The sequence below is a fragment of the Mus caroli genome, unplaced genomic scaffold (genome assembly GCF_978045245.1).
Source record: "Mus caroli unplaced genomic scaffold, Mus_caroli_1 scaffold_6, whole genome shotgun sequence".
Taxonomy (NCBI): Eukaryota; Metazoa; Chordata; class Mammalia; order Rodentia; family Muridae; genus Mus; species Mus caroli.
The window spans coordinates 121512207-121574241 of NW_028227261.1; the positions used below are offsets into that span (position 1 = coordinate 121512207).

Below are 62035 nucleotides of genomic sequence, written 5' to 3' on the forward strand. Positions count from 1 at the left end.
TAGCTATCGGGATGGCAGGTCCCATACCAGTGGGGATGGCAGGTCCCATAAGTACGAGGTTGATCCTGTTCGCACAACTCAAATGTTTGACAAATTCCCCTTTGAGAAATTGCTATTTGTCTCTGTGTTGTCTGAGACATTGAGGGTGTGGGCACAGACTCTTTAAGATTCTCCACTGGGCGAGAGAACCCATTCCCCTACATGTGAGACCTGAAGAATTCATCTTTTTGAAAAACAATTTTTTTTTATTAATTTTTATGTGCATTGGTGTTTTGCCTGTATGTATGACTGAGGATGTTGAATCCCCTGGAACTGGAGTTAAAGGTAGTTGTGAGCTACCATGTTGGTACTAGGAATTGAACCCAGGTCCTTCGGAAGAGCAGCCAGTGCTGTTACCTGCTGAGCCATCTCTCCAGACTGATAATTCATCTTTTATAGGGAAGGGAGAGGTTTTCCTGGTCTGGCTCACACAGCCAGAGACATGAACAGTGAACTTCTGGCTAATCTGACTTCTCTTGCATCTTTATTTTATTAAATGAGACTAACATGTAATTTACTTTGATGGGGTTTGTGTCCCATCACAGAGAAAGGGCACCAATTGAACGTGGAGATGTTCTTACGTGCAAGGGTAGTGTAAATCTAACCCATTTTATAAAATCATTTAATTAAATATACTCTAATTTGAATATTATTTCATATTAAACTATTTTTAAAGCTTGTTTTGGGTTTCTTTGGGCTTAACTTTGACAACATGCACAGAAGGCTGTATTATAATATAATAATTATAATCAGAAGGCTGATTATAAACTGGCCTCTCCCTCCAAGCTTGTCTCTGTACATTAATAATGTATAAAAGATTATAAACTGGCCTCTCCCTCCAAGCTTGTCTCTGTACATTAATCCCACTTGTACTCAGGATGACTACAAACAGAATTCATGCTCAGGGCAGAAGGAAACAGGTCCGATTCCATCTCCTGACCCAGGTTTTAGGGAGCTAAAACAGCCTAATACAATAAAAGGAAATCAGACTCAAGAGACATTTGTTTCTCTGTAACTGAGAAATACAAACAAACCAAGAGTCTCTGGGCTCGGTGATAACAAAAACAAAGGCACTGGCATAGGATAAGGGACCCAAGAATAAAAAGACTATATCAGAGGAAGCAGGCTTGGAGACCCAACAACTAGCATAGATTTATCCACAGTCTCCTGCCCACACGGGGCAGCTAAAGGGACTCTCCCCCAGAACAACTGGCACCCATAGCCACTCTGAGGTGAAGTCCTGAACTCACCGGCTGCCAGGATGCCTTAGCAGAGAGATGAGGAGGGGTGGGGGCTGCCAACATTGCAGTTTCTGCTCTCCCTGTGCACTCCCTGTGCTGTTCCTATGACTCCCACTGCTAGCACACACCCTATGCCACAAGCATTCTTGCTGCAGCTGACCTTATCATACATGGCCTGCCCTAAGGGCTCAGGGAGCACTTTAGGAGGAGGGCCGGGTATTAACTAGGTTCTGGCTCTTTGGGAAACCATAAATGGGAACTGCGCAATGGGGTAAGGAGGGTTGAGATCAGACTCTGAGTGTCAGAGAGTCTGGGAGAAGTAGAGAAGAAGGCTGGGAAAGAGGGGCCAAGTGGGGAGAGTGAATGGCATAGAGCTTGGGGTGAAAGGAGAGAAGCAGAAGGGGGGTCTCTAGACAAAATGAAACACAGATGGAATCAGCACAACTCACAGAACAGCTAACAAGGGCAGTGGGTTTCTCCCTTAAAGGTGAGGTGCACACGCCAAGTTGACTTCTAATCACTAATTCAAAGAACCTAGAGAATAGACCAGCTCTCTTTGGTTCAGCCCTGAGACAGAACCAAAGGAGACAGAGACAGTAATAACAAAAATGCCACTCTCTGGGCAGAATCTATCCAGTCACTCACACAACAATTCAGCCAGCCAGCCATTAGAAACCCAGGTCTCCCAAACACTCACTGAATCCCAGGTCCTCTCTTGGTGTCCCAATATAGTGTAAGAGGACAAGGGAATGCCCAAACCTAAGAGCTCCTCAGGAGGAGGCCTGGCCCTCTTAGACCCTAAGGCTCCCCAGGAGCCCTGACCTTCAGAACTGAGTTCCTAGAACCAGATGAACTCAATCGGTCCCGGTGTCTGGGAACACAGCAGCTATTCCAGACCTTTCTGTGCTCAGCAGCAGGCACACGACCCTGGAATGACTTCAAGAGGTACAGGTATAGACTGAGTTCCGTGTGCATACGATAATATCACTGGGACTTCTATATGTTACAGTCCAGATGAGTAAGTTAAACAGTGACCAAGAATAGGATCTTGCCCCAAAGAAACTCTTGGCACCAAAGCTTAAAGCTCAAGCTACAACATCTCTAAGGATAAAAGCACAATAACATCATTATCAGGTATAGGGGAACCTAGTCACATTTGTTTTGACTATACAACTGATGGTTTGTATATTCTTGGGCCAGGGAGTGGCACCATTTGGAGGTGTGGCCTTGTTGGAATAGGTGTGACCTGGTTGGAGTAGGTGTGTCACTGTGGGTGTGTGCTTAAGATCCTCACCCTAGTTGCCTGGAAGTCAGTCTTCCACTAGCAGCCTTTGGATGAAGACATAGATCTCTCAGCTCTGCCTGCGTCATGCCTGCCTGGATACTGCCATGCGCCCACCTTGATGGTAATGGACCAAACCTCTGAACCTGTAAGCCAGCCCCAATTAAATGTTGTTTTTTATAAGACTTGCTTTGGTCATGGTGTCTGTTCACAGCAGTAAAACCCTAACTAAGACAACAACCAACAGATATTTTGAACATCTGGGCCATGGTCAGGGTTATGGAAAATCCTGAGCAGACACATGGTGGAGTCAGGGTAACATTCGGGCTGGATGGTGTTACCTCTGTCACTCACCGCCATATTGACAAACTTTTTTTTTTTTTTGCTTCAATACTTTGAAGTCTATTTCAGAGGTTCTTAAAGTTTCAGTGGCCTACATAAGAATGAGAACCTCAGGTGATGTGCAAGCTTTCTGACTGAAACCCTGTTGTTTTATGCTACACTGTAACAGCTTGAAAAGAGGTGTTTCTTAGACTTTGGTGCTCCTTGGAGGTTACATTCCTTAAGCACTTAAACTATTAACATTTTTAAACTATTCAGCACTTAAAACTATTCTTGCTTTTTGAAATGCCTTTTTCTTAGCTGAGCATGATGGCGCACACATGCCTTTAGTCCTAGCACTTGAGAAGCAAGCATATCCGAGTTGGAGGCCAGCTTGGTCTACCGAGGAAGTTCCAGGACAGCCAGGTCTACACAGAGAAACCTTTTCTCAAAAAACAAAAAGAAAACAAAACAAAAACCCTGATTTTTTATCTTAACAATCATATATGATTATTTTTCCATACTTGAGATATGAATACAATACAAATTATTCACAACCCTTCTCTTTAGAAATGGTCATGATTGATATATTGGTGTTTTTCTTGAGCCATTATTATAAAACATATTTTAACAGTTCAATCCTGTTGCATCTAGTTTTCTGTAGAATATCTGCTGTCAGCTCATGGTTTGAAAAAAGCAGTGCTATGATCATTTGCATGGATAGGATGAAGAGGCTTATATCAGCATCTTCCTAGAGTAATATTTAGAAAGAAAAACATCCTAAACGTTTTATTAGTGATTTTGAATATTTTGTAATAGGTCTTGCTCTTTTTAAGGGGAAAAAAATCCACCTTCCATAGTTTTTCTCCTATTTTTCCACCCCAGAATTGAAGTGGTTTTGTTTGTTTGTTTGTTTGTTTGTTTGTTTGTTTAATGATCGTGTGGCTGATATTAACGTAACAGAAATGTTCGGGTTGTTATTAGGCTTCCAAGCTTAAACTCTCAAGGACATGAAGTCGCACTCCCCACCCCACCCCCGCCACCCACCCCCACGCCCTCCAGCCCCTGTGCCCCAGGACTACAGTATTAGGGATGAGGGAGGGACCCTGCTCAGAATCATGCTTTTGCTTTATTTACAGACTATATCGTTTTGTTTCTTTTACACTTTGAAGTTTTGTTTTTTATTAGAAACAGGCTGAAGAGATGGCTCAGCAGTTAAAAGCACTCGTGGCCCTTGCAAAGGGCAGCAGTTCCGTTCCCAGTACCCCATATAGCACAACCACCAAGCAACTCCAAATGAAGGAATCCCACAGCCTCTTCTGATGTCGATGAGCACCAGACATGCACGTGGTACACAGACAGACAGACAGACAAAATACTCATACACATAAAATAAGTAAAACTTTAAAAAAGTTTTAAATTAAACAAAGTGTTTTTTAATAAAATTAAAACTTTGCTTTAAAAAACAAAGATTATGTGAGGTAACCCAATCACAAAAGAACTTACATGATATGTACTCACTGATAAGTGGATATTAGCCCAGAAACTTAGAATACCCAAGATACAATTTGCAAAACACAAGAAACTCAAGAAGAACGAAGACCAAAGTGTGGACACTTTGCCTCCTCTTAGAATTGGGAACAAAACACCCATGGAAGGAGTTACAGAGACAAAGTTTGGAGCTGAGACGAAAGGATGGACCATCCAGAGACTGCACACCTGGGGATCCATCCCATAATCAGCCTCCATACGCAGACACCATTGAATATGCCAGCAAGATTTTACTGAAAGAACCCTGATATAACTGTCTCTTGTGAGACTATGCCTGGGCCTAGAAGTCACAGAAGTGGATGCTCACAGTCAGCTATTGGATGGATCACAGGGCCCCCAATATAGGAGCTAGAGAAATTATCCAAGGAGCTGAAGGGGTCTGCAACCCTATAGGTGGAACAACAATATGAACTAACCAGTACCCCCAGAGCTCGTGTCTCTAGCTGCATATGTATCAGAAGATGGCCTAGTCGGCCATCATTGAGAAGAGAGGCCCCTTGATCTTGCAAACTTTATATGCCCCAGTACAGGGGAATGCCAGGGCCAAGAAGTGGGAGTGGGTGGGGAGGGGAGTGGGGAGGGGTGGAGGGTATGGGGGGACTTTGGGGATAGCATTGGAAATGTAAATGAAGAAAATACCTAATTTTTAAAAAAAAAAAAAAAAAGAAAGAAAAGCATGTAAAGAATGAAAACAAAAAAACAAAAAACAAAGATTATAATCTATACCGTCCTTTCTCTCAGTTTGGATGGACCAGGGAATGGGTTTGGCAAGCAAGTTCTCATCTTCTAAACTTGGCTCTAAAGGAAACACCTGCAGCTGAGATAAAACTATCCTTTGTGACGGGGAAAAGCGTCCAGATGTGCTTGCAGACAGCTGGGCTGCTTCTGTGTCCTCTACCTTCTGAAGGAGCTTCTCCTGCAGGGTCCCTCTTCCACTCTGCATGCGCCCATCACTCCAACCTTACTCCCCTGGTCCCAGCTAAGCAGCCGCTGAGTGATGCTAGCCAGCAGCTGACTGACTGCTGCTCAGTCTTCACACTGACTTAAATACTTAAACCACTGCTGCCCCTTCTTCATGGTTGTGTTGGTTACGAATCATTAGCAAACTGTAAAGTAACAGGATATAATGGCGTTCAATACTTTTAAGTAAATTTTTAATTTTCACTGTAGTAGCCACAAAACAGTTCATACATGTCTCATTCTTCACTCTGCAGATGAAGATCAGCACATACAGGAGTTATGAAACTTGTGAGCACAATTCTGTGCCCCTGGTATTCTGGGCTACAATTACCAGGTCCTTTAGCACACTGGCTTTTCCTCGAAAGATTTACAATATTGGCAAAGCTAATATCCTGGGCTTCTGAGCATCCTGCCTTCTCCATGGCTCACTTAGCACTCACCACCCCAGAGGCGTCCCAATCCACCTGCCTTCTAGTGCCCTGGGAGGAAATCCTGGCACCCATTTTACCTCCCCAGAGGCTTGAGGTAGAGTTAAGGTGTAGATGGTTGTAAACAGTATATGCCATATGTGAGCGAGTAGGAAGTAGAAGTTTTGGTCTCTCGATCTGTTGTTTTTGAATAAAATACCGTTCAGGGAAACAAGGTGTCTTTTAAAATCCTGAAATGGTAGGAAATTTCTGTTATAAAAGTCACCCACCTGCACCAATGGGTGCAGAGAGGCAAAGATGGGTTGGTTAATCATTGCTGAAGGCATGGCCTCGGAAAACACACAATCTTTAGAAAGTTCTTGAGTAACCAGTGAGTAAAAACGTTAGAAGTTATTTGTGAAGATCGCTAGGATGTTGGAGAAAATAGAAACAGTCTCCTGGGCTGAAGGTCACCTAATGATGGGACAGTTGCCTAGCTAGCGTAGCAGCATCCTGGGGTAGATCCTGGCACTAGCAAAAACAAGAGAGAACCAGATCCTAAGACAAGCATGGTGGCACACTCGTCATTCCAGCACGCTGGCTGAGGGGAGAACACAAGCTCGAGACTGCATGTCTCAAACAAGCAAGCTCGTCTTCCGACTCAGCTAAACCTCCACTGACACTGACCTACTCAATTTAAAGTGAGTTCCATCTTACCCACCAAGAAAACTGTTAGGATATTCACAACGTGCTGCTGCTACTGCTGCTGCTGCTGGAGGCACTAGGTACATTGAAGAGTTCAATGGACTTGTGTGAAGAGAGACAATTTATTTAAACATGTATGTAATTTGTTATATAAATGCAAAGATCTAAACATATAAATTGATCATTCAAATGGACATTACATCATTTACATGTGCAGCAGTGTACATTAAATGGTACTTTAAGTAATATAGTTTTCTGGTTTTGTTTTTGAGATTTCTGCATGCATGGCGGAACGAAGGTCAGAACACACAGGAGTTATGGAAGCTGGGAGAGAGCTTCAGATTCCGTAGAACTTGAGTTTAATAATAATGTTTCAAAGCTCATAATCAAGTTGTATAAACACATGAATATATGTATATGCATATATTATATTATTATATAGAGGACTCAAGAATGCTTCCCTGGGTGATTACAATCCTTATGCAAAACAATCTCCCTTCCCTAGCTTTGTAACGACTCCCAGGGAAACAAGGTCTCCCAAGAACATTTAAAATACAGATCCCTAGCCGACTTCCCAGACTTTGATTCAGGAAGCATGAGTTAGGGATGGGAATCTGTAGTATTAAACGTCCTAGGTGATGCTTACGGCCAGAACAATGAAATCAGGCAGTACTTTGTGGTTTGCTGATTGTTCCTTACACACGTGCTCCAGGGAAGTCCCTTTCTCACTAGATGAACAGACATTCGGGGCTGATCTCTCCAGGTGAGCCCCTTCACTGCACTGCTTTATGGGGTGGGTGTGGGGGCGGGGGGGGCTCATTAAAGGGCCATGTCCAGAATCACCATCTGCGTTGTGTACTAAGGGCTCAAAGAGGCTGAAGCACTTGCCCAATGTATGTGGGAAGGTCCTAGACTTTACTGATGCCAAAGGAAAATAGGACTTAAAGAAGAAGAAGAAATAGGCATGATGGCACACACCTTTAGTTCTACAACTCAGAAGGCAGAGGCAAGCAGACCTCTTGAGTTTGAGGAGAGCCTGGTTTATATAGTTCCAAGGCCAGCCAGGGCTATATACTGAGACCACATCTCAAAAAAGGGTAAATTCAGTTTACATACTGATTTATCTTCATTTGCATAAAACTAGAACTGAGTAATTGAGAGATTTGGCTAAACAGTCAAGGATGGTTGTACCAGCTTGTGGCCCAACTGAAGACAGGCTGAGGCAGGAAGATCTGTTGAGCCCAGAAACCCAAGATCAGCCTGGAATGACATTAAGAGACTCCACTTCAAAAGGTTATTTTTAAAACTTCTTTTTATTAAATGAACCTAACATAACCAATAAAACAGTGATGTATATATATGTATATAGTAAACATCATCTTGAATTTCAACAAGAGACCATTCTGCTCCCAGAAAACTAAGCTATGGGTACGGGGTACATCAAGCCATCAGCTCACAAACATGCTTTCAAGTTGGCAGTTAACATCCCTGAAGACTGTGTTACAAATGAAGTCCCAGCAACAGCAAAACAGTGTGTTTGATTACAAACTACACCCAGCCTGTGTTTGTTGAGTGCATGCCAAACGTCAATCATGACAGTTCCATTGATTTGATAAATTCTGTTTCAGACACAGTTGGCAAATAACCCATACTTAATAGTACTGCTGTGAAGTTTAGCCATTTTCTATTTAAGGACCCAAAATATATTATGTTCACAAAATAACCCGTGGTATCTATTAATCAGCTTTTATTTCTAGTCCTTCAAAAGCACTCCGTACAGGTCACTCACACTAACCTCCATTATGACAAGTAATTGGGCACAACTCTTACATAGAAGCTGTACTTGACTCAAAGAGCAAAAGTCTGCCTGCTCTGTACTTGACTCAAAGAGCAAAAGTCTGCCTGCTCTACACATCTTCAAGTTCTCAATTCCTAAAATCAAACACATGTTCTACTGAAGCCACCGTAGCTAGGAATTTGACCTTTCAAGTTAATAGTCACATTTGAGCATAGTCACAGATCTACAGTGCAGTAAGCTAACCCCCCAAATCTAAGCTAAAATACAAAACACATGTGAGGACATTTCGCAATTCTAGTCACATTCAGACATCTTCAAGAGGTCAGTGTCACACCAGGCTCGAGGCAGGAATCAGTGTTGTAACTAAAGAGTGCATTTATGATCAGGAACATGGGCCCTATGTCACAGGAGTGTTCCTGCCTATCCCTCAAAGAATCACATGCTCTTGAAGTGATAGGCTTTTAAGGCACATTTCAACAACAAAAACTCATGATATAACCAGCTTAAAAATGGAAGCGCCACTTAGACATGCTAATTTTATGTGATTTACCAGACAGGCAAGTGTCTTATCTTGAAACTACAGTCTTATTAAAAACTTAATTCTTTGTCTATTCAAAGAGAAATTCTTTGTAAAAAAAAAAAAAAAACTATTAAGAAAGGATGCTGGGGATACTAGATTGGTAGAGTGCTTGCCTTCACATGCACAAAGCTCTTGGGTCCAGTTCTCAGCACTGTTCAAGCCAAGCATGGTGGTGCATTCCTATAATCCTAGCACTTAGGGAAAGTGGAGGCTGAACGGTCAGAAACTGGAGAGCATCCTTAGCTACGTGGCAAGTCTGAGGCCAGCCTGGGTTACCTAAGCCCCCACTCAAAAAAGAGAACACTATGCTTTTTCTCACTCTCTAGTGTCTTTGTGTGGGCGCACAGTGGTGTTAGACTCTTAAAAGTGGCCAACCTCCATCCACACTGTTGGCAGAGGCCATCAGGGGAATAGTCCTGAAGATGAGAACTCCAGGCTCCTACCATCTCATTCAAGTCTCTTCATAGAAATCATTAGGAAGGAGCCATGGTTTCATGATGACTAGAAATCTCCTTAATAATGCACTGACTACTGGGAGGCTCAATCTTACATTTCAATCATCGTCTCCAGTTTCAGCTTCAAAAGTGTAAGAGCTGGCCAGACATGGTGGCGTTCACCTTTGATCACTTGGGGAAGCAGAGGCAGGTGAATCTCTGAGTTCAAGGACAGTCTGGTCTACATAGTGAGTTCCAGGACAGCCAGGGCTACATAGAGATACGCTGTCTCAAATAATAAAAAATTTGGGGAAAGGGAAGCAAGAAGATGGGAAGAAGATGCGTAAAAGAAGTGAGCTTCAGGCGCAAGCTGCTTTAGACACGAAGCTAGAACCAGCTTTGACATTCCTAAGGGACTCTGCTTTAAAAAGAACCTTTGCTAATGCCATGCACGCCTGACAGTGCTAACCCTTAGAATGGTTTGAAATAGGGCTAGATTTAGGACTCTTAGTTCCCTACCTATCTAAAAAAGCACACACATAGTTAACTGACTAACTTACCTCTCTAGGCCTCCTTTTTTCCCACCAGCCACAGGCTTTCTGTGTCTTCTGTCTTGCAGAGCAAGCTGGTGGCAAGCTGATCTTGGTAGGAACAGGCAAAGAACGTGAGGTATGTTGTTACAGATGAAAGAACGAGTCAGGTAACAAATGGAGCCACCAAAGACTAAACTCCTGTGGTCATGGAGCATTAAAACCTGGTCCTGAACAAGGTCTCTGAACACAGCGCATCAACACACCATTCGCGGGAGGTGAACACACACAAGCACACATGCATCTCTTGTCTGAGTGACCTCTGCCTACATCTGGGAACCCTCTTGGCTTGTGTATTTTAGACTCCTCGGCAGGTACAGTATTGCCCTTTCCCCACCCCCACCCCCCAAATCAATGCTCTCTGTTTCAATCTCCTCAGATGACATCCATATTTCTCTACACTGGTTGGCATCATTTTAGAAATCTGGTCCCAAAGGTTCACAAGATACTGCACCAAAAAGAAATCACCCGTCTGCACAAGGTGACTGCAAAGGTGTGTTGAGGTAAAGAGTTTCATAAAGACTGGGCGAGTCGGAAGGCATTGCCATAGGGCACCATGTGTGGGTAAGCTTGGTAATAGTATTTCCTACAAAATTTTTTTTGTGTTTTGTTGGGGGGGGGGGGCATTTGTTTGGTTGGTTTTGAGACAGGGTTTCTCTGTGTAGCCCTCGCTGTCCTGGAACTCACTCTGTCGATCAGGCTGACCTCAAACTCACAGAGAACCATCTGCTGGGATTAAAGGCATGCACCACCACTGTCCAGCTACAACATTCCTGTTGCACTTCCTATAAATAGAGACGTTCTTATTGCTCTGGCCTGGAGCTTCCAGCCCTGACCTGCTGCTGCTCCACTGAAAAACGATTTCCCCTTTGACAACTGGCAGCAAAGAGCCCCAAATTTACAAAAAAGTCTTTAGCAATATAATGGATTAATTTCCGATTGCCATATGGACTGTAGAGTATGCGTGTCCTTGTCATCAAGTACAGAAAAGAGTTTAGAAAAGTCATCTTATCAAAGTTCACCTCAATGAGGGAAAAAAATGAAAAAATGCAAAATATGTACAGTTCCTGGCAGTCCTCACAGGGGGTTTTCTATCAACATAAAAGTTTACACTTACGTAGTGACAGTACAGTGGATCTCACTGTTATTGTACAGGTTTTTGCTTCAAAGTGCTCAATTTATTTTAAAGAGTAAGGTTTGGTTTTTTTTCTTCCTTAACACATACGAGTCAGGGCCCCAGCCCTCCTGTAGTGCAGTATAGTTTAACAGCCTCCTCACTGAGGTCTGGACTCAGGCTCCTGACCGTTCCCCTACAGCAGCACTCTAGGGGTCCCATTGGGAGTAGCTCCTGTCTTCTTGGGTAGCCGACTCTGGGCCTTTCGAGATTTCACCATCTTCATCCTCACCTCGAAGACTTCATGGATAGCCTTCCGGAAGCAGTGGAAATTATAGTCAATCAGCCCTGCAGAGGAAGACAAACACTCTTAACGCAAGAAACAATCTCTGTCGTTCGCAGCATCCATCACCAGTAGGGGGCAGCAAAGGACCAGCCAGCACCTAACAGGCCCAGGCTGCAGGGATAGCATGTGAGGTAGGTGTGCCCTGGAGAGTGTTCTACACGCTTCCAGAGTATTTCCAAAGGTGTCCATGGCTCAAAATGATCTGAAAAACCACTGAAGTGCACTTACTTAATTATTCAGATTAAAGGCTAATGGTAATTTAAGATAAACCAAGAACTGTCAAGATGGCTCAGCTGGTGTGTGTCTGCTATGGAAGTCTGATGACCTAAATTCCATCCTGACACACACACCCAAAAAAGGGCTGTCTTCATAAGCCTGACAACCTAAATTCCCCAGAATCTAGATAGGAGTTCAAGGCCGGCCACGGCTACGTAGTGAGACCCTGCCTCAAAAATAATTAAATAAATAAGGTAGAAAAAAAACAGAAAGACACCCAAAAACATGCACACACATTAAACATGAACTGAGGGATTAGATGTTGGTGGCACATGCCTTTAATTCCAGCACTGGGGAGGCTGAGACAGGCAGATCTTTGAGGCTAGCCTGGTCTATAGAGTGAGTTCCAGGATAGCCAAGGCTACACAGAGAAACCCTGTCTCAAAAAAAAAAAAAAAAAAAAAAATCAACAACAAAATACACACACACACACAGACAACAAAACAACAACAAAAACACAAGATGAAACTTGAAATGTGCCCATTTCGCCACATTTCTTAGTCATAGCACCAAATTAAACTCAACAACTAGTTCACCCACTACTATATTCTACAAAACCTGCCTGTCATCTGAGAGCATGTTTCAGGAAAAACTTAGCCAAAGACCTACATGATCAGTTTCTGCCTAAACTTAGTTCCACAGAGTCAGATGTTAAAATTAATGCTAAAGGTCAAAGAAGCAACCAGATTTGTGCGGAACATTTAATTTTAGAAACTGTAGTGGAAAACCTGGCAGTGCTTTAATGAAGCGAGGCTAGCTTCCCTTGGAAACAGACACAGCACTCAGTGTCTGAGCTGGGAGGACAAGGTGGCGTTTCTATGAAGGACTCTTTCCAGTGTGCACAAGTTCATTCCACCCAGACGTCTCAGACTGAATGCAAAGGGAAACTGGATGGACACTTGGAGATTAATTACTATTTTAGCAACTTTTTTCCAGGTGATTGTAAAATTCGTTCAAAATAAACAAGTTCCCTAGACTAGCTCAGATGTTCCTAAACTTTAGACCCTGCTGCCAACTGAGGATGCAAATCTGTGTGGCCTTTGTTCTCCTTAACTTCCAAAAATCTACAGGAAATACCAACCAACAAAAAATGTGGGAAGAGATTAAGAATGTGAATGTGTGCACACACACCAAGCACTACAGAGAGGAGCCTCAGTAGCCATCTGTAGCTCACAATTTAGTTACATCTCTCTCTTCCCTTTCCTCCCTCCACACCCGTCCCCGATCTCCTTCAAATCCATGGCTCTTTTTTTACTAATTCATATTCCATGCATATATGCATGTGTTCCTAAACATGGCCTACCCAGTCCATATAATGCTACCTGTATGCACATTTTCAGGGCTGACTGCTTTGCACTGGACAACCTCCCCTGGTCCCTAGCTAGACATCTTTACCCTGACCTGAACTAGTGCTGTCAGTTTGTGACAAAGGAACTTGTATTTTTCAGGTCTGAGTAAAATCATCTGTATAATGAGAGTAAAACATAATATAGCCCTGTTTGCCTTCCTTTGTTGACAGGGGATGCTCAGTACTGGGGATTGGACCTGCGGCATAATGCATGAGAGGCAAGCCTCTACAACTGTGTACTGGCCCAGCCCTGCTGTCTATCTTCCCAAAGGAAGTCCACAATCATCCCTTTCATTCCAGAAGATGGAAATAATGGGTGAAAGATGAACACTCCTAAAGGTTTTGAGGACAAGTGATACAGAAGTCAGTTTAGTTAGTCATCAGAAAATGCAGACTCACAAGGAGGCCGAAAATGCAAATTTAAATGAAAACTAGCTTTCTAAAACAGTAAAATTCAATATTGATAAGAATATAACAAAAAAGAAAAAAGAAAAGAGGAATAAAGAAAGAAAAAGAAGCCGGGCGTGGTGGCACACGCCTTTAATCCCAGCACTCGGGAGGCAGAGGCAGGCGGATTTCTGAGTTCGAGGCCAGCCTGGTCTACAAAGTGAGTTCCAGGACAGCCAGGGCTACACAGAGAAACCCTGTCTCGAAAAACCAAAAAAAAGAAAAAGAAAGAAAAAGAAAAAAGAAAAAAAAAAAAGGCGGGGCTGGAGAGATAGTTCGGTGGTTAAGAACACTGACTGCTCTTCCAGAGGTCCTGAGTTCAATTCCCAGCAACCACATGGTGGCTCACAACCATCTGTAATGGGATCTGACGCCCTCTTCTGAAGACAGCTACAGTGTGCTCATATAAATAAAATAATTCTTTTTAAAAAGAGAGAGAGAGAGAGGTTACAGCAAAATGGGCATATTAACCATAAAGTCTGAAAGATACTTTGTTACCATTCACTGGAAGCCACCAAAATATGCCTACCCTTTTGAGCTGAGGCATTCTACTATTGCGTCTGGGGCAGTGGGGCTGGAGACAGTTCGCTGGTCAGTGAGCCAGCTTAGCCAAAAATGGTGAGCTCCAGTTTTAGTGAGGAACTCTGTCTCAAGGAAACAAGGCACAAAATGCTAAAGACATCTCGGCTCTATCTGCTCTTATGCATCCACACAAAGACACTCATATAAGACGTGCATATAGCATATATAACACTCTGATATGCCACATACAACACACTAATACACCACACCTAACATGCAAATACCACAGCAAGTATAACGCAAATACACCACATACAACACACTAATATACCACGTAGCACATACATATATTACACCTACCACGTGTAAATACTATATACAGCATACTAGTATATATAGCACATGCATATACCCACATATACTACAAGAATATAACATATGTCGGAACCATCACAGAACAAGCTAATAACTTCCTGAGATGAGACTGCTTTGGATTAATAAATAATTCATGACAGGCTTGCTCTCATAAGCAAGGCCCAGGAGAAAATCATTTTAGGAAAGATTCCTGCTATTAATATGCTTTTCCTGTTATTAAACACACATAACAATCACTAGGTCTTAGCCCACCCTTTTGAACACATCTCTGCAGAACTACGAAGATGTACTGTCTCTTAGTGATGCTATGTAGACAAATAGATGAATTCTTAATTCTTAATGATGATCCTATAAGAATTCCTAAAATCATATCAGTATTTATTAAGCTCTTTTATAGTGGGGCTGCTATTAGGTCCTTTCTGATAGTCAAAACTGCAATGAGAACTCTGGTAGTCTCTGACACCAGTTAATTGCTTCTACTACTCAGAGCCCATTCCAAAAGTTTTTAAAACCATTCACCAAAGGTCATAAAAGGGAACTATGGTTTATTATAGGTGCTAGAGCAGAAGGTAAAATATTGACTGAGTTTATCTATACAAAACTCACTTATAACTTAGTTATTGTTTAAGTCTCCATGACCCTATAGAGCTGTGACAGGTGATGAATGGTTAGCCAGATAATTACTCCTAATGGATATGCAGGTAAACATTCTGTATTGTAAACTCATTTGATTTATGATTTGAATTTAGGTGTAAAGTTGTGATAAACTTTTTACCATATGATCATGTATTCTGAAAGATAGAGTAGCCTGTATTTCTGCTTTTCCCCTTCTTCTTAGAGAGCTTTCATAGGAAACTTTTTCCAACCTAGAAATGAACCCTAAATTCACTTTTCAAAGTGTTCCTTTTTCTTCCCGTGACTTCAAGTGGCAGGCTGAAAGTTGGAACCATGCAATTCCTGCTGGGATAGAACAAAGGCTACTTTACTTTGCTGCTTTAGAATGAGGTGCTAAGTGCCAAGAGAGAGCAGTTTCTGGCCTCAGAGGAACACAGAAGACAGGTCAGTTACAGTAGCAAAGTAACTTAGATATAAACTTTTTATTATTATACAGCAACCCTAGGTATCTCGTAAGACAAAGGCTTACCCTCCTTCTACACTCTTCCCCTTCTGCTGCCTCAAGAGGAACCCACAACAAAAAAGACCACACCAGGGCTGGCCCCCAGCACATACACAACACATGCCTATACTGCATATAACATACTCATACACAACATACAAGACACACATATACCACATATGAATATACTACATACAACACACGCACATACCACATGAGACACACATATACCACAAGAATACACTGCATACAATACACATATACACTACAGAGAGAAAGAGAAAGAGCACCTTTGTTACAGTGAAACTGAAAAAAAAAAGAACTCTAAAACTACTCCAACAGTGCAGCCAGCTTTGCTGCAACTGAGAGGAAAAGAGGGCAAAAAAGAGGAAAAGAGGGCAAGAAAAAAGTCCCAGAGATGTAACATGCCTTACCTCAGATGTAAAGTTTCATTTTGTCCTTTATAATTTCCTTATTTTCATTTTATTTATTTATTTTGGTTTCCCAAGACAGGGTTTCTTTATGTTGCCTTGACTGACCTGGAACTAGCCCTGTAGACTAGGCTGGCCTCGAACTCACAGAGCTCCACTTGCCTCTGCCTCCCAGGTGCTGGGATTAATCAGCTGTGTTCCGTAACATTAAAACACTGTCATCATGAGCGTTATTGCACACAGGATAAGCGAAGCCATTCTAGCATCTGTTCCCACTGCCTTCCACTGGCCGGCCTTTGCTCCCCACTCTGGCTTAGCTTTGCTTATGTAGCACTAGTGATAGAGGCCAGATGTCTGACCATCTGGACAAGCCCTGAGCCACCCCAGACCTGTTAGCAGTAGTAAACTACACCCTGGCTACCAGCCCTAGCCACACATGCATCATTCACAAAATAAAGGGGGGGGGGGGAAATCTGTTAATTGGTTTTGCTTAAAACATCCACTCACACCCATCACCAACCACTAATTCGACCCTTACAGGAGGGTGTCATCAAGAATCAGTCACACCTTCACTATGTGGGTCACCATCCCTGTTATTCCAGGACTTAAGAGTATGTGAACACTAAGCAGAAGGCATGTGCCATCTGCGGCTACTGCTTCCTTAATCAGGAGAGCAATGATAGCATGGCTGGCCTAACACCTTCTGCGTGGCCCAGGCACAGGCCCCCCTGGCAGCACAGGCAAGAAATCCTGTTCCTGCCACCAACAGCCGGGTAACCAGGGGGATTCTGGTTCTCCTACCATCTCAACTCAATCATAACTGCACACCTGGGGAACAGACAGGTCCAGATACCCATTCATGCAGGGCATGCCTTGGGCCTGCCCATCAAGGGCCACGTAACTAAAGCTGAGGCTTCTAGTTGTCTACACACATTCAACAGGTGACAGATGCAATCCTTTTAAACCCTACCAAAAATTACCTTTTCTTTCAAAGCTTTCCTCTCTGACGAAGCAAACGAGCGCCAAGAACTTTGTGACCTCTTTTAAATAAAGAACTGTTGTATTATTCAGCTTTATAATGGCTGTTGAGTCCTTGTCATACGGGGCTCCTGCTCCATCTTCTTTGAGGCTAAATGGAAACAAAAACCAAAATGTATTTGACCTTCGAGAAAGAGTTATGAATGGCAACCCAGAGACAGACAACTGCCCTCAACCCCCGACACACAGAAAACAATCACCCTCATAAGACATGTGCAGCCAAATGCCTAATAAGGCATGTGCAGTGCCTTTGGACAGACACAGGTGACTCTGTCTATCTCTTACCAACACAGAGTGGTTACTATGGCAACCAGGCAACACTCAAGGTACCTGAGGAACACAAGTCCAGATAGAGAAGAGTTCTCATCCCTCCAAAGCCAAAGGCACCTTGTTGTGACACAACAGTGAGGCTGCCAAAAAGCAAGGTGAAAGACTTCCAAAGAGTCCAGACGGACAGGAGAGGCAAAGGCTGAGATGAGGACAGGCAAAATGCAGGCAACGCTAACATCACAGCCTGAGGGACCAAAACAGGACCCACCGAAGACACTATAGTGTGACTGGTTTTGAATCTTTCCTTCACAAAGAGTGTCTTTGAACCTTTTCTCTTTAACTGAAGCTATGTACATTTTCTAGTGTATTGCCCAAGTTCATAAGTGCCCAGAAATTTGACTCAATTGGAACTACCCTAAACCTTATCAATTTCACCCCAAAATTACTGGGGAATAAACAGCTGACCCTACCTAGCTCTGATCACAAACTAGCTGCCAGAAAAATCCTCTAAGCCAGACAGATACTGGGGAATGGTAAGCCAGCTAACAACAACAACAACAACAACTTGAGCAAAGTTAATGACAGAGGTAAACTGGAATCTAAAATCTAGATATGATCAAATGCTTTAATCTTGCAAAATTAAAAAGGGTGGGAGGTGGGGGGGTGCAAACTCAAAGAGGAGCCTGTGTGGGGATTTTAGCTTTGAAAAGTACTTTAAGCTGGTACCTACATACTTAAAAGGAGTTTAAGTTTCAATTGTGACCCAAAGATAGCTGTCTCTTGTGAGACTATGCAGGGGCCTAGCAAACACAGGAGTGGATGCTCACAGTCAGCTATTGGATGTATCGCAGGGCTCCCAATGGAGAAGCTAGAGAAAGTACCCAAGGAGCTAAAGGGATCTGCAACCCTATAGTTGGAACAACATGATGAACTAACCAGTACCCCGGAGCTCTTGTCTCTAGCTGCATATGTATCGAAAGATGGCCTAGTCGGCCATCACTGGAAAGAGAGGCCCATTGGACTTGCAAACTTTATATGCCCCAATATAGGGGAATGCCAGGGCCAAAAGAATGGGAATGGGAGGGTAGGGAAGTGGGGGGCGGTATGGGGGACTGTTGGGATAGCATTGGAAATGTAATTGAGGAAAATATGTAATAAAAAAAAAAAAAAAAGAAAAAAAAAAGTTTCAATTGTGTGAGCCCAGATGTCCAAAGGCAGCGCAGACAATTTAACAAGATCTTATCTCAAAAAAGAAAGGAAAAAATAATAATAAAAAATAAAAAAGGCACAAGCACATAGCACTGTTCTCCTGCCAGCTCTTAGCCTGCATGCCCTCTGTGACACCCTGGGCTTTCTCACTCTCTCTGGATTCCCCCTCCCCTCTGCCATGCACCTATTTGCTGATCTCCCCTGTGACACAACATGACAGGTTATTTGGACCCTAATTGAAAAAGGCATGTCCCCTCTAGCCGTCTCCTTCCTCCAGGAAGCTGCCAAGACCTACCACTCGCATGTCCTGTTTCACTTTCAAACTCTAATAAAATGGTCCTCAAATTTTAAAAAAGTATGGAAGTTAAGTTTTTGAAAGCAACCAATGAACCCACTATAACCTGTCAAAGATTCAAAACCACCTCCCATACTAGGATTTGAATTTGGACCCTGTGCATGCTAGGGAAGAAGATGTCTATCACTGAGTGTAGTCACAGCAATAAAACCCTAACACGTGAATTAAAAAACATTAACTTCCGCAACACTATTTCAGACATTGCTTATTTATATTGAGATGGGATCTTGCTATGTTGCCCACATGGCTTTGAACTCTCCCTCTTTCTGCCTCAGACAATCTCCTGACAGCAGGGGTTACAGACATGTACCACATACTGGGCCTAGCTATATATTTTAACACAGAATTTCTCTTGCTAAGTAATTCTCTAAGAAAAATAAGTGGAAACACTTAAACTTTTTTTTTTTTTTTTTTTTTTTTTTTTTTTGGTTTTTCAAGACAGGGTTTCTCTGTATAGCCCTGATTGTCCTGGAACTCACTCTGTAGTCCAGGCTGGCCTTGAACTCAGAAATCCGCCTGCCTCTGCCTCCTGAGTGCTGGGATTAAAGGCATGCGCCACCACGCCCGGCTACACTTAAACTTTTTAATCTACCCCCAAAAAAGGCTGTGTTAAAATTTTTTCAAGTAGACATATTTGAATATATAGATTCTAAATACAGTTTGTTACTAAATAATGCTAATACTAATAGCATGGGTAAATTCTCAGATAACATTACATGAAAAAATGGCAAAATTATTTGTGGGCTGGAGAGATGGCTCAGTGGTTAACGGTTAAGAGCACTGACTGCTCTTTCAGAGATCCTGAGTTCAATTCCCAGCAACCACATGGTGGCTTACAACCATCTGTAATGAGATCTGGTGCCCTCTTCTGGTGTGTCTGAAGACAGCTACAGTGTACTTACATAAATGAAATAAATAAATCTTAAGAAAGAAAGAAAGAAAGAAAGAAAGAAAGAAAGAAAGAAAGAAAGAAAGAAAGAAAGAAAAGAAGAAAGAGAAAATATTATTTGTAGTGTCTCATTACCCTAAGAATTAAAAACAGAAATAGAAATAAAGTCCATAGGAATGGAGACAGCGGGGCTGAGAGCTGACTCAGCAGTTCAGGGTACTTACTCTTTCTAAGGACTAAGGTTTGGGTTCCAGCACCCACATGGAGGTTCGCAGCCATCAGAAACTCCAGTTCCAAGGGACCCAACAACCCTCTTCTAAACTCTGAGGGTACCAGGCATGCACAGGGTGCATACACATACACGCAGACAAAGCATTATTAAATAAAGTTTCTGAAAGTACAAACAGTGACTGTCTCTAGACAGTAAGACTATAGAGCCATCTTGGCTTTTGTTTTTAGTTTAGATCTAACCCAGGCTTCATGCAGGCCGGGAGAGTGACCATCCCTGAGCTCCCATCCCCAATCCCAAACTAGTTTATTTTTTATGCTTGTCATAAATAGGTGCTATTTTGACAACCACAACAAAGTAAACCATCAAACAAAATACAAGAACCAAAAGAATTACAAGTAGAAATTTGTGACGTAGCCGGGCCATGGGTGGTGCACGCCTTTAATCCCAGCACTCGGGAGGCAGAGACAGGCGGATTTCTGAGTTCGAGGCCAGCCTGGTCTACAAAGTGAGTTCCAGGACAGCCAAGGCTACACAGAGAAACCCTGTCTCGAAAAAACAACAACAACAACAAAAATAAATAAATAAATAAATTTGGGACGTTTTATGACTAAAATGGTTGTGGAGCTTACTTTCTCATGGACAAGCAATGAAAACACACAAAGGTGGAACGTGCGTGCGTGTGTGTGTGTGTGTGTGTGTGTGTGTGTGTGTGTGTACGCGAGTATGCGCGTGCATGTGTGCACGTCTGTGTATACACGGGCATGTGAGTGTATGTTTACCTGTATGCCAAACTTCTAACCCACAGCTGAGAGAATCCTGCAACATCTAAGCTAATCACCTGAAAGGGCAGTAAGATGTCTGTCCCAAGGCCACCTGCTTCCTGGGCTGCCTACAAGGGCTCTACCCACATCCAAACTCCTACCTTGCCGGTTAACTGAGCAGACTCACAGCTGCTTCAATAAGCTGAGTGTCTTAGGGCTTCTACTAATGTGATCAAACACATGTCCAAAGCAACTTGAGGAGGAAAGGGCTTACTCGGTTTGCACTTCCATATCACTGTTCATTATGAAAAGAGGTCAAGGCAGGGACTCAAACAGGGATGGGCCCTCCCACATCAAACACTAAATAAGAAAATGCCCAGCTGGGTAGTGGTGCCACATGACTTTGATCCTGGTACTTGGGAGAAAGAGGCAGGAAGATCTCTTTGAGTTTGAGTCTAGCTTGATCTACAGGACAGCCAGGGCTAAACAGAAAAACCCTGACTCGAAGGAGGGAAGGAAGGAAGGAAGGAAGGAAGGAAGGAAGGAAGGAAGGAAGGAAGGAAGGAAGGAAGAAAGAAAGAAAGAAAGAAAGAAAGAAAGAAAGAAAGAAAGAAAGAAAGAAAGAAAGAAAGAAAGAAAGAAAGAAAAAGAAAGAAAGAACTGAAAGGAAGGAAGGAAGGGAAAAGAATGGGAAAGGAAAAGCAAGGCCAGGCCAGGCCCTATAGTCTTGCCTACAGCCCATCTTAAGGATTTATTTTCTCAGTTGAGTCAAGTTGACACAAAGCTAACCAGCAGTTCTCAAAACACCAGCATCCCACCATAGGAAAACGATCTATGACAAAGCCAGCTCCCTCTCTGGTTTGGTTTAGTGGGTAAAAGTAACTCTGATTGACATCACTTACCCAAACATCTCACTGCTCGTGTCTAATTACCATATGGCAGAATAACGATGTTCATGCATATCATTAAAAATGTGCCAGATATCTGTGTTGTTCACTGTATGGTTACCACAGTGATTGAGACTGTAATCAGACTTACTCAGCTCTCAAGAATCATTCAATACCGTCCACTTAAAAAATAGCAGACTACCGTGGCTTCGGATTCTTGAGGAAGGTCTACTTATAAAGCTAGATGCCTATGTCTGATAACAATAATAAATTATGTGATGTACAATTGATCCAGGATCTATCAGGGCAGGAACATTATGAACCTACTAACAGTGTTTTCATCCTTACTGTCTAGGAGGTAAGTATATGTGAACACATGGGTTTTCATGGGCATGCGTTACATAACACAGTTAACAGAAAACCTGACTAGGTGGGCAAAGAATTTTCAGATGGTGGAAGACAGAAATGGCTAAGCTTGAAACTTCTAGAGACTGACAGAGCAGAATGTCAGGTGGGGTGACACAGAGAGTAGAGTGTGTGAAACACGGGGTCTGAGCACAGCTAACGACAGGCTGACATTAGGGAACAACTCGCTCACTCACACGCTGACTGTACAAACATGATCAGCAGCCTCTCAGGCATGCAGAGCGCTTCTATGTTTAGCAACACAACTTTCTCCACTCGATAATGTTATCTTAAGCATTTAGGAAGTTTTGGTTTCTATGAATGTTAAGGCCATAATACATAAAAACTGGCAGAAGTCATTTGCCCAGTTTTATAATTCTCTGCCCACCCAGACAATCAACATCAAATTTTAAACAATGCTGAACAGGTGTTTTCTGTAACAAGCAGGAAAATGGAAACATTTTTGGCGGCTTATGGATCTATTTTTACCCCTTGGACTGCACTGGGTGCAGGGTTTCTAGCAGGGTCAGGATCATTTAGACCAAGGTTCAAAGTCTAGTCTTTTCTCACTGACAGCAAAAGCGTGTCTTAGAAATGCCTCCATTCAAAAGTCCATTTCTTTATCTGCAAACATGTATAGTATGGTTCCCGTCCCATGGAACAGCCGAGAATTAAGATATGCACAACAAAGCTTTAACCACAATTAATAGACATTTGCTCAACTTTACTATCGGCATGTTAAATAGCCTATGTGTAGATCTCAGATGCTTAAAACAAAGGTATAAAAGTCAAGCGAATACAAAAATTTCACAGAAGCGATGAGAAGAAATCTGGCAGGTGGTCATTCTAACCTCACCCCTTCTCCCTGGGCTATCTCCAGCCCTGGGAAGGACAGCACAACTATAGCTTTAAGAATGGAAAAGAGGGGGGCCTAGCAAACACAGAAGTGGATGATCACAGTCGGCTATTGGATGGATCACACGGCCCCCAATGGAGGAGCTAAAGAAATTACCCAAGGAGCTAAAGGGAACTGCAACCCTATAGGTGGAACAACAATATGAACTAACCAGTACCCTGGAGTTCTTGTCTCTAGCTGCATATGTATCAAAAGATGGCCTAGTCGGCCATCACTGCAAAGAGAGGCCCATTGGACTTGCAAACTTTATATGCCCCAGTACAGGGGAATGCCAGGGCCAAAAAGGGGGAGTGGGTGGGTAGGGGATTGGGGGGGTGAGTATGGGGGACTTTTGGGATAGCATTGAAAATGTAAATGAGGAAAATACCTAATAAAAAAATAAATTTAAAAAAATATATATAACACACACACACACAAAAAAGAATGGAAAAGAGGAAAGCATGGTCAGAGTATCCAAAAAAGACAGACAGACAGACAAACAAACTGCTTCAATGGCAATAGAAAAGACTGTGTTACTTACCCATAAATACAAGAGATGTCGATCACCACGTCAATCATGTCGCAGCAGAGCTCGTACGTCTGCATGTCCACCGGTGTGCTGTCGGTTGCAATATAAATCTTACTGACCACATCAAACAGAAATGCTTTCTCAATTCCAGAATTCTGAAAGGGGAAGAAAATAAAAAAGACATGCCTTGGGCTGGGGCGATGGCTCAGTGGTTAAGAGCACTGACTGTTCTCCCAGAGGTCCTGAGTTCAATTTCCAGCAACCCCATGGTGGCTCACAATGGGATCCGATGCCCTCTTCTGGTGTGTCTGAAGACAGCTACAGTGTGCTCATATACATAAAATAAATATTTCTTTAATTAAAGAGGGGAGGGGAATGCCTCAAAGTAACAGAAAGTTCAGACTGCGTCATGGTTACTTTTTTAAAAAAAAAAAGATATTCTACCCCACCAATTAGGAAAGGGTTGGGAGGCACTGAGGGACCGCATAGGAACACGGAGGCTGGGAGAGTTCAGCATATGCCTCTATGAAATGTCACAGTGAAGTTCTCCTACTTGCACAGTCAATAGGTGACAATTTTAAAAGATTTATTTATTGTGTATATAGTGTTCAGAATGCATGCATGCCTACAGGCCAGAAAGAGGGCACCAGATCACATTATAGATGAGTGTGAGCCACCATGTGGTTGCTTAGAATTGAACTCAGGACCTCTGGAAGAGCAGCTAGTACTCTTAACCACTGAGCCATCTCTCCAACCCAACAATTTTATAATAAAGTGATTTTCTTTAGAGATTTAAAAAAAATGATAAGGAATTCCAGCTATACAGTTTTACTGCTCTTTAAACTTACTGTCATAAATTTTATGATGGACTTGAAAACGAAACTGAGGGCAGGATTAGCCTAAGTTATTTGTCTGAGGTAAACCACTTAGGCAGCATTCCCTAACCCCGGCTTATCAGGCTCACCACAGGCATGGTGTTAAACCTGTGGCATTCAAACACAGACCTCACCGACAGAAACAAGGAGTTTTTGTTTTGTTTTGTTTTTTAAGATTTCTTTATTATTATACATAAGTACACTGTAGCTGTCTTCATTTGCACCAGAAGGGGACGTCAAATCTCATTACGGGTGGTTGTGAGCCACCGTGTGGTTGCTGGGATTTGAACTCAGGACCTTTGGAAAAGCAGTCAATGCTCTTAACCACTGAGCCATCTCACCAGCCCCCAGAACCAAAGGGTTTTAAAGACATCTTCTTTCATTTATTTATGTCTTTTTGTGTGGCTGGGGTTGTTAGGTCTGCAAGAGCACACATGTGGAGGTCAGAAGACAACTCCAAGGGAGGAAGGAAGGAAGGAAGGAAGGAAGGAAGGGAGGGAGGGAGGGAGGGAGGGAGGGAGGGAGGGAGGGAGGGAGGGAGGGAGGGAGGAGTTGGTTCTCTCCTTGTAGCATGTGGTGCCATGGTTTGATTTCTGAGACTCGGCAAAAGGTGCCCTTGCTGTGCCAACTTGCCGGACCCTAACCGGGCTTTTTGCTCCATAGCTAAAGTGAGGATTCATTAATACTGATGCTTGTTTCCCACTTGAACAAGCAGTCCAAGGGCACTGAGAATTAAAATTTACAGGCTCTAAGACATTATGTAGGAGTCATCTTCAAGAGCAATACTAACGTGGCCTGAAATGCAGGCAGGTATACAACTTTTTTTTTTTTTTTTTTTTTTTTTTTTTTTTTTTTTTGGTTTTTTCGAGACAGGGTTTCTCTATGTAGCCCTGGCTGTCCTGGCGCTCACTCTGTAGACCAGGCTGGCCTCGAACTCAGAAATCCACCTGCCTCTGCCTCCCGAGTGCTGGGATTAAAGGCGTGCGCCACCAACGCCCGGCTGGTATACAACTTTTGACTCTCACCATGTTGCTCTCGAATTCTGCAAATGACACAAGCAGGAAGAAACCGTCTACTTACTGAGATAAAGATGTTCAGCAGATTCTCCAGCGTCGGGAGCTGTGGGATCAGTTTCTGAACCACTTTACTAAAGGCTTCAAATATTGAATGATCATATATGCTTGTCAGGTAAAAGCTGAAAGAGAAGGCAGCATTTCACCAGGCTCCCTCTGCGCAGTTGTCTCAGGCTCCTTCACTAGCACCAATAAACCAGAAATCGTCTGTATGACTCTAACACACAAGCACTAGAATTCACAATGACCTTGTCCAAAACCAAGTATGTCCTGACAGGCAGCCTCCTCACTCCCTAGAGCCAGAACTACCAGCCATTCCTCACTGCCTGGCAAGCTTCAGAGTTTGGCCACCGTTATCCACATGAGCATCCTTACGAGCTAAAGCGTCTCTACTCAATTGTCTCTACATGAACCTTTATTGAATTGAGTAGCTTCTAAATCATTGACACTGAAGCCTGTCATTTTTTTTTCATCTTCTAATTTTTAAAAATCAATGATGCATGTACTATCTACCTACCCTACCCTACAAAACAGATGGGAGAAATTTTCCTCTGAATTCCTATCCTAATGATTTGAAGTCTCATCTGTTCCTGGTTATAAATCCCATCCTGTTAGCAAGAACTACTACTGAGCACCGGTTAGCATCCTGGGTTAGAGTCTTGGGTTTTGCTGTGTTTCTCATATGAGATGAGAAGTTTAGCTTTGACAACTTGTTGAATACAAAAGTAAAACAAACACTACTTTTCACCCAAAGTTGACATTTACCAAGTGCAAAACATCTTTGACCCTATCCCAGCGAGAAACAGCTAAGAGGGTAAACTGCCATCCATGGGGTCTGTGCCCAAACAGTTCTAGCCTGTGGTGACTACAACCAAAACCCACTTCCTCCGAGCTCTCGTAGGACCAGGACCCTGAGAGCTCTTACTTACCTCAGGTGAATTTTTTCTAATCCAGCATCAGCGAGGTCATCGTTTGCCCGCTGGTGAATGTCTCTCTGGGTTTCAATTTTGTGATCATCTGACAGACCGTCTACTTTATGAATAAACACCTCGAAGTTGATATCAGTGTTCACCTTGTAGGCCCTGGTCACTGTGAGATGGAGCCGGGCCAGCGCTTCCATATAGTCATCCTGGAACAAAGTTCGTGCCTTCAGCTTTTTCTTTCCAGAACCTTCCATACACGCTCGTCACCTCGAAACACATAGCTATGATTTCCAAAAATATTTTCCCCAAACTCCCAACACCCACACACACAAAAATATTCTGGCTTCACAGACTTCAAGTATACACACCTAAGTTTGTTAACACAGAAGCTAAGAAAGAAAATGTGGCTGGTTTGGGTGGTCACAGTATAGGCTGTTGATAGCTATAAAGCCTGGAGCTGGAATTCCAGGAGACAGGCTGCCTCCCGGCTTCCCAGGGCTCTCAAGGACTGTGATGGAGACCACAGATGAAAAAAGGCTGAGAAGAAGGGTAAGAAAGGAGTTTAACACTAATCCAGGGGAGTCAGGGAAACCCCACTGGCTTTTGTAACTAAACCACATGGCAAATCAGCTCAGCATGCTTGTCTGTCTGCCTGTTCTCTCCAGGGCTGCTGGGTGCCACATTGCAGCTGTGTGCCATCTTCCTCGGGACTCCCACAGACAATGAAGGCCCCAGAGCCTTCACTTCTGGCCCTGCACAGAGAATTTGAGACTCCTGGTCCAGAGCAATTGTTTCAAGCACCACAATACTATTTTTTCCTCCTTCCTACCTCTATATAATAAAAAAATAATAAACACCTGTGCAACTAACTATCTTTCTGTTTAGTAGTAGTCAATCAGTGTCAGGAATGGTGGCTCACAGTGGAGAGTCTAAGGCAGGAGGATTGCTTTGAATGACAGGCCAACCTGAGAGTCTTTGAGATTCTGTCTCAAAACAAACAAACAGGGCTGGAGAGATGGCTTAGCAGTTAAGAGCACTGACTTCCAGAGGTCCTGAGTTCAAATCCCTTCAACCACATGGTGGCTCACAACCATCTGTAACGGGATCTGAGGCCCTCTTATATGTCTGAAGATAGCTGAAGTATACTCACATAAATAATTCTAAACAAACAGAATTGGCGATGTGCTCAATGGTAACCCTTGCCTAGTATTCATGGAGTTCTGAGATTTGAGTCCTGGTGACTTTTTTTTTTTTTTTTTTTTTTTTGGTTTTTGAGACAGGGTTTCTCTGTATAGCCCTGGCTGTCCTGAAACTCACTTTGTAGACCAGGCTGACCTCAAACTCAGAAATCCGCCTGCCTCTGCCTCTCGAGTGCTGGGATTAAAGGCGTGCACCACCAAGCCTGGCTTCTTTTTTTTTTTTTTTTTTTTAATCTTTTAAATGAGAAAAAAAAAAACGAGGCTGGATAGTGGTAGCACGACTTTAATTCCAGCACTTGGGAGGCAGAAGCAGGTAGATATCTGAGTCTGTGGCCAGCCTGGTCTGCAGAGTGAGGACCATGTGGGCTATACAAAGAACTGCTATCTGGGGAAGGAAGGAAGGAAGGAAGGAAGGAAGGAAGGAAGGAAGGAAGAGAGGGAGGGAGGGAGGGAGGGAGGGAGGGAGGGAGGGAGGGAGGGAGGGAGGGAGGGAGGGAGGAAGGGAGGGAGGGAGGGAAGAAGGAAGGGAGGGAGGGAGGGAGGAAAGAAGGGAGGGAGGGAGGGAGGGAGGAACGAACGAACGAACGGAGGAAGGAAGGGAAGGAGGAAAGCAAAAAAAGAAAGAAGAGAAAATGAGCTGAATGATCAATACCAAAGCTCCTTTGCCCTCTTCCTCCTAAGTACTTATGTGAGCATATCTATTTCACTAAGTACTTATGTGAGTACTTATTTCACTAAGTACTTATGTGAGCATATCTATTTCACTAAGTACTTATGTGAGTACTTATTTCACTAAGTACTTATGTGAGCATATCTATTTCACTAAGTACTTATGTGAGTACTTATTTCACTAAGTACTTATGTGAGCATATCTATTTCACTCATCTCTTTACACTGCAGTCAACACCTGTATCCAAACAGTGTTTACACTGCTTTAAAAGTGAAGAGAGGGCTAGAGAGAGGTCTCAGCGGGTAAGAGCACGGACTGTTCTTCTGAAGGTCCTGAGTTCAAATCCCAGCAAGCACATGGTGGCTCACAACCATCTGTAACAAGATCTGGCGCCCTCTTCTGGAGTGTCTGAGACATCTACAGTGTACTTACATATAATAAATAAATAAATCTAAAAAAAAAAAAAAAAAAAGGGGCTGGTGAGATGGCTCAGTGGGTAAGAGCACCCGACACCCGACTGCTCTTCTGAAGGTCCTGAGTTCAAATCCCAGCAAGCACATGGTGGCTCACAACCACCCACAATGAGATCTGACACCCTCTTCTGGTGCATCTGAAGACAGCAATACAGTGTACTGAAATATAATAAATAAATAAATCTTTGGGCCAAGCAAGCAGGGCTGGAGTGAGTGGGGCCTACTGGTACAAGCAGAGGACCCAACAACCACATGAAGGCTCACAGCCATCTGTACACCTACAGGATGTACTCAGATACATAAAATAAGTCTTTTTTTTAATCCTTTAAAAAATAAATAAATGCACCATTGCATACACTAGCAAGATTTTGCTGAAAGGACCCAAATATAGCTGTCTCTTGTGAGACTATGCAGGGGCCTAGCAAACAGGAGTGGATGCTCACAGTCAGCTATTGGATGTATCACAGGGCTCCCAATGGAGAAGCTAGAGAAAGTACCCAAGGAGCTAAAGGGATCTGCAACCCTATAGTTGGAACAACATGATGAACTAACCAGTACCCGGGAGCTCTTGTCTCTAGCTGCATATGTATCGAAAGATGGCCTAGTCGGCCATCACTGGAAAGAGAGGCCCATTGGACTTGCAAACTTTATATGCCCCAATATAGGGGAATGCCAGGGCCAAAAGAATGGGAATGGGTGGGTAGGGAAGTGGGGGGCGCTATGGGGGACTTTTGGGATAGCATTGGAAATGTAATTGAGGAAAATATGTAATAAAAAATATTAAAAATTAAAAAAAAAGAGACACTGACTTAAAAAATAAATAAATAAATAAATAAATAAATAAATAAATAAATAAATGCATCTTTTTAAAAAATGAGTAGATTTCTTTTTTCATTCAGTGTTATGCCTAGGAAACTCATTCTGAAATTTTCCTTTATAGATGGTTCATCACATGTCACATTTATGACCTGTTGATGGAAATTCCAAACATGTCCAATGACCTGTCAGTACAGAGATGAGTCTCATGAACACACACAGCTTGCCTCAAGGGCTGCTGTGAGGTCACAGCTGAGTCTGAACAGTGTTCCCAGTGTAGTCCAGGAAGCTCCTGCTTCAGGCACCCTCACAATATCACAACACATGGTTACTCAGATCTCTGGACTACTGCTAGTCTGAAAGGTGTAGACAGGCTTCATTTTTATTAAAAAAAAAAAAAAAAATAGAGCAAGGAAATAAGAAGAGCCAGGCATGGTGGCGCACACCTCTAGTCCCAGGTCCCAGTGCTTAGAAGAAGCAAGAGGATCTCTGTGAGTTTGAGGCCAGCCTGGGCTACAGAGTGAGTTCCAGGATAGCCAATGCTACATAGTGAGACCTTGTCTCAAAAAACAAACATACACATATACAGATAGGTAGGTAGGTAGGTAGATGGATGGATGGAGAGAGAAAGAGAGAGAGAGAGAGAGAGAGAGAGAGAGAGAGAGAATGACACCTGTAGGAAGGACTCTAAATGACTTTATAACAACTATCCTACCTCTGATATGGCTCCAAACCTGGAAAATACACAAAGCCCAGAAAACAAAAATAAGCATTTGTTTGTTTGTTTGTTTGTTTGTTTTTGTGGGATAGGATTTATTTTGCATTTACTTATTCTCCAAACTCCATCAATAAAAATGAAGCCTTTGTCTGTAAATGAGTTAAAATATCAAACAGGGGAAGAGGAAACTAAGAGGAGACAAAAAATAACACTGAGTCCTTTCTCACCCTGGAGCTCTGAACAGTGGTTAACAAAGAAAGAACAAAGATACACACTGGATATCGGGCCAGAGAGGAAACATTAAAACCTCCAGTTACTATCCAGTAGCTCCCAGTCTATAAAGGTCTAGAAAGGCGGCTGGATAACCTGCAAGGATAAGAAGCACTACTGAGGTGGCCTGGGGGGCTGGCTGGGCACTAGGGAGAGTGAAACATCCCAGGAGCCTTTGAGGGCAGAAAGATCCCGTGCCTTCCATGAGGGGTGGATACATAGGAGATACATTTGTAACCCCTTCAAGTACTTACTTGAAAGGAGTGCACTCTATAGCATGTAAACATGTCTCAAACATATCTTAAGGAAAAAAGCTCACTTTAAGGGCCAGGTCAGGGCTGGAGAGATGGCTCAGTGGTTAAGAGCACCGGCTGCTTTTCTGAAGGTCCTGAGTTCAAATCCCAGCAACCACATGGTGGCTCACAACCATCCATAACGAGATCTGACTCTTCCAGAGTGTCTGAAGACAGCTACAGTATACTTATGTATAATAATAAATAAAATTTTAAAAAAAGGCCTAGCTATCTTCAGACACACCAGAAGAGGGAGTCAGATCTTGTTACGGATGGTTGTGAGCCACCGTGTGGTTGCTGGGATTTGAACTAAGGACCTTTGGAAGAGCAGTCGGGTGCTCTTACCTGCTGAGCCATCTCACCAGCCCAAATCTTTTTTTTAAAAAAGGCCTGATTACACTATCACACCTAGGCAGGCTCTCTGCCATAGCCCTGGCTGTCCTGGAATTCACTATGTAGACCAGGCTGGCCTCGAACTCACAAGAGAGACACCTGCCTCTATCTCCCAGTTGCTGGGATTAAAGGTGTGTCAGCACACCTGGCTCACAGTAACAGATGAAATAATATACAGCCTTAATGACTGAAATGATGAACTGCAGGGGTGGGAGAGGAGGCTCAGCACTTAGAGCACACACTGCTCTTGCAGGGCACTTGGGTTCAATTCCCAGCACCCTACAGGGTGGCTCAGTACCACCTGCAACTTCAGAACCAGGGGACCTGACACCCTCTCATCCTCTTCTGGTCTTCTTTGGATACCTGCACTCATGTGCATTCACACGCACACTCGCACACTCACACACACACACACACACACACACACACACACACACACACTTAAAAATAAGTAAATCTGGGAATGGCAGTTTGGTTCAGGACAGAGTATGCATACTTCCCCTAAAAGACCCTAAACACCTTAAATGCCATTAAAAGGAAGAAAGTGTGGGGTCCAACAGTACAAGCCTGTGATCCCAGCTGTCTGGCCAGGAAAGGTACAAAATCACAAGTTTGCAGCCAGCCTGGTCAAGGTTCAAGAGTGTGGTACTGTGGTAGAACACTTGCCTAACATATGCAAGGCTCTGAGTTCACCCCAAGTACCACCATCACTAAACAGAGGATTACAGGATGGGCAGTGGTGGCGCATGCCTTTAATCCCAGCACTCGGGAGGCAGAGGCAGGCAGATTTCTGAGTTTGAGGTCAGCCTGGTCTACAGAGTGAGTTCCAGGACAGCCAGGGCTATACAGAGAAACCCTGTCTCGAAAAACCAAAAATCAAACAAACAAAAAACAGAGGATTACAGATGCTTTCCCCCAACATTACTTTTTGTTTTCTTTTTCCTGTGCAAGTGTGTGTACACACGCATATGTCTATGTATGAATCTGGTGTATGCGTGTGCACAGTGTATATACACATAAGCATGCATGTGTGCACATACTCTTGCTCTATCACACTAATATGATTCTATGACAAGAGTCTCTCATCAAGTCTGGAGCTCTGCTAACAGCTAGCAAACCCCAGTGACTTTCCTGTCTCTGCTTTTCCCTACACTATAGCACCAGGCTTCCCAGCTTATGTGTGACACCTGGGCTTTTGTACCCTGACCCCAGGGGGGGTAGGAAGGGAAATAATATGTGCATGCCTGTAATCTCAACATTCCCTAAGAGGCTGGGTGCTGTGAGTCCAGCCTGGCCATAAGTTCCCAGGCCAGCCTGAGCAAGTGTTAGACCCTGTCTCAAAGAAATAAGAGGTTGGGGGAAGGGGAAAAGGAAAAAGGAAAAAGGGAGGGAAGAAGGAAGAGAAAAGAAAAAAAAAAAAAACAGAAGGGTCTTCTAAAGCATTATTAGACTTTTCTGTAACCTGCAGTAAACTTTTTTAAAAAAGAAAGAGAAAAAAGAAAAAAGAAAAAAAAAAAAAAAAAAAGAAACACATTTACTAACCTAACTGAAAAGCCTGCTTCATGATTAGGTAAAATTGCCTGTCCAAAAATAAGCAACTATGGACTGGAAAGATGGCTCAGTGTGTAAAAGGACCTGCTGCTCTTGCCGGTGACCAGAGTCTAGTTCCTAGCACCTACGTGGGGCGGTTCACAACCACCTAAAACTCTGCTTCCAGGGGCAGACACCTCAGGTTGCTGCAAGAACCTGTACTCAAATACATAGCCCCACACATGTACACATGATTAGAAATAAACAATAGTAAATAAAAAAAAGTAACTAAACCTAACCTATCTGGGGCTAAATGACAGTCATATCATAAATGCCTTAGGCAGTTTGCACTGGACCTGCTACAGAGGACAGTATGGTATCCAAGTATTTACTAAGCCATCATCTTAATGATCTTTAGCTCTGGTTGGAATCCACTTTCTCACACGCAGCTACTTAAATAGCTGCAAAAACACTCTGGGAGGCATTAGGGGAAGACAGGGTTCCCTGTCCTGTACTGGGCACACATTGGCTGCTCCCTGGGCTCCCTGATTTACAGTGCCAGCAAACAGACAGGAAGGAAGGCAAGGCAGACAGGCCAGAAAACACAGTAGTACACGTGGGAGGATCAGGAAAGCAGCTCCCAACCGACCCAGGCATACTAAGGGTCCAGGCACAAGCTTCTGGTTGACCTAGACAAAGAGTGAACCCACCACAGGTGCGCATTGCTCACTCACTCCCTGTACAGACCTCCCCTGAAGGAAGAATGAATCCTAATGTTCCCTGAGCCAGACACACAGTGAAGCCTCCTGGAGCCAATGCTTTGCTCAAGATGTTACTTCTGTATTACACATACCCTGCAAGGCTGGCCAGGCTACAGTAGCAACTCATCTCTGGAAAATCTCTAAATCCCCACTCTAAACTGAGTCTGGCATTCTTTGGAGAGCCTGCTTACTTCAGACCCAGGAAAACTTCCAGGCTACACCAGAGTCTCAGGGCCCTCCAAGGCCCCAACCCCACACGCCCTTCCCAGCATGGTCAGCCTGCTCTTCCTTCCTCCCCTTTCCACTGAGCAAGGGGCAAGGTCCAAGATCCCAGTTAGAGGAGATGGTGAGATCAACTAATGGCTGGAGAACGGGGCTCCCTCACCAGTCATTTCCTTTATAGCTAATTTGAAGGAGGACTTACACAGTAGTTAATGAACTACTAAAATTAATTCTTATGACAGAAAACTAGGTAATGGAGGAGGTACAACTTAGGAGGATTTTAAATTCTTGAGTAAATGCTATGACACAACCTGTATCCCCAGCCTAGCTATGAGAACACATTTCTCAGTTTGCACAGCCACGGGAGCAAAAACACAAAAGTGGAGCTGATTATCCAAACACAGATGTGAACTGTGGAAAAAAATATGAAGTATCCATCTTCCTAGGAGATACCTACCTCACATTTTAATAGTCATCTACAAAATTCATAATAATTCATAAATAATTATAGTGATATATAATTATATATATTATAATTATATTAGTAGTAGTATATGATATACTAATAATAATTTGATTCAAGAGCTAAAGAAATGGCTCACTGGTTGCTCTTTCAGAAGACCCTGGTTCAATTCTCAGCACCTACATGGCAGCTCACAATTGTCCAGTTCAAGGTGAGCCAATGGCCTCTTCTGGCCTTTGCAGGCACCAGATACGCAAGCTGATCACAGATACGCATGTAGGCAAAACACCCATACACATAAGAAAATCAAGTACTACTTTGATTCAGAAGAAAAAGTTCCACTTCTAAGTGTATCTACTTAGAAAGTAAACATTATACAATGTACCCTTCTAAGTAAACTTTGTTGCAGAAAACCTGCCATTCCACATAGCTTCTGGGATCTGGGATCTCAGGTTAAATGTGTCTGGGCTATGACCAGACAGGAGCCTTTTCTCTGCTGCAAAGTCTGCGGGCTCTAAGAAATCCTGTTTGATAGGAAGGCCTACAGCAGAGGTAAAAACCCAAACCACCCCACCCCCACCGGGCCAGCCGAATGACTCAGCAGGTACAAGTACTTGGCTCAGGCCTCACAACCTGAGCTTGATCCTCTGATCCCACAGGTGCAGGGGAGTGCCCTCTAACAGCCCCACCCCCAACTCCCACCCCCACCCCCACAATTTTACAAAAAACACACTGAAAACAGGTATGAGGAGGTAGATGCTGCCCACGCTGAGACGCTACGTACCTGGGAGTCGATGACGAAGATCAGTGCCCCAGTTCCCCGGAAGATCATCTCATAGTCAAAGGTAGGGTCAAAAAAGTCAATCTGCCCTGGGAAGTCCCAAATCTGGAAGTTGACAAAGGAGCTGTTGGAGACGTCTTCCCGGCAGATTCTGTTGGTGCTCTCCAGGAACAGCGTCTCGCTCGGGGACATTTTGTGAAAGACGACTTTCTGGATGGACGACTTGCCGCTCCTCCTGAGACCCATGAGCAGGATTCTGGGCTTCACCTCAGTGCTGAAGGGGTCGCTGAAGTCCAGAACTGCAGAAACCCCAGAACAGGAGAAGGTGAGTTGTTCATGGCAGCTAACCAGAGTTTCTCTCCACCTCAGACAGTCTATGACTCAGATGCCACTCTTCCAAACAGTGCCACCTGAACCACCAACCATGGAGAGGGACATCAGGACCCTGAAAACTGCCCTAACCCTTTCATACATGCCCACCATCTTAAGCAAGGACTCTGGAATACAAACAGCAGAGCTTCCTGGAGCTTGCTGCCTGAAAAAGAACTCAGGTCTTCAGCCATGCCTTGCTCTGTGTGGCCATCAGAGTATCTATACACTAACGAGGTACTCTTGGCAACCTGCTGGCTACTGTCCTCATGGGCCTCAAAGCCTGGAACACAGGCACAGACCAGAGGTCTCTTTTTCGGATTGTGAGAGCACATGAGATTTGGACAGATCTGCCCTCTTCATCTGGTAAGATAACTACAAAGCTACTAACATTAAAATTAAATGGGGCTGGAGAGATGGCTCAGTGGCTGCTGCTGCTGCTGCTGTTGTTGTTGTTGTTGTTTTTCCAGACAGGGTTTCTCTGTATAGCCCTGGCTGTCCTGGAACTCTCCCTGAAGATACAGACCAAACTCACAGAAATCCGCCTGCCTCTGCCCAGCACTCATGCCTGGTGGCTTCACTGCACCAGCTCCTGGGCATCCAACTGTTTCTTCTAGACTCTATGGACAAGCACCACAGTCAGGTGCACAAACCCACACTCACACACACACACATTGTCTTTGTTTTTGTTGTTGTTGCTTTGAGACAGGGTTTCTCTATATAGCTCTGGCTGTCCTGGAACTCACTCTGTAGACCAGGCTGGCCTCGAACTCAGAAATCTGCCTGCCTCTGCCTCCCGAGTGCTGGGATTAAAGGCATGCGGCACCAGCCTGGCTACATTGTCTATGCATAGTTTAAAAGATAGAATTTTCTTTACAAAAAAAATAAGATCAGCTTTTAAAATGCTTAAGATATACTTGATAATGATAATAAATATTTCTCAGAGCTGTTGTGGTAGTTGAATGAAATCAAAGACCTCAAATAAAATAATACTCAAGCAGGTATGGTGACACACACCTATCATTCCAACCCCTGGGAGGCTAAATCAGAAGACCAGCCTGAGCTCACTGCGTGAAGCCTCGGTCAGGATGCCGGGGCCAACGGGTAGTGATTCATATGCAAAGACCTTTACCTGAGACTGCATACAGATTGACTCAAAATGGACCAAGCACCTCAACTTAGGAGCTAAAACTGAGCTCTTAGGAGGAAACCTAAGTAGACATCATGGAGACCTTGACATGGTCTCTGTGTCCTGGAGATCAGGACCTGTTTCTTAGCTGTAAGCATAGAGGAAAGAGGCGTACAAACTGCACATCAAAATTGTAAAAAGGTGACACTAGAGAGATGGCTCAGAAGTTAAGTGTCCTTGATGCTCCTGCAGAGGACCAGAATCCAGTTCTCAGCACCTAGGTCAGGAAGTTCAGTCACCTGTAACTCCCAACTCCAGGGGACATGGCGCCCCCTTCTGGCCTCCTTGGATAACTCCACATACATAAACACACACACACAGAGTATAAAAAGAAAACAACTTGTTTGGTTGGTTGGCTTCCTCCATCCACCCCCGCCAGTATTTCAAATCCGAGTTTCTCTGCATCGCCCTGGCTGTCTTGGTAACTTGCTCTGTAGACCATGCTGCCATTGAACTCAGAGATCTACCTACTCTAACCTCTCAAGTGCTGGGATTAAAGGAGTGTGTGCCATCATGCCTGGCTGTGAGACCCTGTCTCAACAACAACAACAAACCCAAAACATATGCCAAACAAAAACCTGTACATGGACGCTCACTTCACAGCCAAAGCCAGACACAACTGAGTTAATACCCATCAACCCATTAATGAGTACATAGAACGTGACATATTTATATAATGGACAGTTAATGAGCCATGAAAAAAAAGTAGAGTGCTGATTCAAGCTACAACAGGGATAAACTTAAAACCACTGAGCTACATACTATAAAAGGGTATGTAGATATACAGTATACAAAGCAATTTAGTAATTATTTTAAGGACATTTCTTCATTTACAGGAGGGCATGGTATACATATGGAAGTCAGAGGACTCAGTTCTTTCCTTCTCCCATGTGGGTCCAGGTAGCAGACCAAATCCCACTATAAGCAACAACTCACCCCCACCAGGCACCTCCCCCACACCATGTACCTCCCCACATCGACCGCCTCTTCCAACCAAGCACACCTCCACCCCTACCCCCCACCCCCAGGCACCAGACCTGGTGTCTTCTCTAGTTCAACAAGTGGCTGATGCTACATGATACAAGTTGTGATCCACGGGAGGAAATACACCTAAAGGGTCCTTCCTCAGCAGTGGTCAGGAAATTAGACCAGGGACTCAAAGTCACACTAGTGCCTTCCCAAACCGAATCCCTAAAAAGGGTGTGCATCATAAATAGTAGAGGGAGAAATAAATACACACATATGGAAAGCCAAGCCTGAAACACAACACGGTTAAGAGAAATCTTTAAGCAACACAAAGACGGGGCAGTGATGGCGCACTTTAGTCCCACTTGGGAGGCAGAAGCAAGTGGATTTCTGAGTTCAAGACCAGCCTGGTCTACAGAGTGACCAGGACAGCCAGGGCTATACAGAGAAACCCTGTCTCGAAAAACAACAACAAAGCCAAACCAAAAACAAGGCTGGATTTCACAGTAAATTCAGCAGATCCTCCACCACAGTAAAGCCTGACCATCGCCTTGCCATGTTCTGCAAAAGTGACTTCATGTCAACTATACAACCTTCTAACAAAGATAATGTAGTCTTAATTTATAATAGGACACATTGCCATTGCTTAAAAAAACAATTGGCACACGCCTTTAATCCCAGCACTTGGGAGGCAGAGGCAGGTGGATTTCTGAGTTCGAGGCCAGCGCAGGTCTACAGAGTGAGTTCCAGGACAGCCAGGGTGATACAGAGAAACCCTGTCTCAAAAAAAACAAAAACAAAAAGAAAAGAGAAGAGAAGAAAAAGAAAAAGAAGCCAACAGCCCGGCACTAAATAGCAAATACACTTTTTTTTTTTTTTGGGTTTTCAAAAAACCAAAAAGAACATGGTTGGGTTGACCAAGTGTCAACAGGGGACAGTGGTGTCTGTAAAACTTTTTTAAAAAAACAAAACAAGCCGGGCAGTGGTGGCGCTCGCCTTTAATCCCAGCACTTGGGAGGCAGAGGCAGGTGGATCTCTGAGTTCGAGGCCAGCCTGGTCTACAGAGTAAGTTCCAGGACAGCCAGGACTACACAGAGGAACCCTGTTTCGACAAACCAAAAACAAATAACAAAAACAGAAAACAAAACAAGATAACCTTGAACTCCCTGTAGAGTGGATCATGATCTAAAATTTCTGATCCTCCTGCCTCTCTCTACCTCCTAACTGCTGGTATTACAGGCTTGCACCACCATGCCAGGCTTATGTGGTGCTATAGATTAAACCCAGGGCTTCCTGCTTGCTAGGCAAGCACTCTACCAACCCTTTCTGTCCCTCCCAAAATCTGCTTAAGAAACCCCTAGGGCCTGAATGACACGGTAGGCAGAGCACCAGAATATGTGATGTGCGGTCCTGAGTTCATATCCTTTTCCAAGTGCACACGGAAGGCAGCTCTGAGTCCCATCCCCCCGCCACACACACACACACACACACACACACACACACACACACACACCGGCCTTCCCAACTTTATAACACTCCAGAAAGATCCCATGAAGGCAAGCGCCTCAACCTCTTAGAGAAGGCCTCTTCTCTCTACCAAAAGTTCCTGAGTGCCCAATAGGGCAGCATGAGACTGGTGAGGATAAGCGATGAAGGCTGGAAGGTGCTCTATACAGTACAATACCAGAAGCTAGCACACAAGCACACACAGGGATCCCAGAGAGGGCTCTAAAAAGTGGCAAGAGCCTTGGAGGATGTTGTTGACATGGGATGAAACATGTACAAGGGTATTGCTCTTCATGACCTGAATGACTGACTCCCAATGTGCGGCAGGGCTACAGATACAAAAAGAGACCCATCCCTGTGAACAAGAGGGGTACAGAGACTGCAGAAGGTACACAGTGACAACATTTAAGAAGCTAAAAGGTCAATCAAGCCATAGAGAGGAAGTGTGAAGGATGGAGGAATCGTGGAGAGAAAGTTACAGTGATGGAAGGCCAGGGTGCATCCCGAAGACAAGAGAAACCACAGCCAGGAGCCCCTGGTGCTACCTCCTCTCTCTCAACGCTATTCTCAGCCACAGCTGGTTCTCCTCCCTCCCGGCCACTCAGGCCCTCCAGAAGGACCGTGCAGGGTCCTGCCTCACTTCTCTACCTGAGAGGTTCCCCAGACTTTCCTTACTCAGTCCCGCTACACCATATCTCTCCTCTGACCTAAGCCATACCCTATCGCTTCCTAGCCAGAACCTAGGTCTTTTAAATAGTCCTCACTACACAATTCTCATACTTGGCACATTTGTCCTGTTGCTTTCCTTGTGTGCTGTCTGTCTCTCCCAGGATACATAAGGCATGTAGCAGCCCTCCAGTAAATACAATAAATGCAGTGACTAAATTAGCTGTTAAGGTCTCAACAGGTATGGATGAGAAGTCCCAGAAAGATGTGTCTGCAAAGACTGACTGGTTAGAGCCGGGCGTGGTGGCGCACGCCTTTAATCCCAGCACTCGGGAGGCAGAGGCAGGCAGATTTCTGAGTTCGAGGCCAGCCTGGTCTACAAAGTGAGTTCCAGGACAGCCAGGGCTACACAGAGAAACCCTGTCTCGAAAAACCAAAAAAAAAAAAAAAAAAAAAGACTGACTGGTTAGAGTGGCAGTGCCGGCGAGCAGTTGGAATGCTCTGCTCCAGAGCCTAATTACACCTTCTCCTGGAGTATCATTAGCCCCCTTAACACCCATTTCTTGCCCACTTCTGTGACTGGTAATAAAAACCTTTCGGAATACATCAATTTCGCCTATTAGCTTCCATCAATCCAAAAGCTAAGAATGGCATCAGATAGCATCTGAGGCATAAACAAGATTGCCCCACCTTATTGAAACCCTTCTCTCTGATGCCCCTGACAATGGATCTCTTGATTTGTAACTCTTTGTTCTGTTATTATAAAACTTTTCTATGTTAGAACAGTCTATTCGAGGAGACCAAAATCTATGTTCCTTTGCCATAACCAATCATAGTTGTTCTAGAATAAACCACTTGAGGTGAGAGCTGTTTTATATGACAACACAGGCTAGCCTATCACCAATTCGGTGATATCACATCCAGAAGGTGATCAATAAGAATACAGGACATGTCTACACCCACATTTAGGAAGTTCCCTTCAGAACTCCAACTCCCAAGGCAGGGTCTGTGGAGGACTCAGATACCCACCACTCTAGGGGTTGGGGAGACAGTGCTTGCAGTCCATGAACAAGGACCCAAAACTGGCCCTTAGAACTTGTAACAGGCCTGGCAGAGAGACAAAGACACTTTTATCAGTCAATATGATTATTAGATTACTCAAACAATGGACCCCAAAGAAAAAGGAATTTCCCAGGACTCTCATTCTGGAGAAGGAAAGGGGACCAGCCAGACTGTGAACTTGAGTCTAGATTTCATTCAATTCTAACATCTTGTCAGACCACCTTACAGGATGAGACAGAAGCCCAGACAGGGATGGATCTATGATAGGTGGGGCCTGTCTCCATCATCCTAACCTTGGGTGGGGCTGTACACACATACATACCTTTGGACCCTTATTTAGATTTTAAATCACATTTCAGTACTCAAAAAAGACAGATTTGGGAGCTCAGCTGGACCTTTGTCCCTCTTCACACCATGGCCACAAGGAATACATCATTTTCTGCCTCCCACTTTTCATTTGGATCTTTTAATTGGCTTATTGGTGATAAGGGGGCATGGGTTGTGACTCAAAGATGGTAACCCTCATGAAGTCGTGGGTGTGAATGGGGCATTGTGGTGTGCACTTTTAATCCCAGGACACAAGAGGCAGAGGCAGGTGAGTTGGAGGCCAGCCTGGTCTACATAGAGTTTCAGAACAGCCAGGAGTACATAGACCTAGTCTCAAAAAACAAACAAACAAACAAACAAAAACCTGGGGTATGGTGGCCAGCAACTATAAGCTCATGGGTAGGGGGATGGAGACCGATCCCTGTGCTCACAGCCCAGCCAGCCTCATCTGTTTTCCAGGCCAAGTGAGAGACTCTGTCTCAAAAGACGAGACACACCTGAAGAACAATACTCATGGCTGACCTCCGTCCGGCCTCTATACACATGAACATGCATACTCACATATGAACACACACACAAATTCATGTCTGGAGCTCAGCTGTTAAGAGCACTTAATTGGTCTTACAGACCAGGTTTAATTCTGAACAATCACATGGTTGCTCACAGCCATCTATAACTCTAGTTCCAGGGGAGCCAACGCTTTCTTCTGATTTCTATGGGCAGTAGCGCACACTATATACATTCAGGCAAAACACTCACACACACAAAAATAAAACCTGGAAAAGAAAAAAGAAAAAAGAATAAAAACAAAGGATAAAAACTGGATGTGTAACTGGGGCTCTTGGAACTGAGTAAAGTGGCTCAGTCCCTCTGTCCAGGTAAAATTAATCAGGGTCAGATTTTAACACAGCAGAATTTACCATCTGCCACCTGTCCCTGATCCTGCCCAAATTCCCACATAGCCTAGCTGATGAGCCAGACTGATGAAGACCCCAGTGGGCCTGTTAGCCTCTGTCAAGGGACAGCAATTAGAGGAGAAGGTCACCTCCTTGGGATATTATCAGTCCTTAACATTTCAAAATTATCCAGGAGCCAGCAGAGCCCCACCTGAGCAGCTTTGCAAAAAAGATGGGCTTGTGCCATGAGCAGAGGGCTGACCTGTGGGCGATGCTCAGAGCCATGAACTGACAGAAATGAGAGCAGAGCGGCAGGGTGCAAGTCCTCACACAGCTGAACTCTTCCTCAGTGCTGCCCAGACTCCTGGAACCTTCCTGATGCTACAACCCTTTAATCCAACACCACAGTTCCTCACCCTCACTTTGTGGTGACCCCAACCATACGCTTATTTTCATTGCTATTTCTTTTTCCTTTTTTTTTTTTTTTTTTTTTTCTCGAGACAGGGTTTCTCTGTATAGCCCTGGCTGTCCTGGAACTCACTTTGTAGACCAGGCTGGCCTCGAACTCAGAAATCAGCCTGCCTCTGCCTCCCGAGTGCTGGGATTAAAGGCGTGCGCCACCACCACCCAGCTTCATTACTATTTCTAACTGTAATTTTGCTGCTTTTATGAATTATAATGTAGGGGGCTGGGGGATAGCTCAGTGGTTAAGAGCACTGACTGCTCTTCCGAAGGTCCTGAGTTCAAATCCCCAGCAACCACATGGTGGCTCACAACCATCCATAATGAGATCTAATGCCCTCTTCTGAGGTGTCTAAAGACAGCTATAGTGTACTTACATATAATAAACAAATAAAATCTTTGAAAAAAAGAATTATAATGTAAATATATGATATGCAAGATATCTAATATGTGACCCCAGTGAAAGAATCTTTCAGCCTGGGCTGGGCAGTGCTGGTCCATGCCTTTAATCCCAGCACTTGGGAGGCAGAGGCAGGCGGATTTCTGAGTTCGAGGCCAGCCTGGTGTTCAAAGTGAGTTCCAGGACAGCCAGGGCTATACAGAGAAACGCTGTCTTGAGAAAAAAAAAAAATCTTTCAGCCCCCAGAATGGTCACGGCCACAGGTTGAAAACCGCTGGTTTAGGGGTTCTCCCTGGGGAAACAGGAAGTTCTCCTCTGCATGAACTCTGGTTCATGACAGTGAATCCTTTGAGGCCAGGCTATTCAACAAGACAAGATCCAAGTCAACTAAAACTACATAGTAAGACCTTGAGATAAAAAATCCTATGCAGGGCTGGCGAGATGGCTCAGTGGTTAAGAGCACTGACTGCTCTTCCGAAGGTCCTGAGTTCAAATCCCAGCAACCACATGGTGGCTTACAACCATCCTTAATGACATCTGACTCCCTCTCCTGGTGTCCTGGTGTGTCTGAAGACAGTTACAGTGTACTTACATATAAAATAAATAATAAATAAAATATTTTAAAAAATCCTATGCAAAAACAAAATCTTATATAAAATTCTCTCAATTCATAGTAGGGGGAACTAACTAAAAAAGCATGATTGAATGTATTAATATTTAATATATATTATTCACCTATGTCTCTAATATGTTGTACTTTGCCAATGTTTCCTTTAAGGAGGAAGAGTTCTTAGGAACTTTTTAAAATTGCACGAGAGAAACTCGAGGCTGCTTTTCAGAAACCTCTTTTACACACTGAGAATACAAGTGCCAATCTTTCTCAGATCTATAAGGAGATTCGAATCAGCTTCTCAGAGTGGAAAGCCTATCTGATTCACAGCAAAAGTGAGGGGGTGGGAGTGGGGGTGGGGGCTTGTTACCAAAAAACTTTATAAGGTTTAACAGAGGAGACAGAATTCTTAAATTTTTAATTTTTAAAGGGGTAGGTGACTGCGGCCATGAGTTTGGAGCCCCACAATGTACTTACAGCATGATGTAATACTGTAATACTGTATGCATCTGTATCCAATGGGCTACTTACTGTGGAACAGGAGGCTGTGACTGAGAGCTCTGGAGGCTCCAGGGCCCAGCACTAACAAGTCATGCTGCCTTAAATAAGGAAGAGGGCAGGGACTAACTCGCAACTGTGTCTGGGAATGGCATGTGAGCTCTAGTGCACTTATTTAGAAGAACAGACAGACACACACACACACAGAAGAATAAAGAAGGTAGAAACAAAAAGGAGGTGGCTTAGGAAGCCAAGCTGCCCTGCACAGCTGTGGGGATGGGGTGGATAGTCTAAAGTAAAGTAATACCTGGGACAGAGGCGCAGAAACCTTTGAAATTTCAAACTCAGAGCCTGGCACTTGTCTAGCACTTGCTTATACTTCCCTGCGTCCCCACTGCACTGTCCCATGCCTGTTGTAATAAATAGGAGCGATATCTAATAAAAGCACAGCCTGGGGTGTGGTTCAGGCCTTGAACTGGTGATCCTTGTGCCCCAGTCTTTGGAGCACTGAGATTACAGGCTGGGATCACCACACCCAGCTTATTAATGGCTAACAGGTGGGACTTGGTGGCTCCTGCAGCTGGATATCCTCTGGGGAGTGTCAGTAGCTCACCCAGTGGTGACTCTAGTCACAATGCAAATTGTCATTTCCTCAGATTCCAAGGAGCACAGACCAGATTCAGGGACACTGTGGTGAGCAGCCATCTTCAAGTTTCCCCTAAAAATTGAGCACTTTAGGGAAAGCCTTTTACTTTCTGATTAAATGATGGCAATGAGCCGGGCGTGGTGGCGCACGCCTTTAATCCCAGCACTCGGGAGGCAGAGGCAGGCGGATTTCTGAGTTCGAGGCCAGCCTGGTCTACAGAGTGAGTTCAGGACAGCCAGGGCTATACAGAGAAACCCTGTCTCGAAAAACCAAAAAAAAAAAAAAAAATGATGGCAATGGGGCTATCTTTTAATTTGGTTCCTTGTCATTTTTTTAGGCACAGTAATTTACTTTAGCAAACTTAAAGTCTAGGTGTCAAAAGTTAATCATCATCTACATGTCAAAAATGAATTATTATGGGCTGGCGAGATGGCAAAGCAGTTAAGAGCACTGACTGCTCTTCCAGAGGTCCTGAGTTCAATTCCCAGTAACCACATGGTGGCTCACAACCATCTATGATGAGTTCCGAAGCCCTCTTCTGGCATGCAAATGTACATGCAGATAGTGTACTTATATACATAAAATAAATAAATGTTTAAAATAATTAATCGTAGTTTATAGCACAATTGTGGGTTTACGTGGGGTGCTGAGGATTGAAACCAGGAACAGCTGGGCGGTGGTGGCGCACGCCTTTAATCCCAGCACTCGGGAGGCAGAGGCAGGCCGATTTCTGAGTTCGAGGCCAGCCTGGTCTACAAAGTGAGTTCCAGGACAGCCAGGGCTACACAGAGAAACCCTGTCTCGAAAAACCAAAAAAAAAAAAAATGAAACCAGGAACAACTGGTCTGTGGGGTATGATAATGTGTATTTGCATGTTGGTGTTATGCACGTGTATGTGGGTGCCAGGTGAAGCTTGTGTGCCTACCTCATTCTATCTTCCTTATTCTGCTGAAGGAGCTGTCTGAACCTGAAGCTTACCAACTTGTAGTACTGCTTGTAGTAAGCTTCAGGGGCCCTCTTGTCTTCCTTCCCTCCCCAGGGATGAGATTACAGGCACATAGCCCCCAAAATGGATGCTGAGACTCTGAATTCAGGTCTTCATGCCTGCGTAGCCAGCACTTTATCCACTGTGCCCCGTGTCTCTGGTCCTTGTTTTTGTTTTTAATGGTTTAAAAACAAAGGACAAATGGTTGTCCCCTCAGGAGTTTTATTTGGGGCAGCATCTAAAGATGAGACTCGCTTTACTATCATTAACTTCATTCAGTGAAAAAAGGGTTAAGAAGTGGAGTCAGTCCTGATTGAAACTAAGCTGCTTTGAAAGCACCCCTGCTGTTCATGAATATGGAGCGGGAGCCAAAGGAGACAGACAACATTTAAGTCTCACCTTAGCCGCACTACATTTTCAAGCTTCCTGGTAAAATTCATAGGGTGCTCAGGTTAAAAATGAGATTAGCAGCCTCCACACAACACAGAGCGGAGGGCCAGTGGGAACTGTACTTTCTCTTCAGTCCTGCACAGCTCCTGACAGACTGCCTTAACAAATGCCAGACAAATTGCTTGTCCTATCTTATCCCACTCCCAGCTTCCCAGCACCAGAGGTCACTGACCTAACGGGGAAAATTCCAGACCTCCATTAAATACAGACACTACACATCATCTGTCAGGAAAGAGGAGGGGGGGCTGGTGAGATGGCTCAGTGGGTAAGAGCACCCGACTGACTGCTCTTCCCAAAGGTCCAGAGTTCGAATCCCAGCAACCACATGGTGGCTCACAACCATCCGTAACGAGATCTGGCGCCCTCTTCTGGAGTGTCTGAAGACAGCTACAGTGTACTTACATATAATAAATAAATCTTTTTTTTTTTTTTTTTTTTTTTTTGGTTTTTCGAGACAGGGTTTCCCTGTGTAGCCCTGGCTGTCCTGGAACTCACTTTGTAGACCAGGCTGGCCTCGAACTCAGAAATCCGCCTGCCTCTGCCTCCCGAGTGCTGGGATTAAAGGCGTGCGCCACCACGCCCGGCAATAAATCTTTAAAAAAAAAAAAAAAAAAAAAGGAAAGAGGAGGGGAGAAAGAGCTCACCCATCTCCACCCTTTCTCAGATTAAAGTCCCTGTTTTTCACACTACATCTCTTAAACTTGAGAACAGATAAATGCATACTTTACCAAAATTTAAATAGGATTATGTACTACAGAAATGGATGGCTCGGCAGTTACAGCACTTGATGCTCTTCCTGAGCACCTACGCTGGATATCCATAAACTTCTCTAACTCCAGTTCCAGGAGATCTGACGCCCTCTTCTGGCTCTTCTGGGGAACCTACATCCGTGCAACAAGCACACCCTCACAGGAATGCACATAAATCTTAAAACCAGCTAGCCTTCAGAAGGACACAAAGCAGGAAGTCTAAATTCTTGGTTTCCCCCGTCCCAGTCCCAGCTCCCTGGGAATGGAGTCAGCAGATGGTTTCAGGAAGTGCTGGCCGTGGAAAGGCAGATTTTCTGATTGTTTCCGCTTCAAGGCCTAAGCTGGAGAACAGAGACCAAAAGGGAAAGTGTTCAAAAGATAAAAGATCAGAGAAACTAACAGACCACCTGTGCACCACAGAAAGCAGAGCAAAGCTAGGCTTCTGCAGTGTTTGCCAGAGCAGAAATTAACATGCAAGATCCCCACCGCATGACTACACTGTATCCTTTTATAGCAAGATTCCAAGATTCTGCCTGATTCGGGAACTCCCAATGGGGCTGGAGGGTGGGCGATTATTACCGAAGTCCTCAAAACATAGCTGCAGGCAGGTTTGCTTTTAGATTAACTGCACTGGGAGCCTCCCATTCTGGGCTCTGGAAAAGCCTTTGTTTCAGGAATTCTTCCCCTCAGGCAAGGGTTTACTTTCACTTCAAATCAAATTTCAAAAGAGCCCCTAGGCCCTCCAATAAAAAGACTACAGGAAAATAGGTTCTGCCCCTTCCCTGCAAACTCTCTGGCCCCCAGGACAGTATCAAATAACTGGCTTTCCCCTCTAGAATAGGGTCTTCTTTCTCTCTTTAAACTACCACAATAGGGAGCTACTGTGCACCTATCTTTGCAAATGCCTTGCCAATACATTCCCACTCAGCCTTTCTCTGGGAGGATCTAACAAAAGCTATTTAATAGTAAGGTATCTGAACAATTTATTTTTTTGGAAAAAAAAAGTGGCTGAACGATCGACCGTGGGAATAATTAAGGGGAGTGCGGATGAGTGGAGCGCAGAGGTGCACACACAAGTTTAAATAACGGGGAGCCAGCACTAGTCCTCTCTGGAGAAAAGCCAGGAAATGGGGCGACTTGAAAAGCTGTTTTTCATCTGCCAGACGCAAATCTTAGTTAACTGTATTCCCTTTCTGATTCACTGAAGTACCTGCCAGACGCAAAATCAAAACTGTCTTCTGAGAAAGGCTTTGTAGAGAGAATTTAAAGTTCCGTTCAATAGATTCTCAATAAAAGTTCTTAAAACTCCTGTCACGGGTACTTTCATTCCTCGGTTTCTTTAGTTTGAGACACTAAAGAGATTAATCCTTTCTCTGGGATATTTACAACTCGGAGAATGTTAACAGCCCCGTTCAATTGACCTTTTAAAGTGACCTTCCGCTTTTGTGGGGGAAAAAAAATTTTTTTTTAATTAAAGAAAACATTCTGGAATCCTAAACTCAACTTCTTTGTTGTGTCCCAGGAATGAAATGCAAGCAGCCCCCATCCGAAAGGCTAACTTCAGCTCCTTCGGCAACAACAAACAGTTGGCTTCAGGGGCCAAGGATTGCTCGCCCAGCGCCCACTCCCGGGTGCGACACGAGATGCATTCAGGGTGTCTGGAGACCGAGAACCCCGCGGTCTCCCGGGAAACGCGGATACCACCTGCAGCGCGGGCCCCGCCCCAGCGCCCGGGTCCCACGCCGCAGACCCTCCCGCGGCCACGTTGGGGAAGAATGACACGCGCAGCTGTGGGCGACCCAGCCGGCACGCTGCCGCCAGCTGCTTCTTTTAGCTCGACATCCGACCCTGCTCCCCGCCGCCCTCCCGCCGCCGTCTGCAGCCGGGCCGCTCCCCTCCCCCACCGCAGCTCCCCGGACCCGCGCGCCCCGCATCCCTCCCCCCTAACACACACACACGCATCGCTGCCCGGGCGGGGACCGCGAGCGCACGGCCGGCCTGCTCACCTCCCTCCTCCGGCCCGCTGTCCAGCTCGGCGTCCGAGGACTCGGGCCCATCCTCGTAGCCCGCCAGTCCCACCAGTTCATCCTCCTCCTCGTCGTCGCCGCCGTCCTCACCCTGCGGCTGCGGCTTGCCCAGCACCTGGCTCATCACGCCCACGCTTGCCTCCAAGGTCCCGCGTGGGCCGAGTGGCCCGCAGCGCTCTGGGGCCGCGCCTGGTGAGCAAGGGGGTGGCAGTGGAGCCCAGCCCCCTCCCTGCCGCTGCTGCCGGAGAAGCCAGCCGGAGCGCGGCAGTTCTCCCCGGGAGCGCGAGGGAGTGACTGCGTGACCCGAGTCACCTGACGCTTGTCACACACACACACACACACACACACACACACACACGCAGCACAACCGGGCGCGCGCTCGCCGGCCGCAGCCACCACTTGCTCGGCCACACACGTTCTCCCCCTAGAGAGAATTCGGGTCCAGAGCGCACGGGCCACCGCCCTCGGGGACTTCTGCTCGCTTTCTCTGCAAGCGTGGCCCGGAGGATGCCCCTGGCCCGGGGACCACCCGGACCCTGCCGCCTGCTTTCTGCAGTGCCCCTGGCTTGTGCTGCGGTCTTCAGGCTTTCTACTCCCACCCTACCCACCTCCACCCCACCCCAGTCTACCCCACCCCCAGTGGGCTGCCCCTCAACTGTGCGGTACTCAGGCCCCACCCCCACCGCCACTCCAGCCTGCGGGAGCTGGGAGAAGTGCACAGTGGTGGGGTAGTTTCCATAGCAGCTGCCTCCTAAAGTGCCTTTTAGTTCAAAGGATTTCCCAGCAAGAATACTCCAAACTGTGGTCTACGTAGACATGTTTCCGGAAAAGTCACATGTTTCGTGATTTATATATAAACATGCTATACTAAATGATTCCTTTGCAACCTTCGGGAAAACCTTAAGTGTATAACGCCCTCGGAGCTTCTTATGCCTCAACTGCTATTGTCTCATTGGTGTAGTCCCACGTGTTTTAGGGCTTTTGTGGGAGGTGAGGGGCAGCTCTCAGATTGGAATAGAAGCGATGTGGGATGAGGAGGTGCTCTCCTCCTTCGCCAGCTGCTCAGCACAGTGTGAGCACCCTTTTCTGGGAGGGGGGGGGAAGAAGAGGAGGGAGGGGGAGAGAGAGAGAGAGAGAGAGAGAGAGAGAGAGAGCTAGTCACGTGCATGAACTTCCTTCAGTTAAACAGCGGGCCAGCAAGGTGATCCTGATCCGGATCCTGCAGGTGCCAGCAGCTCAGCAGGTGGGGAGAAAGGCAGCTCAGCCTGGACTCTTGCGGCCCGGGACAGGGCTTCCTAGGGGTCCTCGGAAAAATCTGGGTAGGAATAGGGTTACTAATCCGTGACGCATGTCCTGGATTTCTTCTAACTGGGTGGCTGCTTTCAACAGGAAAGCTTCTCCAAGGAGAGGCAGTAGAACTCTGTCTGCATGGTCAAGGTCATTCCTATGCCACATACAAAGATGTGAACTGAAAAAGGCTTTTGAGCGAAGAAACAGTTTTGCAGATATATAAGCAGCAGAATGTAGGGAGTACAGTCAAAGATTATCAGGTGGGAAGCTCACACCACCTCCAAATTTAGTGGGAGGAAGTGAAGGGAGCCAGTTCTGTAGAGCAGCCAGGTAGCAGCACCCCCACATCACACCACACCCCCACCCTCCCCACCCTCTGGCCAAGCAGATAACAGAAGAGTGCCCTGGCTGCTTTCCTTCTTCCTATCTCTGTGTGGTCTCCTGGGGATGACTGCCATTGGTCCAACACACCCAGAAACCCGTGGGCAAAGGAAGACTGAAACCAAGTGGAGGCCAAAGGGTGGATGGAGAAAGCCGACTCTAGTTACTCTCCCCACCGGAAGCCTCATGAGAACACCTTTTACCACAGAGTTGGTAGAAATTTCAAATGAACAATGACTCTCAGGTGCTCTCAGAACTCATTTCTCACTGGCGATTTTACTTTCTATAGAGAAGAGAGTGGGTTTTGTGGCTCACCCAGTTGGTAGTTTTTGTCTTTCCAGCGCCTTGTCAAACCCCCAAACCCCGGGTGCTGGGCAGCAGCAACTTAATGAGATTGAGGGCAGCTTGAAATCCTTGAATCTCTGCAGGAAGCTGCCTGGGGAGGAAGGGACATTTCCCCAGAGTAGCTGTAAGGCTTTGCTGCTGTCCCAAAGCCAGTTTGCTAGTCTGTGGGGAGGTCTCTAAACTGGCCTATTTCAAGCATCAGAGAGGTCCTTGGGACACCAGGAGATGGCTGCCTAGCAACAGCTCAGATTCAAACATGACTACTGAGTAAAGATGTCTGGTGAACCCAGGGAGGGTCTTCCAGAGAGGACAGTTCACAACCCAACACCCTCACACACAGAAAAGACGAAAATGTCTGGTGATTCTCTAACGTCCTTAAGGAGAGAGTTACTATGTGTGCATGCATTCATGTATGTATATATGTATTGGATTCGTGTGGTTGTTTTTGCCTACATGTATGTGTCCCCCCGAATGCAGTTCCCACAGAGACCAGAAGAGAGTGTCGAATCCTCTGGAACTGGAGTCATAGATGATTGTTAGCTAACACCAGGTAGGCACTGGAAACTGAGCTAAGGTCCTGTGAAAGTGTAGTCAGTACTCTTAACGACCGAGCCATCTCTCCAGCACCAAGAAGAGAGTCTTCATGGGAATCCCAGCAACAGATCAAAACGTCATGATTTGTCCGAGAACCGGGTCATTCTTGAGAATAAAGAGGATCAACAACCATGTCTTAAGTTAGGGAGACAGGCAGATCTCAGCAATCTGGGGAGCGCCTCTAGGCTTTTAGGGACTTTGGCTCAGGTCAAACCATGGCCATGGCTTTAAAGCAGAAAAGAATTACAGGACTGTCAGATAGGAAGGAGAGTTAGGGGTTGCTTTTCATGACATTTCGGAAGGACAAGAAGCAGAGTCTCACCTATACAGCCCTAACTTGCTATCTAGACCAGGCTGTCCTCAAACCCAAGAGATCAGAGATCCGCCAGGACTAAACATGCACGCCACAACAACCAGCCTTTAGATACAGAATGTCTTTTTTGTAGCAGGGCCCCCCAGACTTTGTAGCGCTCAGCATGTAGACAACACCACCTGTCAAAACAAAACCAAAAAAGCCTAATCCATCAAATAGTTCTGGGAAAGTCTCTTAAGTGTTCTTGTTAGGTCTCAAACCCTGGACAAACAGCTAACCAAAGTGCTTATTAACATATCAAAGCACATCCTGGCTGCCAGGTTCTCCCTGCATCCCTCAGCCCGTACCTATTGTAAGGTATAGCTACCATGCCCTACCCCCTAGCCTAAAGGTCTCTAACCCAGGATCAGGCCTATGCTGCCCTTCCCCCAGTGGCTCTTTCCTAAACAATCCAGCCACTTTGGTTATGCTGACCGTTGTACCTTTTACCCTCCTGGCCTCTTAGCCTCCTGGCTTTTCCCTGCCCCTCCTACCTCTCTTTCAAGCATGGCCTGGCTCAGGATCATGCTTGCTCTGGACTCTCCCAGATGCCCCTGCCTCTGGCTGTGGTCTTCCTTTCATCTACAATAAACCTTCTCCTCCACCATACCGAGGAGCAGTCATGTCCTTCCTTTTAAATTTCTTCTTTTCACCCATCACTAATCTTGCTTTCTGGCTTCTGTAGCTCTTCTTCTGGCTAATTGTTCTTGTAAACTGAAGTATGTCAACCCAGGACATGTTTTTATGCTTAAAAGCTCCTCCTGAAAAAGGCTCAGAGCTAGCTAGAATGGAATCCTGAATACCCATTATAGTCACTGGCCAACTAATAAAGGCTTTGTGGTGGCTTAAACCCATACCTGAGCAGTCTTCCCTGGTGGCTAACCCCACAACATGTTTGTTTGTTTGTTGCTGTTGGGATTTTTTTGTTTTGTTTTGTTTTTTGAAACAGGGTCTGACTGTGTCGTCCTGGCTAGCCTGAAACTCTCTATGTAGAAGATGCTGGCCTACCTCTGTCTCTGAAGTGGTGAAATTAAAGTCATGCATCATCACCAAGCCTAGCCTGAACACCAATATTGACCATAAAGATTAAGAGAAAACTAGAGATTAGGCTTAGTAGCTCATACCTTTAGTCCCAGCACTTGGTAGGCAGAGGCAGATGGATCTCTGTGAGTTCAAGGCCAGCCTGATCTACATAGTGCATTCCAGGATATCCAGAGCCACAGAATAAGACTCTGGGGTCTACTTCCTTGTCCTAGCTTAATGACAAATTCTTGCCAAATTCCTAGAAACAGCTCCAAGAGCTCTCCACAGAAAGTTATCATCATTGTCCAATAAAAGGAATGAGCCCCACCCCACCCTCACCCCCACCAGCCCTCATACACATCCAAGCTTACCTAAGTCTTATTATTTTAACACAAAGGAACATTCTTTCTTCACCAGCAACCTTCATGGAAGACACTGTTGTAATTTTGGCTTCTTATTGAGGTTCATAAATCGCCACACAAACTACACAAACACCCGATCTCAGTTAAGCAAGAGTAGTTTATTGAACACACACCCTAATAGTGGGCAGACCAGGGATATAGCTCAGAATTATCTGAACTATGCCACCAAACATCTTTCTCTGCCTGCTTATAAAGAAAAAACAAAACAAAACAAAACCAAAACCAAAACAAAACAAAAAAAAACCACAATGAGTTCATATGCAAGTGCAGGAAGTGAGGAAGTGCAGCCCAGTGGTCAGCTCTGACATAACATATTTTAGACATAACAGTTCATATTGACCTTTGATTTGATGGGTCCTATGGAAAGCTTTGTGGAATTTCTTAAGATTTAACAAACCTCGGGACGTACAGAACAGAACAGAATGGGAGATATATATGGTCAGCATGACCCTGCTCTGAGTCAAGTTTGTGGAGAGCTTTTGGGACTGCTTCTAGAAACTTGGCAGGAATTTAACCTTGGGCCAGGACATGGAACTAAGCTCTGGCAGGAATCTAATTTTGGACTAGGATAGGGAAGTAGGCTCAGATATCTTGGTCATCCTGATAAGCCCTTAGAAACAGTGATCACAGGGACTTTGTTTATTGCCTTGTTTGTTCCTTGACTATTTGTGTTTGTTTTCCTTGTTCCTTAACTAGAACTGACCTTATTATATGTATGTAATTAAAATGGTATAAAAACAGACTGGGGGGAAAATAACCCTGCTTCAGCCTCAGAACAGTCTGGAGTCATGTTATAGTATTTTCTAATTGTCTTTTTTTCTTTTTACTCCTCCCCCCTCCCTCCCTGGAGAACCTGTGGACGGACTGAGCTAGCTTGGTTACAAGATATATGTATGATCAGATTCTGGGCTAAGGGTTTCCTCATCTCCCCATAATTTTCTCTTTCTGTTCTGTCTCAGTCACACAAAAGTCAAGGGAAATTAATCCTTAATAACTTAATAAAAAAATTAAGTGTTTAACTCAAGCTAATTGGAAGAGTTAAATGCAGGCCTGGGATGCTCTGCTTCAGCATCACTTCAAAGGGATCCTGCTGACAAAGGCTGAACAGGAAAGCTAGGGAAAATCTTGGTTGCTTTTCTTTGCCTGCTGATGTCATTTCAATGCTGCCGGCTTTCAATCAAGGGATAAAAACACAAAGTATAAAAAATAAAACATAAGGGCATAAAAACCCTAGAAATGGGCTATTCCAGCTGGAGAAGTCTGTGGGAATGGTCCAGAGTAAAGTCCATCTCTTGGTCAGTGTGTAATATTTAATAAGTGCTTTCTTTAAGTTAGCCCTCCCCCCCAAAAAAAAATCCTAGAAACAATACTAATATTTTTAAAAATTGTACATTTGGTATTTTCAGGTTTAAATATGAACTGACACATGTTAGAAGAACCCTGAAAGCTTTTCACCGCCCACACTTCTTTAGGCCCCGCCCACATACTTTATGCACCACCTACACTTCCCACAGGCCACAGGCCTTTAGGCCCCGCCTACAGACTTTAGGCATCACCCACAGACTTTAGGCACCACCCACACTTTAGGCCCCACCAATAGATGTTAGGCACCGCCCATATGCCTTTAGCCCCCCCGCCCCCCCCCTGTGCCTTTAGGCCCCGCCCACAGACTTTACTCACCACCTACACTTCTTTAGTGTAGTAAAGAAGTGTAGCTCAGTAAATGGAGACAGAGTTAGGAAAGAGCTGGGAGGGAGGATGCAGAGTGAGAGGAGAAAAATATCTATTGAGTTTTCTACATAGTCCTTGGATTTTTTTTTTTATAGACACTTCAAGAAGTGGCAAACACCAAAATTTCAACTCACTCTGAGTCTCTGAGTCTCAGGAAATGCCAGTGAGGTAAACTTGAGTTGCAAAACAGCAACTAGTTGCAAGGAGCTGACAAGCAAGAAAGGATAATGCACTGGGTGTGGAGAGCCATGGCTTAATGCCCCACACTCTAGACATGAAGGCAGGAGGAGTTTGAGTTCCAGGCCAGCCTTGGCTACAAACCACATGCTGTCTCAAACAGATAAAACACCTAACCACGGACCTAGCTCAGTGGTAGGGCACTTGTCTAGCATTCACAGGACCCTGGGCTCATTCTCCAGCATTTGGGGGAAAGAAACTGTTTTAATTAGGATTTTACTGCTATGAACAGACACCATGAGCAAGACAACTCTTTCTTTTTTCTTTGTTTTTTGAGACAGGATTTTTCTGCATAGCCCTGGCTGTCCTGGGACTCACTCTGTAGATCAGGCTGGCCTCCAACTCAGAAATCCACCTGCCTCTGCTTCCCAAGTGCTGGGACTAAAGGTAAAGGCATGCGCTACCACTGCCCAGCTTGCGTCTCAACTTTTGAGAGAAATTTTTGTGGTGTTGGGAAAGACAAGCACTATCTATTTCTAAAAATTGTATATGAATAATGACACTGTTCAACGATTATGTGAAGTTCAAAGTATTCAGCAAGTAATATCACCCCCTCCACTTTAAGGGCAAGAGACATGAAGTGAAACAGCTCATCTCTGGAGCACAGGGAATGCTGGCAGAGCCACTCTGGGAGAAGCACTTAAAAATTGGTTCCTGGGGCTGGTGAGATGGCTCAGTGGGTAAGAGCACCCGACTGCTCTTCCGAAGGTCCAGAGTTCAAATCCCAGCAACCACATGGTGGCTCACAACCATCCGTAACGAGATCTGGTGTCCTCTTCTGGAGTGTCTGAAGACAGCTACAGTGTACTTACATATAATAAATAAATAAATCTTTAAAAAAAAAATTGGTTCCTGGCCAGGCAGTAGTGGCGCTCGCCTTTAGTCCCAGCACTTGGGAGGCAGAGGCAGGCAGATTTCAGCCTGGTCTACAGACAGGTCTACAGGACAGCCAGGGCTACACAGAGAAACCCTGTCTCATTAAAAAAAAAAAAAAAAGGGTTCTTGGGCTGGTGAGATGGTTAAGAGTGAAAGACCCCCGGAGGGCAGACCCTCACTCAAGCCTCGGGACAGCCGTGTACCCAAGAAGACACTGAGACCGAACTTAAGATGTAGAGAGTAAGATTTAATAAAGCAACAACAAGAAAGCACATAAAAAGCACATAAACCAGAGCTCTGGGGTCGAAACTCATACACCAGGCATGGTGTAGAGGAGAATCGACGACCGACCCAAATTTTTCACAGGCTTATATAGGAAAAAGCCAAGGGGGGAGCAGGGTAGGAAAAGTACAAGTTTGCATAACTAAGGGGTTCTGCCAAGGGTTTTTCCAAGGGGCTTTCCGTAACCAAGGGGTCGTGTCCTATATTTGGCAATGTACCCGATCTATTGGAACATTCTGGGGTGGTTCTTTTATCTCAAAAATGTTCTGGGGGTTGTTCCAGGAAGCCCCTATCTCAAAAATGTTCTTGGAACAGTCCTCAGTTGGGAGGGGGTCGGACTCTGAGTTGAAGAGTTCAGGAATGTACTCTGGGGTGAAGAGTTCAGGAGTGTTCCGGGAACAATCTCCAGATGGGAGGGGTAGGACTCTGAGTTGAAGAGTTCAGGTGTCCAGTAATTTTCCTCCTTCAAGAGCACTGACCGCTCTTCTAAAGGTCCTGAGTTCAAATCCAATCCCAGCAACCACATGGTGGCTCACAACCATCCATAATGAGATCTGATGCTCTTGTCTGGTGTGTCTAAAAGACAGCTACAGTGTACTTCCATATAATAATAAATAAATCTTTTTTTAAAATGGTTCCTGTGTTGGGATGATCTTCTCTCGTGCACTGGGTAAAGGTTGTCTTTGCATCATTCAAATGTAGATTCCTGCACCAGCAGAGCTGAGCACTGTACTGACCTTGGCATCATTATTCTAATGGCTCAGCACCTGCATCATATTTCCTAAGCACACACTTCCTTCACCTGCTGATTGGTTTAATGAAGAGCTGACTGCCTATAGAAGGGCAGGAGAGAAAAGGCTGGACCTCTGGGCAGAGATAGGAATTGTGGGAAGAACTGAGAAGCCTGAGACTCACCAGCCAGACAGGGAGGAAGTTGGGTGTATGGGGACATAGTGAGAGGTAACAGGCCAAGTGGCAAACATGGACGAGTATAGACAGGGTTAATTATGCTCTATGGGTTAGTTGGAAGAAGCCTAAGCTATAAGGACTAAGCTTTCTTTTTTTTTTTTTTTTTTTTTTTTTTTTTGGTTTTTCGAGACAGGGTTTCTCTGTGTAGCCCTGGCTGTACTGGCACTCACTTTGTAGACCAGGCTGGCCTCGAACTCAGAAATCCGACTGCCTCTGCCTCCCGAGTGCTGGGATTAAAGGCGTGCGCCACCACGCCCGGCAGGACTAAGCTTTCTTAAGTGACGAAAAAGTCTCTGTGTCATTCTGTTTGGGTGCTGGTGGGTCAAGACAGTCTGGCAATGTTGGTTTTCTCAGACCATTTAATTTACAGGATTTACTGAACAGAAGGGATGGTGTGAACCACATGACAACTACTGCAGCTTGACAAAGTTCTAGCATATTCACACTGAGGATCACAATTCTCCAACATGTTTTGTCAAGGACCAGCCTCAAGGGGTGTTTGAAAGTGGTGAAAAAAAGAGCCGAGGTCCAATTGTGCTTCATGGTTCATGCTGACAGCCTATGTTTTGCTTGAGGCAGCTTTCCAGGGAGCCCTCTGCTCGAGACAGCTCTCTCTTGCTTGAAAAAGATTCTAAAAATTCTCTGGATAGCTCATTTCTTGCAGACCAAAACCCCAGTCTTTTATTTACGTATCAATTTAATTGTTCATCCCAGGTTCCCCTTTGATTATTCCATGGATCAGCACTCCCTGACCCCAGCCCCCTGATTCTTAGAAAAAGACAGCAAGTGCATTCTTTTTTTTTTCCCTTAATATTAAAAATGGATTCAGAGATCAGCCTGCCTTTGTAAACACTGACAATAAACTAGCTGGGTGGGATCCCATCCTGAGATTACCATCCCCACTACACCTGGGTGGAACTAAGATCTGTTTCAGGCTGACCTTGAAATCAGGAATCTGCCTGCATTTGTATCTGTCTCCATTTGTATCTGCCTGCTTTTGTATCTTTCTGACAAGCTGTCTTACAATGCAGCTGCCTCTGTTCTTTCAGGTCCATGAAGCCCTTCATTTAACTCATATTGCATCCATATATTTTGCATAGTTGAGAAATTATATATTTTGGGTTTTTGTTTTGTTTTGGTTTGGTTTGGTTGGTTGGTTGGTTGGTTGGTTTGGTTTGGTTTTTCAAGACAGGGTTTCTCTGTGCAGCCCTGGCTATCCTGGGGATCACTCTATACACCAGTCTAGCCTCAAACTCAGAAATTCACCTGCCTCTGCCTCCTAAGTGCTGAAATTAAAGGCATGTGCCACCACTGCCCAGCTTTTGAGAAGTCATATATTTTTGAACTCATGTTTTTCAGAGTTATTTCCCACAGCCTTGAGGGCTATCCTGAAGGTCACAGTGTTCTGCTATTTTGCTGAGACATTAGATACACTCTTGCCTCCTGGACTCTTGCTGTCTCTGATTATCATGGAGTCATTAACCTTGGCAGAGAGGACATTTCTGAATGAGGAAGATAAACAAAATATGAGCAAGCCTTATGCCTAGAAACCATCAATATTTGTGGAGGCCCATGCCCTACAGGCTCTGTTCCAGGGACAGGAAACCATGTCATACTGTTCCTTCCACGTGACCAAGTAGGACATTGCAATCTTTGATATTTTGAATATGTGTTATAAGAGTTTCCTTATTCCTTTTCCCTTTGGGAAATTTTGTATGGGCTTTGGTAGGGGCTATAAGTTTGTATAATGGTAGTCTCTCTAAACAAAATGATTCTTTGGAAAAAATCTTTACCACTGTGAAACTATATACCATGATAATTCTGCCTACTCTTACTTAAGAATCTCTACTGTGCCCCACTGTTTGCACCAAGAATAAAGAGTTAAAGATCAGCCGTGCAGTGGTGGCACACACCTTTAATCCAAGCACTTGGAAGGCAGAGGCAGGCAGATTTCTGAGTTCGAGGCTAGCCTGGTCTACAGAGTGAGTTTGAAAGAAAGATGAAATTTTAAGACCTGTAAGTCATATAAAGTACTCAGAAATTGCTAGTTGTTTGTGAGCCTAGAGGTTGCCTGGGACTGAGAACAAACAAACAAACAAACAAACAAAAAACTCGGGCATGCCCCATAGTTAAAACATTCCTGGGAACAGCTTGACCATAGAGATAAAGAGGAATGTGAGGACATAACAGGGCTATCTGAACTGAGCCAACAACTCACAGAACCCTGACACCCTGACCTGCACGTATTACATGTAATCTTTCTGCTAATGTTTGAATAAGCCAATAGTGTGTTTCTATGCTGAATTCCCCACCCCTAAGCCCTTTACCCCATAAAAACCCCTAGCTTTCGAGTCTTGGGGTCGAATCCACTGTCTCCTGTGTGAGATATGTCTCGTCCGTCATTAAACTACCTCGTGTGTTTACAGCAAGAAGGATTCTCGTGTTTCTTTGGGTGAGCTCTCTACCCCTCCCCCGAGACTAGAGTGGGGATCCCCGAAAAGGGGTCTTACAAGTTCCAGGACAGCCAGGCTACATAGAAAAACCTTGTCAAAAAAAACAAAAAACAAAAAACAAAAAACCAAAACAAAACAAAACAAAAGTTATAGATTTATGGTTCCAGAAACTCTTAGGCACTTACACCTGGTTCTAAGGATGAAAACACATACTCTAAAGAAACAATGGGCCAGACCGGAGTCTGAGGCCTTGGCAGTCAAGAATTCAGTTAATAAGTATAGAATAGTGCCCATAATGGATTCCCTGGGTACGTGGCTTACAGGATGAATGGCAAAACCTAGTATGCCCCACAAGAAGCATATTCTGCTAAGAAGTGAAACGGGGAAGGGGGGGCTGGAGAGATGGTTCAGTGGTTAAGAGCACTGACTGCTCTTCCAAAGGTCCTGAGTTCAAATCGCAGCAACCACATGGTGGCTCACAACCATCTGTGATGAGATCTGACACTCTTCTGGTGTGTCTGAAGACAGCTACAGTGTACTTACATATAATAATAAATTTTTTTAAAAAGTGAGACTGGCTTGATCTCTCTCTGCCATGTACAAAAGCATATTGAAGGACATATTGTATGACATATTGGAAAAAGAGAAAGATATCAGGACCTTTCCTTTGAGGAATGTATGAGGAGAACAGGCCCATATTGTAAGACTAAGGAACATAAGAACACAATTAGGAAACAGCTCAATGTTTATTATGCTACATGGTTTAAACATTGTATCACACCCCTTAAGGAATGAAACTTGCTTTTACAGGTTTGTTTCTCAGGACTGAATGTCTCGCACCTCCTAACCACAAAGGCTGAGAGCATGCGGGAGGACATGTAAAGGGACAGCTAGTGGGGTTGCTAAACCTTGGAAAACAACAGGGAGTTAGATGCTTTCTGAAGTTAATTACTTTTGCTTCAAAGAAAAATATTGTAATAAAGTTGATTTCATCTTTCATTCTAGATGTTGAAAAATAGGGCTAGAATATGCTAAAAGCCATCTGTGGAAAAGATCATGTATTTCGTGGAGTCATTAAGTCTGCTTTCAACTTTGCCTGTGATTTAGCTACTATACAAATATAGAGTACAAAAGGTTTAGTCTTTTTTCAATAAACATATGCACTATCCTCAGATTCACCCTCAGATGGTATCAGTCTCCTTCCCTCTCCAACTCCATTCCTCATCTTTGGGACCTGAACCCTGCTGGAGCTGGATTCTGGCAAAGAGAAGAGGGCTGCAAATTTTCTGTCTTAGCTACTATGTTGTTGCAATGAGAAGACACTGTGACCACAGCAACTCTTATAAGAGAAAGCATTTAATTGGGGTCCTGTTTACACTTGTAAAGGATTAGGCTGTGATCATCATGGAAGAAAGCAGACAGGTTTGGAATTGGAGCAGTAGCTGAGAGCTTTACATGCGGCTCCACACACAGGCAGCCAGCAGAGAAAGGGGCTGAAGTGAGATTTTAAATATGGGGCTGGAGAGATGGCTCAGCGGTTAAGAGCACTGACTGCTCTTCTAGAGGTCCTGAGTTCAATTCCCATCAATACATGGTGGCTCACAACCATCTGTAATGGGATCAGATGTCCTCTTTGGTATGGCTAAAGATAGTGACACTGTACTCATACACGTATAAATAAATAACTCTTTAAACGGAAACAGAAGGCATTGAGGAGGACTGTCTAATAACTTGCTCCTATGGCCTGCTCAGTTTGTACTACCCACAGTGTGCTGAGCTCTTCTACATCAGTCAGTAATCAAGAAAATGCCCCACAGACCTGACTCCAGGCCAATCGGATGGAGGCATCTTCTCAACTGAAAGGCAATTTCCTTTTCCCCAGATGACGTTAGCTTCTGTCAAGTTGACACAAGCCAACCAGCACATTTCCTACCACCATTCTACATGTTTGTACTCCATAAACGTCATGTATGGACAATTATTTATTTATTCATTTATTAGTTTTACTATTTTATGTCTATAAGTATCTTGCTGCATGTACGACTGTGTAACACATGCAGGCCTGGAAGAAGGTATCTTGTGAGCCACTGTTTAGGTGCTGGGAATTGAACTTGGATCCTTTGTTCATAACTACTAATTCCAGAATCTATCTATCTATCTATCTATCTATCTATCTATCTATCTATCTATCATCTATCTATCTATCTATCTATCTATCTATCTATCTATCTATCGACAGACTCTTGTTATATACTCCAGGCTGTCCTTGAACTCATGGCAATTCTAAAGCTTTAGCCTCCCAAGTGTTTAGGAATACAGGTGTGCCTACTATACCCAGGTGATGTTTTTGGGTTTTGTTAGATTGGTTTGTTTTTAATTTCAAGGAAGTTAATGGGATATTTGGGTCTGGCCCTTGAGAAAAACAGAGAGGTAAAGTGTGGGGAACAGATAAAGTCCT

General features: G+C 44.5%; 1 protein-coding gene across 2 annotated transcripts; it reads right to left on the reverse strand.

Annotated features, from left to right (window-relative positions):
• Positions 1-7800: 7800 nt before the first annotated feature.
• Rragd (Ras related GTP binding D) lies at positions 7801-49087 on the reverse strand. Of its 2 annotated transcripts, XR_015047443.1 has the most exons (8): positions 48602-49087; positions 34818-35113; positions 26232-26431; positions 25310-25424; positions 23367-23509; positions 16865-17013; positions 8409-11370; positions 7801-8373 (listed from the first exon to the last, which is right to left on the reverse strand). XR_015047443.1 is itself a non-coding variant. In XM_021160870.3 (7 exons), the coding sequence occupies exons 1-7, from the start codon at positions 48744-48746 to the stop codon at positions 11219-11221; spliced, it is 1200 nt and encodes a 399-aa protein (XP_021016529.1). In that variant the 5' UTR covers positions 48747-49087; the 3' UTR covers positions 7801-11218. The 2 variants fall into 2 exon arrangements, 1 of the variants encoding a protein (XP_021016529.1); XM_021160870.3 differs by having other exon boundaries at positions 7801-11370.
• Between the last annotated feature and the right edge of the window lie 12948 nt (positions 49088-62035).

Bases quoted from the DNA above. Each gene is read 5' to 3' on its own strand.
- Rragd (XM_021160870.3), bottom strand. From the start codon at position 48,746: ATGAGCCAGGTGCTGGGCAAGCCGCAGCCGCAGGGTGAGGACGGCGGC. The intron at 26,432-34,817 runs GTACGTAGCGTC...ACTTTGTTCCAG, and splicing joins TCTTCGTCATCGACTCCCAG to GATGACTATATGGAAGCGCT. The intron at 25,425-26,231 runs GTAAGTAAGAGC...CTTCTCTTTCAG, and splicing joins TTAGAAAAAATTCACCTGAG to CTTTTACCTGACAAGCATAT.